General features: G+C 43.4%; 2 protein-coding genes across 2 annotated transcripts; one reads left to right on the top strand and one right to left on the bottom strand.

The window, feature by feature from the left end:
• Nucleotides 1-8670: 8670 nt before the first annotated feature.
• Nucleotides 8671-17410, bottom strand: RIDA (reactive intermediate imine deaminase A homolog). Its single transcript, XM_052651967.1, has 6 exons — nucleotides 17274-17410; nucleotides 14582-14687; nucleotides 12891-12945; nucleotides 11571-11639; nucleotides 10414-10469; nucleotides 8671-9216 (listed from the first exon to the last, which is right to left on the bottom strand). Exons 1-6 carry the CDS (start codon nucleotides 17336-17338, stop codon nucleotides 9154-9156), a joined length of 414 nt encoding a protein of 137 aa, XP_052507927.1. The 5' UTR covers nucleotides 17339-17410; the 3' UTR covers nucleotides 8671-9153.
• Nucleotides 17411-17606: 196 nt separating this feature from the next.
• On the top strand, nucleotides 17607-51553 carry POP1 (POP1 homolog, ribonuclease P/MRP subunit). The gene is made up of 16 exons (XM_052651947.1): nucleotides 17607-17674; nucleotides 23144-23284; nucleotides 24724-24891; nucleotides 26151-26326; nucleotides 27521-27769; nucleotides 31195-31282; nucleotides 31669-31856; nucleotides 32562-32818; nucleotides 32931-33024; nucleotides 35671-35782; nucleotides 36538-36657; nucleotides 41418-41533; nucleotides 43593-43784; nucleotides 45085-45239; nucleotides 49495-49836; nucleotides 50791-51553. Exons 2-16 carry the CDS (start codon nucleotides 23146-23148, stop codon nucleotides 51440-51442), a joined length of 3048 nt encoding a protein of 1015 aa, XP_052507907.1. The 5' UTR covers nucleotides 17607-17674; nucleotides 23144-23145; the 3' UTR covers nucleotides 51443-51553.
• Nucleotides 51554-65705: the final 14152 nt, after the last annotated feature.

Below are 65705 nucleotides of genomic sequence, written 5' to 3'. Positions count from 1 at the left end.
TAGCTTCTGTATTAAACTATGAAGATGATATAATTAATTTTAAGAACATAGAATAGAGGGGAGAATTATCTTTACTCTGATTTTAATGTTTTTATGTTCCTGACTTTAAAGAGTTGAATTGAGGTAGGTAACAAGGGGAGTTAACTTGAGTAGATGACCTCATCCTGTCTGCAAGATAAAGAAGCTGGATTGTGATTTTACTGAGAAGGACTATTTTATGTGTCTTTGAATTCATGCATTTTACTCTTTTAATGGAAAAGATGGGTGCTTTCATGAAAATGATAGGTGCTTGATAAATATTTGTTAAGTCAATAAGTGACTAACAAGTACCAAGGGTTCCCATTTATACTTAACATTAAAAAAATATTTAAAATATGGATTTGTGTGATTCTAATGTTTTCATTCCAAAGCCGGTCAAGCTTAGTAACACTATATATTTGGTGTAGTTCCAAAACTAGCAATAATTTGGGTCAGAAAGTTATATGACTCAGAACTGATATAACATCTCTTAGGCTACATTTTGTCATCCAAAGGTGTTTTTCCTGACCTAAAGATATCTTTGTATAGGCATTTAGTAAGCAGAAAATGTCAGAGCTTAGTGTAAAATATGATCACCTTAGAAAGTGATTGTACTTTGTATCAAGTACTGAAATAGTAGGATTCAATTACTTAATAGGCATAAAGGTCCGTTCTTCATTGTGTGGATTTTGTTTTTAATCTCTAGCATATGTTAAAGAGATCTATTCAGAACTCATTCTTTGAAGAAGTCTTTCTCAAAAACATTATTATGGAGTTGTAAAGTAGAAGTTTTCAAATTATTTATTAATCCCATTTTTTTCCATAACTAAAATAATTTATTCTCAGAAAAATTTAGAAATTTGTATAAATTTCTGATACTTTCTATACTTTTGTTTTTGGACTTTAATGTGGTTATTAAGACATTTTTAGAAATTGTTCTTATTCTTTTAGATAATATTAATACATTTTAAATTCAAAACCTAGAAATTTGAAATGTTCTATATTTGAATATTCCAAAATTAAAATAGTCCATCTAAATAATCTGCTAAATTTTTAAAACAAAACTAAAGTAATAATTGCCTGTAGTAAAAGTCATATTATACAAAAAGGTATGGAAAGTTGTTCCCCCCATGTCCTTTAGTCCTTCTATGAAAAGATAATAAAGCTTCTTGCTTCATGTATATGCCAGGCTATATGGATATGCTAAAACAGAAGTATATGTGTACACATCCACATTTTATAATGTAAATGATAATTTATTTAGCTCTTATATTGTGAAAAAGTGCATATAAAACCACAAAACCATCCCTTCCTATGCTAAAGTTTTTTTTTTCTTTCGCCTAAAACTGATGTATCATAGCAAAGTACACTCTGATTCTTAGTTCCCAGACTTTGAGAGAAGTTTATTAATTTTGCTTCCAGATTCAAAATGCAGAAGCTGGGTTAAGACTTGAGCTATTTAAAATGAATTAATAGAAAAACTACCATCAGGGCTGGATTTCTTGCTGTTTTTTAAGTTTTTATTGAATTTGTTACAACATTGCTTCTGTTTTATGTTTTGGTTTTTTGGCTGAAAGGCGTGTAGGGTCTTACTTCCCTGACCAGGGATTGAACCCACACCCCTTGCATTGAAAGGTGAAGCTTAACCAGGAAGTCCCCAGGACTGAATTTTCTAATTCCAGGATGCTGTATAGCCACTTTGTAGTCTAGTTTGTGTTCTGTTTAGATGATTGCAGAATTTTCTATATGTAAACGTGAAGGAAATGTTGAATAAATGATTTGCCAGTTGGCATCCCCATTTGGACTGCAAAGAGATCAAACCAGTCAATCCTAAAGGAAATCAACCCTGAATATTCATTGGAAGGACTGATGCTGAAGCGGAAGCTCCAATACTTTGGCGACCTGATGCGAAGAACTGACTCATTGGAAAAGACCCTGATACTGGGAAAGATTGAGGGGACGACAGAGGATGAAATGGTTGGATGGCATCACTGACTGGATGGACATGAGGTTGAGCAAGCTCCAGGAGTTGGTGTTAGACCAGAAAGCCTGGCGTGCTGCAGTCCATGAGGTCGGAGAGTTGGACATGACTGAGCAACTGAACTGAACTGATCCCCATTAGGGAGAGAATGTTGGCCTTTACCGACAGGGGATGCCAGTTGCCAATCTAGGAATTCCCCAATCCAGACTCCAGACTCTTGGTCAGAGGTGCTCTGCATCATCTCCTGGGGGACCCACAGGATAGGAGTGTGTGACCAACCTGTGACCTCACTGCTTTTTCCGTTCAAACTTTGGACTAAGAGTCTTAGCACAGCTAATAGCCTTGAGCAATCAAAACACTCACATCATTTATTGTTTAATTTTTTGGCCACGCAGAATTGCTTGTGGTATCTCTGACTAGGGATCGAACCTGGGCCCTTGGCAGTTAAAGCATGGAGTCCTAACCACTGGACTTCCAGGCAATTCCTGCACATCATTCTTTTTGTTTTGTTTTTCATTTTCTTCACACATCATTTTTAACAGATGCTTTATTCCACACTTGGCCTTGAGTTAAGAATGGCTTTTAAAGGAAAAAAAAATTTTTTTTTCCACATTGAAGTAATCAAAGAGTGTTGGATGGTCATGGTCAAATAATCTGTGTTCTTTTGGCAAATACAATAGATGGTCAGAGCATCTAACATTACAAGCATCTCATTATTATAAAGCTAATTTGGTGACCCAATTCTGAATTGTTTCACAAATGTCAACATTGTGAACATCATAAAGCCGTTTCATGTAGCCCATGTGCCTCTTGGGTAAAAGGAGAGTGATCCTCTAATAGCAAGGCAGGGCTGTGTCAGAAAAGTTTAAAACCTTTGCTCACAAAGTGTCATTTCATCTAAAACTCTGTCAGCTCCTCTTGTCCCCAGAGCTTATAAAGTTAAGGAGTGAGACTGGCTGTAATCTCAAGGTTTTAATTGCAGGAACAGAATCAGTATAATCTCAGAGAGCTGTTGACAGATACAGAATTTCTCTTTTCAGTTCTTGTTACTTCCAGCAAAAGTTAAGGAATTCCCTGGCAGTAGTAACCCACATGAAGTAAAATTGGAGACCTTCAGCTTTACTTCAGAAACACCACCTAGCAAATGTATTGGGCAATAGCTGAGATACTGCAAGCTAACAACCATATCATTATTTCTGCACCTACTGAAAGAAGTCTGCAAACATCAAAGCCAGGCTTTAATAACTGTTGAAGGTCGAAGTGAGGCCAGTGTGTATTATGTTCCTCTAAATTATCCTTTCAGTTAAACAGTGTGCAACTGATGTGAATAAACACACAATTCTATCCATTACTAGGACAGAGAGCTGCCTGCCTCACTGGTTTCCAGAAAAAGAGTTCTGAGAAACCAATTAGGGACCATAATTGTGGTTTGAAATCTCATTTTTTTCTTTTTCTCCAAGGAGGGGGTGAAGTAAAAAAGAATAGTTTTATTACTTTGCCAGGCATAGGAGGAAACAGATAGCCTCCTGCCTCCATTTCCTCCACCCGGGAGGATTTGATGAGAGGTTTTATAACAATGTTCAAAGCCAGGGTCTGTGACAAGATTCCAGTGTGTGCAGGGCTTGCACTCCCTTAATCTCGTCTCAGGTGGTTGGCCTCTTAATCTTAAAAAAATTTTTTTTTACTTGTAAAATACAGATTGTTGTTGTTTAGTTGCTAAGTTGTGTCCAACTCTTTTGCGACCCCGTGGACTGGAGCCCGCCAGGCTCCTCTGTCCATGGGATTTTTCAGGCAAGGATGCTGGAGTTGGGGGACTTCCCTGGTGGTCCAGTGGCTGGGAATCTGCCTGCCAATGCCGGGGACACTGGTTCACCCCTGGTCTGGGAAGATTCCAGTGCGGCAGAGCCACTAAGCCTGTGTACGCCACAACTACAGAGCCTGCCCTGTAAAGCCCGTGTTCTGCAACAAGGGAAACCACCACAGTGAGAAGCCGAGCGCTGAAGCTAGAGAGTAGCCCCGACTTGTTGCAATTAGAGAAAGTTCGAGCACAGCAATGAGACCCACTGCAGCCAAAAATAAATAAGTAAAATTTAATGAATTAAAAAAAGAATACGGGAATGTGTTGCCACTTCCTTCTCCAGGGGATCTTCCCCACCTGGGGGTCAAACCCACATCTGCATTGCAGGCAGTTTCTTTACCACTGAGCCACCAGGGAAACCCAAAATGTAGTTCTCAAATATTTCTTAACAAAATAGAAGTAACTAGCAAGATATAATAATTCATACTATCATATAAGTTTATGAAAAAAATAATGCATATTATATTGAATCAATATAGGTGATCCTGATTCCAAATATGTAAAATTCTTCAGTGACAAAAGAGGCTGTCAACTGCAGCTGTCCCATTGTATAGGGGCTTTGGGCTGGGAGGGTGTTTCAGCCCAGCACCTCAACAGGAAGTCATAAGGTTCAAAGGTGAACTCATGGCAGTTCAGTGTGGGGACTAACTAAAAGTTTATTTTCAACCGTAGTTATTTAATGGATCACTATGGATTTGCTTCAAGTTTTCTGGATATCAGAGCTTTGTTAAAAGAGTTTTTTTTTGGAGGGATAAAAACACTGCTTTTATCTGAGTACTTGTGATACAGTGACTGCTTACTAATAATTGCAAGAAAGAATTCCTTTATCATTAAAATCTTTTTCTTAGTAAAAAAAATGGATACATGTTCATATTAGAAACTTCAGAAAATATAAACTCTAAAAAGAGAAAATCTAAATATTACATGTTGCTGCTGCCGCTAAGTCGCTTCAGTCGTGTCCGACTCTGTGCGACCCCAGAGACAGCAGCCCACCAGGCTCCCCCATCCCTGGGATTCTCCAGGCAAGAACACTGGAGTGGGTTCCCATTTCCTTCTCCAATGCATGAAAGTGAAAAGTGAAAGTGAAGTCACTCAGTCATGTCCGACTCTTAGCGACCCCATGGACTGCAGCCTACCAGGCTCCTCTGTCCGTGGTATTTTCCAGGCAAGAGTACTGGAGTGGGGTGCCATTGCCTTCTCCGACTCGTAATTCAGTCAAAAATCATGTTGATGTATCTGAGGGGTTATTTCTTTGTGTTGCAATAGCAAGATAGCCAAAGCACAACTATTAATAGAACTTTATGTCTATTGAACTGCAGAGCATAGCACTTCTGAATTTTCCTCACTGGAATCTATTGAAGATAGCAGGTTAGAGATTGTTCCAATAATACTTTGCTGTATTAGTAAATATTGATTAGTGTTATAGAGACAGCGATTATGCCCAAGCATATTAGCACTTCGCTAACTACAATTTATGAGAACTAATTGACATCTTAGAAAGAAGCACTGAAACTAAAGTTTTTATTTGAAGTTATTTTTTAATGCATTCTAACTGCTGACCAAATGTTAGCAAAAAGATTGTTAAGCCCTTTGGAGCAGGGAAAGTGCCTTATAGGACTTAGCACAAATTTCACATTCTGAATACTTGTTGATGCTGTTTATTAATAAATGCTCTTTATTCTTACATAATCATGGTAATTTCCTCAGAACTAAGTATAACTTGCTATAGGGAAAATATGGCCAAAATTTTTATAAAATTATTTTATACTGCTGGTTCAGTATTTATAATTTTGATTGAATGTTATTAAAAATAAAGTGTTGGAAAGCTTCTCTATGTGAATTTTTGTTATAGAAACATATTACTTTTGACTTGTGTCCTTGAAAAAAACATTTTTTAAATCACACACTTCATCAAAGGTAAGGAGTATAACACAGGGAAATATGGGTGACTCTTTAGACATCTTGTGATCATTTAATAACACACTTCAAAGAGATTGCTGTGTTTATATGTTTGAAAGGCTAACATGCAATGTGTTCCTTTTCACATTGAACACAATCATAATTTTCCTTAAAGTGTGGGACAGACACTCAAAATCCCAGCCACTAACAAATCAATCAACTTGGATACCAGCATTTTATTTCCAGTTTTCTCATTGCAGAGTTAGAATCTGAAGTCATGACTTATCTATAAGAATGCCCCTTGGACCCTTATTGATCAGTTTTATTTGATTTCCTGCCTACAGTGATTGATTTAGGAATGGGTCCTTATCCTTGGGCTGGACCAATCAGAAGCTTCTCAGACTCTCCTGCCTGCCTTTCTCCTGGGGTTGTTACCTTGGTGGTCTCTACACTGAGTCCACAGCATCTTCCCTTTGAGACAGATGGAGCTGGGAGATTTTTGGAACACACATACCTAAAGTCAGCTGTACTCTGGATTTCTGTTACATGATCCTATGAATTCCTCTTTTTTCCCTTTTTATACCAGTTGGGTTTCTGTCACAAAGAAATAAAAGAGTCTTAATATTAAAAGCAGAAAGAAGTGTCTTAACATAACTTGGAGGAAACATTAAATACAAGAGCAGAAATTAATGCTAAAGATAAAAGAATAAACAAAAAATGATTCTTTAAATAGATTAATAAAATGGATAAACTTCTGGACAAGGCTGATTAAAAAAATAGCAAAAACAAACTATATTAAATGAAAAGAAGGCATTGAATACAGATGCAAGAGATTAAAAGGTGAAATGTAAATGAAGTGTGCAAATTCTATAACAAGGTAAATGACCAAAATCTGAATGTTCCCGTTACCATTAAAGAAACTGAATCAGTAGTTTAAAATTTTTTCCCAAAGAAAATATCAAGCTGCAACAGTTTTATAGGTAAACTCCATGACACGTTCAAGGATATTTACAACAATGAACTCTTATGTAAAAGAAGAAAGCCAGTTTCATGGATGAATGTAACTGCAAAGATCCTAAACAAGATACCTCATCTTGAATTTGAGTGTATGAAATATGTTATAAATATGTATGTTGACCAAGGGGAATTTATCTAGGAATGAGAGTTGGTTCTATACTATAAAAAACTCATTACTATGGGTATATTTTACCATTATTAGCAAACTAAGTGAGAAAAATCATATGATGATCTCATTGTAGTTGTTGCTAATTTGTGTCTGACTCTTGGGACCTCACGGACTGTAGCCCACCAAGCTCCTCTGTCCTAGGCAAGAATACTGGTGGTGGTTGTTCAGTTGCTCAGTCATGTCCGACTCTTTGCGACCCCATGGACTGCAGCATGCCAAGCTTCTCTGACCCTCACTATTTTCCAGAGTTTGCACAAACTCATGTCTCTTGAGCCACTGATGTCATCTAACAATCTCATCCTCTGTCGTCCCCTTCTCCTCCTGCCTTGTCTTTCCTGGCATCAGGGTCTTTCCCAGAGTTGGCTCTTTGCATAAGGTAGCCAAAGTATTGGAGTTTCAGCTTCATTATCAGTCCTTTCAATGACTATTAGTGGTTATTTCTTTTAGGATTGGTTGGTTTTATCTCTAGTCTTCTCCAGCACCACAGTTCGAAAGCATCAGTTCTTCAGGCTCAGCGTTCTTTATGGTCCAACTCTCACATCTGTACATGACTACTGGAAAAACCATAGCTTTGACCATACAAACCTTTGTCAGCAAAGTGATGTCTCCAGTTTTCAATATGCTGTCTAGATTTGTCATGGCTTTCCTTCCAAGGAGCAAGTGTCTTTTAATTTCCTGGCTGTAGTCACCGTCCACAGTGATTTTGGAGCCCAAGAAAATAAAATCTGTCATAGTTTCCACATTTCCCCCTTTTATTTGCCATCAAGTGATGGGACTAGAGGCCATGATCTTAAGTTTTTTTTTTTCTTAATGTTGAATAGTGCTTATGACATTCCTTTGAAAAGATACAATTATTATCTTTCAGGAAACTGAGACTTAAAAGAGGTTAAATAATTAGCTGAAGGTCATAGAGATAATAAGTGGTAGATCTGGGCCTTGAAGCCTGCTGGAATTACTCAAAAGTCTGTGGTCTTAAAACTGCTCTTCAGAAGAAGTGCTTCTAACATTATCTTTTGGTGACCAAACTTTACAAATTAGCAAGACATTTCTAAAACAACTTGAAACAAATAGGTATATGTAAAATGCTACATGTGTAAGTAAGAATGTTAGAGCACACTGATATGATAATTTTGTTAACATGAAATTGTTTGGAGCAACGGTTAAATCACCTAAGGTATATCTACACAAAAGAAGAGTCTGCAACAGCTTTAAAAATGAGGTAGATCAATATGTATCCATATGGAAAACCTTCAAGACAAGAAGAAAGCAATCTGTAGAATAATATATACAGTAAAGCTCCATTTATATAAATAAGTCAAAACCAAACTAGATGATCAAGTATGTAATGGATATAAAACTATCTACTGGTTACTCACTCAGAATCCTCAGCAGTGGTGGGCTTTGGGGAGGTAAGTGCAATAGACAGTGAGTAAAGGGAACTTTTAACTTCTCAAATCTATAAAATTCTGTGTCGGAATTTATTCTACAAGGAGGTATTCATGTAGTAGTTTCTATGTGAAAAGACTTCAAAGAACAAACATAAAATGGTTACACAGAGCCTTTACAACAGTGTAAAGATGTAAAGTCAGAAGTAAACAGAAAAAAAATAGTTGGGAGTTTAAACGTCATAGTTTCCTCACTTTTATTTAGGTAATGTAATTTAATGCATACATTAAACTGTTAAAAAAAAATCAGTGAATGGAATCACACCAAGGAAAATCTGCATGCTATTTTATTTCCACTAGAAAAATATTATCTATATAAAATTTGGTCCAGTTTCTTCTCCTTTATATCTGCCATTCAAATTTAAATGCTTTAGTTTTATTCAAGCAAAAATCACATATCTGACATAATAAAATACTTCCCATCATTAAATTAATAGGGTTTAGTTGAATTAGGTGTGCTTTTTCTTACTTTTCAGGCATAGTAGCTCATCTTTCCTACATGTTATTTCCTTCTACTTTTATTCTTCTGAGTTAACTCAGTAAGGCATGTCTGTTTTCCCACATCCAGCAATACAAGTGTTACAGAAGTATAATTTGTAATATTAGTAACTAGATTCATCATTAATCTTCAATTCATATCATTTCCCTTATTATATGGTATTTCCATAATATTTTCAGATATTTCAACCTTCTACTTTCCAACAAGGATTAAGCCATTAGTTTAAAAATACTATTAAATTTCCAGACTAAATAACACTTGGCCCACTTAGAGTGATGCTGTCGTCAGAGGTCCTTGCACAGCTATTGCTTCAATCTCAACACGGCCTCCCTGTTGGGAAAATAACAGATTAAGAGAGCACCATAATGTCTACTGAAAACATATGCATTTTTAACATTAAACTTTTCAAAGAAGGAAAGGAGGGGGCACATTCACCAAGAATCAGTAAGAAAAGGCTAGGCTACCGTGCCCAGCATGTTCATTTATGTTAGCTCATGTGATTCCCCTCGCAGCTCTGTTATCAGGGTTCTCTCAGTGCAGATGATACACTGAAGCTTAGAAATGTTGTTTAACCCATCCCAGAACACAAAGCCAAATGGCAGAGGTTCAAACCCATGTCTTATGTCAAGTTCAGAGCTCCTTCTATCTCATTCTGTATCTTAATAAATTTGATGATACTGATCATTCCAAGTAACAGTCAAAACGACAAAAATACCATTCACAGAAGCTAAATTTCTTTGGTGCAAAATTTCCAGTAGAAGTCCATGAGAATGGCTTCTTTCTAGGTAGAAATATCGTGCTGCTAAGGGGCACAGGAAGTGCTTCTAGTTCAATTAGAAAACCAAAGAACGGTAAGAAATCTACGAGCCATTGTTTTTCAGATGATTTTTCCTAATGGAAAGCGTAGTGTTGTTTTTGGCCATGCCATGCAGCTTGCTGGATCGTAGTTCCTCAACCAAGGATCAAACCTGGGCCCTTGGCAGTGAAAGCGCAGAGTCCCAACCACTGGACCACCAGGGCATTTCCTAGATATTTTATTATACAATAGAAAATTAAAATTTTAACTGTAGAACTCACAGATCTGGCTCAATTTATAGTCGTTAAGTAACAGTAAAACAATACAGTGGCTGTTTTACTTCTCATAGTTTAAGTAAAATGATTCTGTTGTATTCACATTCATGTGTGGCCTTGATTTTTTTTTAAAAGATTTATTATTTTTAGCTGTGGTGGGTCTTCACTGCTGCAAGGGCTTTTCTCTAGCAGTGACGAGTATGGGCTGCTCTCTAGCTGCGGTGCATGGGCTTCTCACGGCGGTGGTTTCTCTTGCGGAGCACAGTACCTAGGCACGCGGGCTCAGTCGTTTTGGCACACGGGTATATCTGCCCCGTGGCATGCAGGATCTTCCCAGACCAGCGGCTGAACGCATGTCCCCTGCACTGGCCAGTGGACTCTTACCACTAGGTCACCAAGGAAGCTTGTGGCCTTCATTTTTAATTTTCTTAATTGTTAAGACAAATGTGTACTTACTTTGGGCAAAGCAGCAACCTGGTAAGCAGCTCTTGCCGGAAAACTACTCTGGAAATCTAATTTAAAAGAATTTCATTTTAGTTTTTTCAGATACTACGTTGTAATTCAACACTGCAGGATCAAGAATCTGGTAAGTGATTCAGATCTATGTCAGTTCTTAGATACAAGCCAACACTGGAAAAAAGAAGCTCATGTTCACATTTGTTTGACAAAATACTTTGCTATGAGTCTCATAATATTTAATATTCTTAAAAATATCTTAGCTTTCTGGGAAAGAAATGAAAATATACACTCTGCAGAATCTGTTCTAACATGCATGCTTACATGCTGTATTAAGTCATTAAAAATTCCAACCTTAGAAGATGTTATCCACATTTAGGATATGAGGAAACCAAGGCATAGAAATTTTAACTAACCAGTTAATGGTTCTGAGAGAGCAGGACAGATCATAGCTAGACCTCATCACAGCAATAATAAATGCAGTCATGTGTTGAAAAATGATTAACAGAGTACAGAAAACCTAAGAAGGATGTAATAAAATTAAGCTTAAGGAAAAAGGATTTGTCTGGTTGTGGTATGTTTTTCTAGGGAATGCAATAGAAATATCTCGGATCTTTTTCATGGGGACACACTTCGTGTTTCTAATCAGCTATTAGAACAGGATCTATGACCATTTCTTTAACCTCGCCCAACATTCTTAATGTATTGTTGTTGTTTAGTTGCTAAGTTGTGACCCCATGGACTGTAGGTCACCAGGCTCCTCTGTCCATGGGATTTCCCAGGCAAGAATACTGGAGTGGGTTGCCATTTCCTTCTCTAGGGGATCTTCCCAACCCAGAGATCAAACCCACCCCTCCTGCATTTGTACGTGGATTCTTTACCACTGAGCCACCAGGAAAGCCCTTCTTAATTTATAATGGACACATATTAAGATTAATATATATCTTTTTAAAATGTTTATTTATTTGGCTATGTTGGGTCTTAGTTGCAGTGCATGGGCTTAGCTGCCCTTCAGGATGTGGAATCTTCTGGGACCAGGGATTGAACCCACATCCCCTGCACTGTAAGGTGAGTTCTTTACCGCTGGGCCATCAGGGAAGTCCAATAGATACACGTCTCTTTAAAATGAAAAATAGTAATAAAGCCAAATAACTTACATTGTTTGTAGACATCATTGACAGCACTGAAGTCATTTATGTCAGCCAGCAAAACCGTTGCTTTTACCACTAGGAGATACATACATTGTCATTAGGTTTGTTATTTGGTCTGATCTAAAACATTACTTAGAAAAATGGTTGTGATGAAATAAAATTCACATTTTAAGGCAAGACAAGAAAAATGTTAACATAAAATTTCTTTTCTCTGCCCATTGAGTTCTCCTGCCTCCCCTCTAGTGTGCACTGGGTGTCTTCATAGAGCATTAGCCAGACCTCTTCAACAACAGAAATACCTGTTCAACCATAAAGTTCAATTCTTCTTTTGCTGGTGCTAGCCATGCAACTCCCTAGACCATAACATCACTTACTTATGAGCTTATTCATGTCACTAGCTATATCACCTGTTCTATTTTGCAAGATTGTTTCTTGCATTATCAAATGTGACTGAGTCTCCAGTAAAAATAACTAGATGACTTGAAATTATTGACCTAAAATACAGGTCTTCAAGATCGATGATTATAATAGTTGTACTCTAGATATGGGAAGCAGCAACAAGAGAGAATCGTTTCCTGGCTTCTGGCTACTATTAACAGAGCTTTAGTCCACTAACAGCACACTGAGTGACATAGCAACAAAGTCCTCGCCCGACCTGGCAATGAGCACTTTTAGCCCTGTGGGAAAAACTGGTCATGAAACACCTCCCAAACTTTGATTGAAATTAAGATCAAAAGAGAGCATTCAGTTTTATAAGAATAAAGTCATTAGCCACTGTGGTCGCTGACCTACAACACATCCTGAAAGGAATTCAGGAAGATCAGGGTAAGGCACTTTATGCTCTAGGGAAATTGGCAGAACCGGCCCCCAGATAGATATTTTCAGGAGAAAATGTTATGAATCTAGTTTTACATATGTTTCCATACCTAACACTAAAACCATTAACTTAGCCATCTGTTCCTCACGAATAGCACTAACCTGCCAAGATGTATGCCAGGTCATGTATATGCTGGCCTCTCCCCTTACCGCTTCACAATAGTCCTCAGAGCTTTCTGAAAGACTGTCTGCCAGGTATCAGCCTCAGGTTGGGTCAAACAAAATGTTCCATTTTTTTCCTTAGATTGACTGCTGATTACTTTTTACTGATATTGTGTATATAGCTCTAGATCGACTACTGATTAATTTCTCATTGATATCGTGTCTATGGGACTGAAACTCAGCCAACTTCAAACAACAAAAGATATGGCAGGACATATTATTAGATGCCATGTGTTCTTTACCAAAGAAATATCAAACAGAAATGTGAAATAATTTCAAGTTGCTCACCATTCGTGAAGTCACAGCCTGCTGCTTTCAGAATTTCACCTATGTTTGTCAGAGCCTGTGAACCAAGGCAAGAAAACCCTTAGGCACTAATGTTACATCGAAGATTTAACTCAATTCAGTTTACCATCTTTTACTAATACTTCCTATGTTGCAGAAAAATCTTCCTTTTCTAGGAAATTCACTCTTCATAAGCCACCTCTATACAAGTAAACTGCCTCTTGGCTTTCTTTGATGGAGTGAACCTTTCTGAAATATAGTGAGAATCTGTCTCTTTTTGTGAGGAGAAAGACTGAAGTCTCTTCCTCAATGCTAGAAATGTGAAATTCTCAGCCAATGTCAACTAAGCTAAAACAGAAATAACTACTGGGGCTCCTAATTCTGTATCACTTTCAGGAAAAGTACGAGCTAGTAAGCATTAAAACCTGTTTTCTTTGAAGCAATATTTTTAAAGAGGTTGTTTCCTTTTTCTTAAAAAACAATTATTAGTAAATTTTGCGTATGTTTGACACTTCAGCCTTTGGAAAAATATTAGTTTTTCACTCTGTCCTTAATTTATTGTTTTTCCAATTCATTCTTCCACTTTGACTGGTCACATTATAGTAGTTGATGATTTTTAAAAATTTAATCTTCTAAATGGGTTATACATGGATAGGGCAAAAAATTCAAAAGCTACAAAAAACATATACAGTGAAAAGATGCCTTTCACCCTTACTCTCCCTCCTGAGTTTCCTTCATCAAAGGCAACCACTAGAAAACTGTTTCTAATTTCTTGTATATCTTTCCAGAGATAGCCAATGCCTATACCAGCATAAATGTATATATCCTTAGACAGAGACAAACAGAAAGACAGAGACAGAGACAAACATACACATGGTAGCTTATTGTGCAAGCTGTTCTGTATCTTGGTTTTATTATATAACAATTTATCTGGAAGATATTTCCATATTAATTTAGCTGTACAAATCTCACAGGATTTCTTTAGCTACTTCCTCATGATGCACATTTTAGGTTATTTTCTACCTCTGGACATCACAAATGACTCAGTGAATGTACTAAATGATAATTTAATTCTATTTATTGGATTAGAATTATACCCCCATCCTTATTAATATTTTTAGAAAACATACTGCACACTGCATGTAACCTTTGATATTTCTCTCTTTCTAACAAACAATGATTTTTACTTCTGTGGTGGTGAATTATTTTTGCAGTCATTGGCCCAAAAAAAATTTCCCAACTCATGTGGAAGTGGCAAGATGTTTTCACAATTCACAATTGCTCGGCAAGATGTTTTCACAATTCACAACTGCTTTCTCAATTTCCTTCCCGTTTCACTGAAATATAACTTGAGATATAACACTGCATTAATTTTAGGTAAATAACATGATGATTCAATACATGTATGTATTGTGAAATGATTACCACAGTAAATTTAGTTAATACCCAATAATTCAGGTTTAAAGTCACCTTGGCAAGTAAAATCTTTTTTTTTTAAGGTGGTTAAATGATTCATCACATTTCCAACTTTCTATTGATGTAAAACTGTTTTACGTCAATAAGTCAACCAATAACTTACAAAGCATCTATCTGATAATCTCTATAAAATAAATCAGCCAAATGGATTCTTAATATTTCTCAATATGATGAAAAAGAAGTAGAAAAGGGAACTTCAAATGTGGAAAATGACTCACCTGTTTAGCCTCTTCTGTCACCCCACCTGGCACAAGCTGTCCACTTGCAGGGTCCATGCCTAGCTGTCCTGAAATGTAAATGGTCCTGTCGACTAACACAGCCTGACTGCAAAGAACAAAAATCCAATATATGTAAAATATAAAATATAAAACTCAATGCTAAGAGATTTCTTTGCTAAGATACAAAAAGTACAAAATATAAAATAAAAAATTGTAATTGGACTTCATGGAAATTAAAACCTTTTGCTTATTGAAAGTCATCTTTAAGAAAATGGAAACCCAAGTTACAAATTGGGAGAAAATATTTGTGAAATGCAAATATTTGTATTCAGAATATATGGATTTGTATTCAGAATATATAAAGAACTCTTATATAATTCAATATAAAGACAACCCAGCAAAATATTGGGCAAATGATCTGAATAGACACCTCATAAAAGACATACAGAGTGAAGGAGTAATGCAAACCAAAGCCACTCTACCATACCATTACACACAATAAGGCATGACTGATAATAAGTATGGATGAGGATGTGGAGAAAATGGAATCTTCATACTTTGTTGGTGGGTATGCAAAATAGTACACACACTTTGGAAAGTAGTTGGGAGTTTCTTAAACACCAAACAGGGAATTCTCTGGGTCCAGTAGTTAGGACTTGGCACTTTCACTCCAGCGGCTGGGTTCAATTCCTGGTCAGGGAACTAAGATCCCATAACTAACAAAAGAAAGAACTGCCAGAAAGAAAAGAAAATAAGTAACTAGACAAGGTTAATCATTGCTGAAGGGTCAAGAAGGATACACGGCTTACTTTCTGAACTGATCATTTTTGTAGTGAGGAAACTAAATATCAGAATTAGTAACAAGATCACAGGGAAGAGCATAAGCTACACTGAGTCCTGAAAGAGAGCCAAACAAATCAACTTTCAGTTCAGTTCAGTCGCTCAGTCATGTCCAACTCTTAGCGACCCCACGAACTGCAGCACGCCAGGCCTCCCTGTCCATCACCAACTCCCGGAATTCATTCAAACTCATGTCCATCAAGTTGGTGATGCCATCCAGTCATCGCATCCTCTGTAGTCCCCTTCTCTTCCTGCCCCCAACCTCTTCCAGCATCAGGGTCTTTTCCAATGAGTCAACTCTTTGCATGAGGTGGCCAAAGTATTGGAGTTTCAGCTTCAACATCAGTCCTTCCAATGAACACCCAGGACTGATCTCCTTGCAGTCCAAGGAACTCTCAGGAGTCTTCCCCAACACCACAGTTCACTTCGGTGCTCAGCTTTCTTTATAGTCCAACTCTCACATCCATACATGAGCACTGGAAAAACCATAGCCTTGACTAGATGGACCTTTGTTGACAAAGTAATGTCTCTGCTTTTGAATATGCTATCTAGGGTGGAACTTTTCTTCCAAGGAGTAAGCATCTTTTAATTTCATGGCTGCAATCACCATCTGCAGTGATTTTGGAGCCTCCCAAAACAAAGTCTGACACTGTTTCCACTGTTTCCCCATCTATTTCCCATGAAGTGATGGGACAAGGTGCCATGATCTTAGTTTTCTGAATGTTGAGCTTTAAGCCAACTTTTTCACTCTCCTCTTTCACTTTCATCAAGAGGCTCTTTAGTTCCTCTTCACTTTCTGCCATAAGGGTGGTGTCATCTGCATATCTGAGGTTATTGATATTTCTCCGGGCAATCTTGATTTCAGCTTGTGCTTCTTCCAGCCCAGCGTTTCTCATGATGTATTCTGCATATAAGTTAAATAAGCAGGGTGACAATATACAGCCTTGACGTACTCCTTTTCCTATTTGGAACCAGTCTGTTGTTCCATGTCCAGTTCTAACTGTTGCTTCTTTACCTGCATACAGGTTTCTCAAGAGGCAGGTCAGGTCAGGTGGTCTGGTATTCCCATCTCTTTCAGAATTTTCCACAGTTTATTGTGATCCACACAATCAAAGGCTTTGGCACAGTCAATAAAGCAGAAATAGATGTTTTTCTGGAACTCTCTTGCTTTTTCCATGATCCAGCAGATGTTGGCAACCTGATCTCTGGTTCCTCTGCCTTTTCTAAAACCAGCTTGAACATCTGGAAGTTCACGGTTCATGTATTTAAAGGCAATTAATTCTCTCTTAGACAAAAAGTCCCACCATTGTTTCCAAACTTAAAATCTACCATTTTAACCATTTTAAAGTACACATTTCAATGGCATTAAATGTTTAAAAAATTTTTTATAAAGAAACCTTAACCACTTTAATTTCAGAAGTAGAATCTGTTTTACGCCATTTCACAGTTATTCAGAAAGTAAGATACTCTCATTTCTAATGTCCTGCTTCCGTATTTCGTTCAACATGCTCCTAACTTTCCTTTTATTTCATGACGTCTCCCCTCATGTCTTTTTTTATAACACAATTGGTACCGAGTCTCTCGGTGTGTTGCCTGCTATGGTTCAGTCCCAGTGGGCACAGTGAACCCCCAGGTAGGTTGCCCAGTGAACCCCGAGGCCCGCAGCAGCTCTGACCCGGACTAGAGGCTGCCATCTATGGGGACGCACAGAGTCGGACACGACTGAAGCGACTTAGCAGTAGCAGCAGCAGCCCAAGCCCCAAACCCCCACCCCCCACGCCCCGAGTGCCCGAACCGGGGTCGCGACCCCGGACGCCTCGAGTCCTTCTCGGCTCCCACAGCCCTCCTGTACCTGTAGGGACCAATGGCCGCGGGGGCTTTCGCGGTGCTGATTATCCTTCTGACCAAAGACGACATGGCTAACCCTTTTCCTTTGCTGCCCTTCGGAAACAACTACGCACCACACGGTTCTCGCTCGCGCTTCCCCTGACCAGCCGAGGCCAGCATCTCTGCTTTAAAGCATCGCCGGGGGTTCGCTCAGCATTCTGGGAGTTGTAGTCTCCGTGCGACTCCCGGCCTCCTCTGGGAGTTGTAGTCTTCGTGCGACTCCCGGCCACGTGGATGCCGCGGTCACACTGGCGCATGCGCGCTCCAGTTCGCTTTCCGCTCCCGGCGCGTCGGTGACTGTGGCAGAACCTTGTCATCTGGACTCGGGTGGGGAGGCCTGGTTTCTTCCCACCGGGCGTCTGGCAGGTAGGTCGTGAGGGGCTGGCCTCCCTCAGGGATGGCGAATGTGGGAGAGAGTGTGTGGCCGCCCCTTGCGAGGGCCCAATATTGGCCGGGCTCCTCTTGGATTGTCCTCACACCTAACTATAACCTACTCTTCTTCTTCCCTTGCTGCCAGCGCTGGGGCCCTTCTTTCCGCTTGGCACCTCCTACTTTTACCAGAGAACTGGGGTCACGTCTTGGTGGGTGTCAAGCCAAAAAAAGAAAAAAAAAAAAAAAAGAAACAAAAAGACCCAATGAAGTCAAAGATCAGAAGGAAGGATTTATTACTTGCTTCAAGTGAGTAGAATACCGGGGATCTTTCCCAAAGCAGTGTCTCCCCAGCAGAAAATCCGGGACCTTTTTAAGCTAAAGTAAGTTAAGTCGCTTGAGTCGTGTCCGACTCTTTTGCGACCCCTTGGACTGTAGCCTGCCAGGCTCCTCCGTCCGTGGGGATTTTCCAGGCAAGAATACTGGAGTGGGTTGCCATTTCCTTCTCCAGGTTTTAAGCTAGGGATACATGCATATTTATGAAGGGGCTCCAGCGGAAGGCAATTCAGCATAGACTTGTGGCAAAGGTCAACAGAGTTCTAGTTTTAGTGGAATCCACGGGGTGAGGGGAGGGGATCAGCAGCATCATCCCAGTTGATCTGATGATTGAGTGCCTGAGGGGATTCAAATTCTGCAAAACAGCTGGAGAAAATGCTTCAGGCTAATCTTGGTCATGGAAATAGAAATGGGAGTTTACAACTGATTTTTATTATTGGTACTTCTCCTGCCTGATAATAGTTGTTTTTTAGGTGCCTTTCAGTTGCTCAGTCAGTGTCTGACTCTCTTTGAGACCCTATGGACTGTAGCCTACCAGGCTCCTTTGTCCGTGGCATTTCCTAGGCAAAAATCCTTCATGGGCTGCCATTTCCTGCTGCAGGGGATCTTAAGATCATTTTTTTTTAGGTCCATTAAGATCATTATTACTGAGCCATGCTGTTCAGGGACAAGCCTTGTGACCAGGCTTAGATCACAAAATGGCTTAGGCAAGAAATGGCTGCTCTAATGCCAAGAAAGCCTTGCCTGGTTGTTTTTCTGGGGACCCCCTACTTTATCTGTTTATACTTCAGCCCTTGTGATCTTGAGCCCACTTTGTCATTTCTCTGCATTGCCCCACCAGGCAGAGGTTCTCCTAGGACTGGGCTTGCGCTCTCTAAAGGAAGAAGATGGGTCATTTGGAGAACCTTGAGAAGACTTGGCACTGTTCACCTCCTCCCTGCCCCCTCATGCTTCCTCCTCTGGAGAGCCCCTCGAGATTTACAGGATGTCTCTGCAGAAGCCTAGTGACTGGCATCTGATTTCAAGTAGGAGATTATTGATCTCGGTGCAGCAAATGGCCCCAGAGCTGTTCCCTTGGCAGATACTCAGTCATGCAGTATCAGAAGCAGTGGTACTTGGCTAAATATTTTTTACTGTTAAAATATGCATTATAGGCATGTTTCACTTCTTATTTTATGCGTGTGCATGTATATTCAACAGATATATATATTGAGCCCCTGCTTTGTGCAAGACACTCTGGGTCCTGGAGATGTGGCAGTGAAAAAGACTGGCAAAAATTCCTGTCCTCCCCTGCTTCTGAAACATAAGAGAATCCTCTTTTTTCCACCTCATACACCTCTACATGGTGTGGGGTTTTGGCTTTCCAACTCTGACTCGAGAACCTTCAGAGCTTTTTCATTGGTTTAGAGTTTTTGCCTCCAAGCCTTGCCTTCTCAGTTTTGTCCTCTCCTGCTGTCTCTTTCCACTCTAGCTATCCAGAGTCCTCATTCCTGAAGTCACGAAGCAGATTCTTGAATACTTTTCTTCCCTAAGTTCTGACTAATGAAGTCTTATGTTCTCATTGACTTTTCCTATAGATTCACACTTTTTTCTTTCCCGTATCCTGTTTTTTATTGTGCTGTACTGCAAAATTTAGTCTTAAAAAAATATATATATATTTTTGGGGGGGTTCATTTTAGACCCCTGTGTTGTGTGTTACTTGCTGCTGGGGCTTTTCTCTCGTTGCAGCAAGTGGCGGCTACTTGAGTTGCGGTGCACAGGCATCCCACTGCAGTCGCTTCTCTTGTTGCAGAGCACAGGCTCTAGGGCGCGCGGTCTCACCAGCTGCAGCTCCCGGGCTCTCAGCACAGGCCCCGTTGGAAGGACTGATGTTGAAGCCGAAACTCTAATACTTTGGCTACCTGATGCAAAGAACTGACTCACTGGAAAAGACCCTGAGGCTGGGAAGGATTGAAGTCAGGAGGAGAAGGGGACAACAGAGGATGAGATGGTTGGATGGCATCACCAACTTGATGGACATGAGTTTGAGCAAGCTCTGGGAATTGGTGATGGACAGGGAAGCATGGCGTGCTACAGTCCATGGGGTTGCAAAGAGTTGAACATGACTGAGCAACTGAACTGAAGTAAACTGGAAATATTAATATTTTTTGTGAAACAGCCTGCCTGTATTCATTAGGCAGATTTTATTAAGTCTGAGTCACCAGTTTTTTAGGTTAAAATAAGTCAGAGATCATCTGTTTAATTCCCTGGTTTTCAAACCAGATTCTACTCTACCAAGGGTTGTATCTGATCAGCCAGGGGATAATATGCTGGATGGGAAAATATGACATGTCCAGTTTATGTGAATATTTGAGAGAAAACACTTTTATAAAGCCTGGCACATACTTAGTGCTCATTGAAGTTTTGACTAAAATGGCTATGAAAACAAAAACTGTGACTGTTAGGAATAGATGTAAAATTCACATGAATGTTAAAGGTAAGAGTTAAAATTCCTGCTGGAAGCTATTTTAAACTAAATCCTCAGGCTTCATAAGGATGTAGTCTATATTCATTCTCTTCTGGCATCAGAACTGTTTGAGAATCCTTGCTAGTTCAATCTGCTCATTTTCTACTGTCGAACCTAAGCTCAGAGATAGGATTTCTGGTTCCTGAATTTGGTGTGCCAGCCCAGGGCTCCCAGGTAGTGGTGTGTTTCACTGAGTAAGTTCTGGTTCAAGCATGTGGACTAAACTGTTTTGTAGGATAATTTTGAATGGTTCTTAATACAGTCTGATCTGAATCAAGACCTTCACTAGTCAACGAGTTCTGCAGAGCTCCGTTTACTTACTACGTACTTTTAAGTTTGGAAAATATTTTGGAGTGTAGATGAAGTTGTTTTTCATGTAAGTGAAAACAGAATGGAGTGAGAAAGTAAAATGAGATACATTTCTGTTACTTCATTTTTTATTTAAGAGTAAGAGTTACCATTAACTGAGCCCTTAGTTTATGCAGAGCCCCATGCATTGTGATGGCTACATTACCTTACAACCATTTGTAGATTATTCCCATTTATAGAAAGGGAGACCGAAGCTCAAAGAGGGAAAATAATTTTCCTAAGATTATATGACTAAAAAGTGTTAAGGAAGATATTTGAATCCAGGTCTTTCTCACTCTGAAGTAAAGGCTCTTAAACACTCTGCCACATAGATTACTCTTGATTTTGTATGAAGTATTGAATTGGAAAGAAGATAAGTGAATTTAATCCAGTGGCACTCATCGGGTGTGGTGCAAATCCTGATGTGAATTTTGAAAGTTTGTCCAGGTGGTAAGCATAGTGATTGGGGTAACACTGCTGCCATTTACTAGACAGGGGTCAGGGATGTTAGCCGTCCTGCAGTGTATGATACCTGACTCTGCTTTGTGTAAAGTAGTGGCTGCATGGATTTAATATGCACTGAATTTTCTAGGAATACAATAAAAAGGCAAGAGTGAACTTTATTTTTTTTTTTTTTTTTTATTTTTGAACTTTAAAAATAAGATTTGTACTTTACCAAAGAGTGTTTACAAATTTAGGGAACCATGTCCCCAGTGGCATTACTGCCCTGTCGAACAGGTACTAGTATACACCTGTATCTCTTTGCCTTCGTAGCTGTTGCGGGCATGTAATTCTATGTATAGGTATGAGTAAAGGCTAGTATTACAGCATTTAAATGCTTGGAGAACAGCTTGGTTGTGGCTGCACTGAGCTTCCCAGCCTCCAAGTGTCTCCTGTCGTGCAGGACCCTTCCCTCCCTACAGTCAGCAAGGAAAGAGTTAATGACTGCTGTGTGGGGGCTTCTAGGGCTCCACTCCAGCTCTACAGATCCTGCCCATGCCTCTGTTGGCGCCTGTATCTGTGATTATCCCCCTTAGTTAAACATACCTTTATTTCATAATGTCATCTAGTTATGTGAAATACTCAAGTATAGGAAATAAATATTATTTTAATTACTTTTGGGCGTCCCTTGTGGCTCAGCTGGTAAAGAATCTGCCTGCAATGCGGAGACCTGGGTTCGATCCCTGGGTTGGGAAGATCCCCTAGAGAAGGGAAAGGCTACCCACTCCAGTATTCTGGCCTGGAGAATTCCATGAACTGTATGGTCCATGGGGTTGCAATGAGTCAGACACGACTGAGCGACTTTCACTTCACTAATTACTTTTAGTACGCCCCTACATCACAATGAGGGCACATATTGTAGGACTTGTTTTGATAAAAGTTATGTGTCTAGTAGGTTATGTAATTAATGAATTTCATTTAAAAATAGAAGACAGGTGTTTCAAGCTCTTCAGTAAAAGAAAGGAGGCATTGAGTTTGAGAGCTGAGAACCACTGTGGAGTCAAGCTCCACTAAGTTTTTGTCCCTTTGTCTTCTTACTTTAAATTGAAATCGTTTGCAGTTCTAAATTAAAGGTGCAGCTGGCCTCATCTCAGTAATAGAAATGAAACTGTTAGTAATTTGTGTTCAGTTTTTGGTGAGGGTATCATATTGGAATAGTGTATTTCAGTTTTCATTGATTCACGTGGCTCTTGTTTCACTTAATTTTGATAAACTGTTTTAGCTAATTAAAATTTTTTACAAGGGCATAGGGATCTTATCTTCATTTTTCATCCTGCCAGCAAACTTTATGCAGTGTCAACCCTGGTACGTGATTCAGTTATTTGACAGTACAACACAGTTATTTTTTTGCGTTGAATTAAGAATTTTTGGTGTTAATACTAGTCCCTCTGGTTATAAATCCCTGCTGTAGATCAGTATCATAGTAACTTTTTCTTAAAGTTTGTTTGTTTTTTTAAAATGTGGACCATTTTTAAAGTCTTTATTGAATGTGTTACAGTGTTGCTTGTGTTTTTATGTTTTGGTCTTTTGGCCATGTGACATCTTAGCTCCCCAACCGGGATCGAACCTGCGCCTCCTCCACTGGAAGGCCAAGTCTTAACTACTGGATCACCAGGGAAGTCCCCTATGATAACATTTTGGTATCATTAACCCACCTATAATAAATGGAGATGTATTATGTTGAAGATTCAAATTCTAAGTCACATGAACATTTATTCATTAAATTTATTTTTATTTTTGAGATTTATTTCAAAATTTATTACTTTTCTTTCCAGAAATGTCTAATGCAAAAGAAAGAAAACATGCAAAGAAAATGAGAAACCAGCCCACCAATGTGACTTTATCCTCTGGCTTTGTGGCTGACAGTGGTGTAAAGCACCATAATGGAGGTGGAAAACCTTTCCAGTCTCAAAAAGGTAAGATACACATGGTACTCGCTACACACACTTCCCTATGGATCAGATTGCTTTTGTCAGCTCCTTTTGGTAATCCTCATCTAAATAATAGAGGAGCTAGATTAAAAATAGATGCAGTTGACCCTCATTATTTGCAAGCTTTGTATTTGCAAATTCTCCTAGGTGCTAAATTTGTAACCCCAAGCTTAATCCTCATGGCACTTGGGTGGTCATGCCAAGAGTGGGAAAATTTCTGATTCACCTGATGCAGGTATTTCCAGTGGAGTTCCCAGTGCTGTCCTATTTGACCTTCTTACCAGAGGAAGGATTCTGATGGGGCAGGGCCATGTAGTGTAAGAAACTCCTGCTGGCACAGGGGTTCGAATGCCAATTGTGCAGCGACCCCAGGCAGGTCACTTAACACTTCTGAGCTTCATTTTCACTTTGGAAAAGAAAAGAAAGGCCGAGTTGTTCTTACGATTTAAGACCGTAATCTCTGAGATATATGTAACACACATACACGTGTGGACATGTACATGTTTTCTCTCAGAGCAAGGGCTCAGTGTTCACTTGTTCACTGTTGGCTGTGACTTTCTAGAACATAGCGACTGGGAATAATGAAAACTGGCTGTACGTATTTTAGAGCTGATATATTTTATCTGTACCTTAACCGTTTAGTAAATGACACTGGTATGTTTCTTAAAAGAAATACAGTGCCTTTATCATGTCTACATTTAACTTTTGTACTGATTTTAGAAATCTTATAAGGTGATGTGAAGGGGATAGCTGTTTATTAGTCAGCAACAGGAAATAGAAAATAGATTGAGATGCAACACTGATGCCCAACAGGCCGGTTGAGAAGCCTTAACACATATCTCATTTATATCTCACAACGACAGACTTTGCAACATGTTTCATGATTATAGGGGCTTAATAATTGTCGCCACAATGGAAATAAGCAGGAATGCAGTGAAATTCTCCACTGATCTTTCCCTGTGTTTACAGAGAGGGATTTGATGATATCTTGAGGTCAGAATGGTTTGAATGCCCAGGCATATGTATAGAAATTGCCTTTATTTCTTTCTTAGCATAGCGGCTATCTATTGGAGTGTACCAGAGCATTAAGATGAAAGACCAAATATGCACAATCAAGTGAACTGTAGTATTTAAGGGAACTTGGGTGTAAAATTCACATTGCACTATTTCTATAGAGAAAATTTCCCTTGTATCTGTTATATCCAGGGTTCTTCTGTGTGTCACAGGGACATGGTTAGCTAGCATGCCGCCTCCTAGCTGTGTGACCTTGGGCAAGTCAGTTCTGCAGAGGAGGACAGGAATCGCTACCTTACAGGGGGGTTACAGGACTGAAATCCCCATCAGTGTTGTCACCCAACACTCTCATCCTTATCTCTGATAAAAGTGACCTGTTTCTTCTTGTTTTCTTTTTGAAAACACACTAGAGTCTCATCCTGGAACTTCCCGACAGCGGCAGACCAGAACGACTCACCGTCCGCTGCCCGAGTCTGATGCAAAGGAGCAGCCTTCCGCCAGGGTAACCTTTAGAAAAAAGGGAGGATGGAAAGCAGGTCCCGAGGGCACTTCTCAGGAGATTCCCAAGTATATAACCGGTAGGTGTTTGTAGGGAAGACAAGCATGATTGGACGGTGAGCTCTGTTTCTCCTGCAGCCAGATTTCTAGTGCCCTCTGGTAGCTCAGTTGGTAAGGAATCTGCCTGCAATGCGGGAGACCCCGGTTTGATTCCTGGGTCTGGAAGATCTGCTGGAGAAGGGATAGGCTACCCACTCCAGTATTCTTGGGCTTCCCTGGTGGCTCAGCTGGTAAAGAATCCGCCCGCAGTACTGGAGACGTGGGTTGGGAAGATCCCCTGGAGGAGTGACAGGGTACCCACTCCAGTATTCTGGCCTGGAGAATTCCATGGACTGTGTAGTCCGTGGGGTCTCAGAGTTGGACACGACTGAGAGACTTTCACTTCAGGCGTGTCTCACCTGCAGCCTGGACTTACTGCCTGGGCCTGCGTGCTCTCCCCCCGCCTCTCTCGCCATCTTCTTAGAGGTCCTGATTTGTCTTTTTTGTCTTAAAGTTGTCATTGGCACCACTCCCTCCTTGTTAAAAAATATAAAATGCCATCCATACTTTTCAGCACGCATCTCCAAAGATAAAACCAAATTTAGCGCAGTCTGAGGGCAGCCAAGGCCTGTAAGATCCTTTGTTGCCTCGTTCCCTGATGCCCCCTTGTTCCCTGATGCCCCCTCATTCCCCCTTGCCCCCACTGCCTCATAACCCTGTATTCTTATGGTCTTTATGCCTTCCTGGAGGAATTCACTTAAGTGTCTCCAGCACTTTGTTTATTCTTTAGGAAAAAAAAGTCTATTTTTTAATAAAGAAAACTAAAAATAATTATGGTTATATATTTGTAAAAAAGCAGAAACTGTTAAGGAAGAAAACTCTTGGAATCAAAACTAAGATTTTGTTTTTTCTTTGTTTTCTTGTGGGATTATTATACTTAAGAATGGTTGTGATTATATTGCATATAGCCCTCTGTTTTAAAAAGAAAACCTTTTAAGCTTATTTTTTAAACTTTTTTTTCTGATTAGGAAAGTAGAACTGAATCCTTGCAGAAAACTTGAAAAATATAAGTTGAAGAACAGTTTCCCAATCATGAAATACAGAAATAACTACTATTGGTGTTAATCTGTTAGGGGGTTAGGGTAGTGGATGAATTGTAAGCTTGTGTATTTAAACATCTTTCTGAAATCTACCAGGAAAACTCATATTGATTCATATTCATGAATCAAACTCATATTCATTCACTACTCATATTGATTCAAGATGAGTTTTTAAATGGCATTGCTATTTCCTTCGACAGCTTCTACTTTTGCTCAAGCCCGAGCTGCTGAAATCAGTGCCATGTTGAAAGCAGTGACCCAGAAGTCTTCTAATTCGCTGGTTTTCCAGACTCTGCCACGGCACATGCGACGAAGAGCCATGAGCCACAATGTCAAACGCCTTCCTCGGCGGTTACGGGAGATTGCCCAGAAAGAGGTATGAGAGTCCCTTAATGTAAATGTTTAGGTTAGTGGTTCTTTAAAGAAATTGAGAAGTATTAGTCTAACAGAATTTATTAAAATGAAAACTAAGAAACAACATACTCATTTTGCATATTTTTTGGTTTATCATTATCTTTCCCCCTTTCACCCCATACCCCCCAAATTAGCAGGCTGCTGGATACTATAGCTACTTTTAAATATAGCATTTGAAACCTCTCTCTCTTTATGATGTTAAACAGTTGGTGTTCCCCAGTCAGATTTAAAATAAATTTTGACCTTCTTACCAGATAAGTAATTTAGCTCTGCACTTTGGAATGTGACCAGTCTAGAGCTGGAAGGTTGAAAGATTGCCTTTTGTCTTTTTTAAAATGGAAAACTTGAACTTGGATTTAATTTTTGTTCAAGTCCTGTTTTTGGCTTTACCAAAATTCTTGGTTTGGTCATTCTATGATTGTCCAAGCACCTTATGTCTTCATTAATTGATTCAGAATTTCTTTATCAAGTGCCTTCTAGGTACTGGCATGACGCTGGTGGTGGGGTTAGAGTCCATTAAGGTAAAATCTTCTTAAGGGGCCCACACACTAATGGAGGAGAGTTTTTCCCACAGCACTTTAGCTTAGCTATGGAAGAGAAGAGTGAAAACTAAACAGGAATTTTGTACTTTCCAGATTTCATGAGAAGTCTGTTTCCTCATGAAAGCATTTAGCATTTGTCTTTCAGTACTTAAGTGATATGAATTGTGTAGGTTTTCCCCACTTTTATATTTTGGTCCTTAGTTTGGGGTTTAATTGCGATCTTAGAGGTTAAAAAAACTAGAAAGAGAACAACGAAGAGCTAGCATTTGATTTATTCTTTCTTCCTGTCTGATATTGTTAGCCACATGTCAGTTTGACTTACTATGTTGAACATTTTGTAAATATTCTAATCTTCCCAGGCCCCAGAGTTTGCCCAGTTCATGAGTGATAGAACTGAGCTTCCTTCCTAGGTTTGCCTTTTCCTAAAATCTTCATTCCTTCTGTGACCTCCTCTACTTTCGTTGGAAAAACATCACCAAATTAAAAAATTGCACAAACTAATGGAGTCCTGAAGTATTTCACTTCACCTTAAACTAGCTCTTTGAATTCCTAACACTTAACTTTGTTTTGAGATGGTCACAAACAGGGATCTGCCTGTCTTCTTGAAACTATAGGCAGAGAAAGCAGTTCATCAGAAAAAAGAACACTCAAAAAATAAGTGCCATAAAGCTCGACGATGTCACATAAACCGCATACTGGAGTTTAACCGGAGACAAAAGAAGAACAAATGGCTGGAAACTCACATCTGGCACGCGAAGCGGTTTCACATGGTCAAGAGGTGGGGCTACTGCCTGGGAGAGAGGCCGACAGTCAAGAGCCACAGAGCCTGCTACCGGGCCATGACGAGCCGCTGCCTCCTCCAGGTAGGCTTGGAAGCCAGCGGCCGCTCAGTGCGCGCCCCTCTGTTTCTGTTTAGACTCTTCCCCACCCTTTTGAAAGAGTTCGTGGTAGGCCAAAGCCCTATCTAAGATGATGTATTTTAAAAATAATTACTGGGCGAGAACTGTTTTGCTAGATGCTGAAGTTGAAGCAGCCTCAAGTTTTGGGGGGAGGCTGACAGTCAGATAATTAGCCTAACATTCAGTTTTGTTGTAAAGGAAAACTGTGCAATGCTATGAGTATTCATAACGGGGAGAGGAGTGCTTCGCCATGCAAGTGATGTCTGAGCCGAGCTCTAAGGGCTAAGAAATTGCCAGAGTGGGGAAGGCAGAAGGCAGCCAGATAGGGAAGGATTGAAATAAATGCACTGTAACAAAGACGAAGAGAGTGAGAGCAGGGCTAACGTTAGGGTGAGAGTAGTTCTGGAAAAATAAGTAGAAACCAGAGCCCGCGGGGTCTTGTTGGTCTTGCTCCAGGTTGATTCAGCACTGATTCATTTAGCAGTCATTCGCCACCATAGATGTTTGAGAACCGTCTCTGCTGGGAAGTGTGTTTTAAAGTCTTTGAGAGGACAGTTGAGTTTGGAGCTGATTTTAGAGCTGCGCAATAGCCTTTGTCTGTCTTGGCTGTCCTAGCTCCTCCACCCCAGCAGCCTGCCCCAGTCCCCCCAGCTCCGCGTGAAATCGCTTCCTCTCTTTTTCGGTACATGTTTACCAATCTGTGGGCTTCCCTGGTAGCTCAGACGGAAAAGCGTCTGCCTACAATGCGGGAGACCCGCAGGTTCGATCCCTGGGTTGGGAAGATCCCCTGGAGAAGGAAATGGCAACCCACTCCAGTATTCTTCCCTGGAAAATCCCGTGGACTGAGGATCCTGGTAGTCGCAAAAGACCCCAGTCCATGGGGTCGCAAAGAGTCGGACAGGACTGAGCGACTTCACTTAGCAATCTGTTCTTTGCAGAGGGCCTTTCAATGGCAGGATGGCCTTGACCAACTTTAGAAAGCTGTTCGTATTAGCATCCTCTGATACCTCTTGAGAGCAATATAGCAGAATAATCAATACAAGAACCTGAAAAAAATCTGTGGTAAAAGAGACCTAACGTCAGATTTGCCATTTTATTTTTAAGTCTGCACTTCCGTGGTACTTATTACTTAGGTCTTAAGTAGATTCACATTGTTGTGTGACTGTCATTACCATCCGTCTCCAGGACTTGTTCGTCTCCTCAAGCTGAAATCCTGCATCCTTTAAACACTGAAGTCCCCATTCCTGTCTTACCCTGGTCTCTGTCAGCTACCATTCTACTTTTTATCTTTATAATTTATACGTTGACCACTATAGGTGTCTCACATGAGTAGAATCATATGATACTTGTATTTTTGAGACTGGCTTATTTCCCTTAGCATGATGTCTTCAAGGTTCATCCATGTTGTATCATGTGTCAGAATTTCCCTATTTTTAAGGCGGAATGATATTCCGTTGTATTTTATACCACGTTGTGTTTATCCATTCATCCATCATCCATCCATTCATCCATCAACAGTGATCCACTCTTGGGTGGTCTCCACTCCTTGGCTGTCGTGAGTAATGCTGCTGTGGATGTGGTGTACAAACATCCCTGCAGCTCTTTGCTCTCAGTTCTTTTGGGTACGTGCCCCGGAGTGGAACTGCTGGATCATGCGGTAGTTCCTGGTTTAATTTTTTGAGGAACCATCATACTGTTTTCCGTAGAGGCTCTACCATTTTACATGCCCATCAGCAGTTCCTGCACATCCTCACCAACACCTGGTGGTTGCTGTTTTGGGGGTTCTTTTTTTGATAATTGCCATCCTAATGGGTATAAGTAAAACACAGGGACCTCTTAAGAGCCTTTGATTTGAAGACTCACTAGCGGAAATCATGGATTAGAGTCAAATTCTTCATTTTACATTGCGGAACTGGGATTTGGAGTGATCAGGTGACTTGCCTAGGGCCACACAGGTTGCTGGCGACCTACCTAGCTCTTGGAAGCCGACTCCCCTGGCCCATGCTTTCTCCACTACCATCACTCAGATTTTAAGGCAGACATAGTTACTTCTCATTTGGGGCAGAATTTTTGCTGAGGTTATCCCATACTTTCTTTACATCAGCCCTAAGTAATAAAAATAATAGCTAGTAGTAAATATTTTTGAATACTTAATGTCTGTTTTAGTACTTTACATATGTTTACTCACTTGATCCTTACAGCAACAGTATGGGGTGAGTGTTTACTGTTATTTCCATTTTACAAATGAGGAAGCTGAAGTACAGAGAAGTTGGGCAGTTTAACCACAGCTGTACAACTAATGAGTGGTGAAGCTAGGATTTGAGCCCAGGTAGTCTGGCTCCAGAGTTCCATGCTCTTAACCATCATTCTCTGCTGTCAGCCAGCTGTACACACTCTGCCGCTGACAGCTGGGAGTGGATCACTGTTGCTGGAAGATTTCTATCAGCACAGATGAACATGAGTTTGTTGGAGCCTTTTCTGTACTTTGCATTTTAGTTTCCATGTGTACTGGATTTGCTTACAGGACCTGTGGCAGAGGGGTTAGCCGGGGGGTCAGTGAGCCTGACTCATACCAGCTTCTCCACTTTCTGATGATATGACTGTTCAAGTAGCAGTCTCTGTCTCAATGTCCTCACCCAGCAAATAAGTTAATGCTGGCATCTGATCGTCAGGTGTTGGGAAGATTAAATGACAGTCCAGTAAGGAGTTAACCCCGCGCTGGCACTCAATAACTTTTCAGTAACTATTAACCATTATTATGTGTTTAACATAATTGATTTTATTAGCTCAGTCCGAGCTCTCTTCATCCTGTTTAAATTGCTAAGGCTTTATTCTCATTACTCACACTTTTCCTTGTACATTGCTTAGTCAGAGTTGGATACCGTGGTTCATACTGAGCAGGGGATGGGGCTTCCCTGGTGCTCCAGTGGCTAAGGCTCCATGCTCCCAAGGCAGGGGGCCTGGGTTTGATGCCTGGTCAGGAAACTAGATCCTTCATGTCAACAGCTAGGATCCAGAGCAGCCAAATAAACAATATTAAACAAGCCAAAGAGAGAGACTGAGCAGGGGAGAAATGTGGGATAAATTGCCTCATGTGTCTTTAGGCTGAGTGTTGAGTAATCCTAAGGCCCTAAGTTAGCTAACCAAAGTGAGCATCCTTAACATAATTTTGCTGAATTTATTACAGTCTTGCTTATTCTACTTTGATTTTTCACTTTAGGTAAATTTTGGGGAGGGATAATCCTTAAAGGCAGTAGTTTTTACATACCACTTGGAACTTATCTGTGACTATAGGATAAAACACATACCTCCTTTCTGAAAAGTAAGTACTACCACTTACATTTTAAATAGAAATTCAAGTATTTAATTGTATCTCCCTCTTTTTACAGGATTTATCCTACTACTGTTGTTTGGAGTTGGAGGGCAAAGAGGAAGAAATACTCAAAGCACTTTCTTCAATGTGTAGCATAGACACAGGTAAACTTGTTTCGAAGCTGAGCCCTGTTTAAGTCTGTATATTTATTCATTTCATGAATAAGTGTCTACTGTAAGCATTTTGGCATTTAAACAGGCTTTATGGAGATAGTTCTTATTCCTAACGAGTATATTCTTATAAGGAAAGCTTGGGGTAGCTTTTAAATCATTTCTAACATACTAAGTATAAAGTGAGGAAATCATTATTCTGATGCAATAAATCTAGATAGGAAGAAACTCAAAATTCATTAAATCATTTTCTCAATAAATTTTTATTGAAAACTTTTCATGTGCCAGGGTTTGATCTAAGCAACGACCAAAACTAAAACCTCATCTGTTATGAAGATAGACAGTAAATGATCTTGGAATTTTGTTTTTCTTTATGTCAGGATTGACTTTTGCTGCGGTCCACTGTTTGTCTGGAAAGTGCCAAGGGAGTGTCATGCTTTACCGGGCAAATAAGTATCCCCTAGAAATGCTGGGCCCTGTGACATTTATGTGGAAGGCCCAGGGGACCCCTGGTGACACTGCTGAGAGCAGGCAGTTGTGGATCTGGCTTCATCCAGCTCTTAAACAGGTATAATCCTTGACATTATTTCTCATCACTCAGTCAGTGTATTCTTGATTGCTGTTAGAAATGAGTGCTACAGAAATTTAAATAGTGTGAAAGTTTGACTGATTGCTTGGTATTGGAATATAGGGAGGATAGTTATGTTAGTATTAATAAGTGAAGCAAATCTTGACCTGACTTTTGGTAAGGCCTGAGTAGGAGTAGAGATGAAACCAGTCTTACACAAATGGCTTGAGATGGTGCACTGGACTAGTGCTTCCATTATCCTTAACTGGTTCATTGGTATTCATGTGCTTGTTGGAGCCAGTTTGATGATGAGAATCTGTTTTGAGTGATTCTGACAATTTTTTAATACTGCGTTTAGCTTAGCTTCCCTCTATTAACACTCTCATTGCTTTTATACAGTAGATTGTAAATTTTCTCCAAATTCATCTTTAGACTAGTTTAAAAAAAAATTTGGTCAAAGTAGTCATGTTGTTTTCATGAATCTTGTACATTTAGGAGTTCTTTTTTTTTGTTCTAAGTGTCAAGCACTACTCAGAGGAATCAAAAAAGCTTTTCAGAGGAATCAAAAAAGCTTTTTGACGATTTTAAATTTAGCTTCACTTGTGTGACATAAGAATATAAATTTTTACAGGTAGAAAAAATAAACTAAGCCAACTTAAACTGGTATTTAAATTCAGAGCTTAAAATGTTTGAATGTGTCCTTAGGATATCTTAGAGGAGATAAAAGCAGTGTGCCAGTGTATGGAACCTACCAAGGCAACTGTCCGGACCCCAGATCCCCTTCTGACACCGTCTCAAGAGAAAAGCCAGGTTGACCTGCCTGAAGAAAAAGTCGGCAAGAAAAGAAAACGGAAAGATGATGGGGAAAATGCTCAACCAGTTAAAAAAGTCATCGGTGATGGAACTAGAGATCCACTTCAGCCATATTCTTGGCTCTCTCCAGCCACAGGCATCGTGATCCGGTACGGGCTGAACCTACTCTGAATCTACTGGGCATTTTCAGTGAAGCTGTGCTTTGTTTTTGTCAGTGAGACAGACATTATATGCAGTATAAAGCCCTTCTCTTTCTTTCAGTGATTTGTCTATGGAGATGAACAGATTCCGGCTGATCGGTCCTCTCTCTCACTCCATCTTAACTGAGGCGCTCAAAGCTGCTTCCATCCACACCGTAAGAGTAAACCTGACTGTATTGCTGTATTCTGGTCAGGCCCTCCTTAGCATATTTGTGAAACCTAACATATAATTTCGGAGAAGGCAATGGCAACCCACTCCAGTATTCTTGCCTGGAGAATCCCAGGGACAGAGGAGCCTTAGTGGGCTGCCGTCTATGGGGTCGCACAGAGTCCGACATGACTGAAGTGACTTAGCAGCAGCAGCAGCATATAATTTGGCAGCGTTTGTGGCCATAGCTTATACGTGTTTGTTTGCCTAGTCATGCTTATTATCAAAGACTTTATCTTTCACTTCTCCTAGAATAGCAAGTCTAAGTGAATGTAGCAAGTAAACGGATTCTTATTTAAATACAGACTGCTCCTGCAGCTTCTGAATTTAGTAAAGGGTCTTAACTTCTACTATAGGTAAGTAGGTAACAGGGAGCTGCCCCTAAAATCCCTGAAAGTATATGCCAGGTTTTCTTGTTTGTCTTTGTGTGATGCATATTCTCTGGGGCTCGTGTTCAGGATGGTCTCTAGCAGGTTGAGAGCAATGTGTCAAATGCACCTCTGTTTAGTAGAACTTTCTGCAAGGATGCTGTTTCTCTGTGCTGTCCAGTTTGGGAGCCACCAGCCCCAGGTAGCTACTGAGTGGCTCGTGTGGCCGAGGCAGTGAATTGGTACTTTCACTTATTTCAGTGATGAACAGGTAAATTCACAGCTCTCTGTGTCATGTGACCACCATATTGATTGCGCAGGTCTGGAGAGTAGAGAGTAGATGAGGAATCAGACTCACATGTGAACACTTTGGTCTGAACAGATTTGGTCTGTTTTCCTGTATCAGTGCCTCTCAGTGTCCATGCCTCTCGCAGATTGGACCTGTCTGATACGGTGGTAGAGCCCATCAGAGTTTGAGCTGTTGGAAGACAGATAAAGTTTAAAAACCAAAGGCAACCTCTCTCTCTTCACTGTTTCCACACTAGTCTCAACCACTGTCGTCTCTGGCCTGGGTCCTGAAGCAGCTTCTCAACTTTCTTTCATTGTTCCATTTTTTGCTCCTTTCTCCACACAGGAGGCAAAGTGATGTTTTAGCAATTTTTTTTTTTTTTCCCAAGGAAAGTGAAGTGTAATTTTCTTTTTTTTTTTAATTAATTTTTAATTTTTTGCTGCACTGGGTCTTGGTTACTATGCGGGCTTTTTCTCTAGTTGCAATGAGCAGGGACTACTCTCTAGTTATGGTGCAAAGACTTGTCATTGCAGTGACTTCTCTCGTTGCAGAGCATAGGTTCTCAAGCACGCAGGCTTCAGTAGTTGTGCACAGGCTTAGTTGCCCCAAGGCATGTGGGATCTTCCCAGACCAGAGATCAAACCCATGTTCCCTGCATTGGCAGGCAGACTCTTAACCACTAGACCACCAGGGTAGTCCCATTTAAATAATTTATGCTCATCGTGTTACTTCCTGATAAAAAGTTTTTAGACAGCTTCTCACTGTATGTGAGAAAAAAAAATCCAGACCCTTAATTTGACTGGTAATCTTGCGCCTCCATGCCCGTCTGGCCTTATCTCTTCTCACGTTCTGTGCTTCAGCCACACTGGCTTCTTCCAGTGGTTCCAGGTTCTAGAATATGTCAGATCTCACGCCCGTTTGAGACTGTCTGAATTTTCTGTCTCTACCCCTCTTCTTGGCTGAGTCTAAAGGTTTCTACATCTATATCATTTTCCTCTAGAATTCTTCCCTGGTCTCCAAGTTCAGTTAAACCCTTGCTGTCATTTTCATTCCGTCTTGCACCATTCCTCAGTTTTTACGTCTAGATTTGTTCGCATGTCTTTGTGATGTCCGTGTCTTAAGACTCTGAGCTTCATGCTGGCATGCTTGGGGCAGTCCTCTTTTTGCCCCAGGCTTAGGGCAGTGCCTGTCGCTGACTAGGCATTCCACACTAGCTAATAACTTGCAGAGGGAGGATTCGAACCTGCAAAGTTTGGTTCCAGGGTCTGTACTTTGAACCACGTGCTACCTGAGTTTCTGTGAGGTAAAGGGCTCAATGTATTAATATTATAGGTTAGACTCTGTAGGGGAACATCCCCCTTCAGCACTGAACCGCAGCTGTAAAGTTCTCTTCCCGGGCATGCATATGGTACTCGAAGTGCTGTTTGAAACCTCAGTTCCTAGTTCTGTTCAGAAAAAAAGGCAAGTAAAATACAGTATTTCTTGAAATTTCTAAAAATACTATAGTAGTAATGTCTTCCTTTGCTGAAGATTTCTCCGAAAGGGGTTTTGTTTTGGTTTTTCTTCAGCAGGGAGAGTTTTATTGCTTAGTCTGGCGATGAGGTTGGTAGTGTTGGGAGAGGAGCAAGGAGCAAGGTCTCTCTTGTTGGCGCTGTGCTCCAGAGACTACAGGCGTGTGGTAAGTTAGGTAGTCTCTCAGAAAACCGCAGATATTCTTCTTAGTATATGAAATCTTGAGAGAAGTATAGTCCTGCCACCTTGTCTTTGATTAGAAGAGTCGTTAGTCTGATGTGACAGTTTCCCTGGTTCCTCTCCAAAAGCACTCGTTCTAAGAAACGAGGATGAAAGGATGGAGGCCACTAGCACAAACATTTTAACCAAAAATATTAAGCCTGATCCACTGTTTGTCTGCTGAACAGGAGTTGTTGTTTTCTAGGAGGGAGAGGACACAGAGAAGACACCTCACCGTTGGTGGATTGAAACCTGCAAGAATCCTGATAGTGTTTCCCTTCATCGCAGACAAGAAGCCATTTTTGAATTGTTGGGAGGTATACTGGGGAATGGGGCTTCCCAGGTGGCGCTAGTGGTAAAGAACCCGCCTGCCAGTGCAGGAGATGTGAGAGATGCGGGTTCGATCCCTGGGTTGGGAAGATTCCCCAGAGGAGGGCACGGCAACCCATTGCAGTATTCTTCCCTGGAGAATCCCCTGGACAGAGGAGCCTGGCGGGTTACAGTCCATAGGGTCACAAAGAATCGGACACAACTGAAGTAACTTAGCACTCAGCATGCATACAGGGGAACACTGGGTTGTACTGGGAAAGAAGGGAGGAGTGGGAACTGGGTTAAAAGAGCATCTTGCAGCTGAGCTACCTCAATGTAGTGGTGCTTTTTACTTTGAAACTGTTAAAATACAACAAGAAGCACAAATGAGATGTTAGTATTTTAAATAAATAACTGGTATTCTGTTACTATAGGTAAAAGCATGTACCAGCTACTAAACTGAAATCTTACTTACCCGCACGTGATTGCATGTGTGTAAAGCTACTGTAGTTATTGCTAGGAACATACATGTTCATGTTGTAAAATGACCTGTTATGTTAACTTAATGTTTTTGGTAAGAAACTTCACTCTTTATGAATGTTAATTTATTCTCTGAAAGTATCATTGGGAAGATAAAAGGGAATGTGTGTCTTTACAAAATCAGCCCAAGATGAAGATATCATTAGAAACATTTGAAAATGAAAGCAAAATATGTATGTATTTGTGAATAATTGCCTGTTTGCGTCTTGTTTTGTTACTGAAGGAATAACATCACCAGCAGAAATCCCAGCAGGTACTATTCTGGGACTGACGGTTGGTGACCCACGAATAAATCTGCCTCAAAAAAGGTCCAAAGTTTTGCCCAATCCAGAAAAATGCCAAGGTAAAGTTCCTGAGACAACCCTCGTTTTCCTTAACAACTGTTCTGACTAGTCAGTCCCAGGAAGAATTCCGTCAGTGACAACTTCTGCAGTAACTTTATCTGTAGAAAATTTCAGGCCATCTTTTTACCTGCCTACCTTTTCAAGGTTATCATGATAAAAGGAAATGGTATGTCAGGAAGTATCTTTAGCTGTAAACGTGTAGCCTGATCCTCATGTTCATTTTTCCTGCTGAGTTCTTTATTTTCAATATCTAGTAAAAACCTGCCTCTGTAAACGGGCTTCTCTGAAAATGCCTGGCTTTTCAGGATTTTAATTGTGAGGAAGGGACCTGCACCCGCAGCTGGCCTTGTGCTCTTTGGGAGCCTCTGTCTGACCATACAGATGACCCAGGTTCGAATCCTGGCAAGGCCATCCCAGGTGCTGAAGGGTAAGAGGTCTCGGCTTAGACTTAGTAGCGTGGCCTGCGGGAGTTTCTTCCAGGGGACGTGGTTGGGGGTGGGTGGGGGCTGGCTAAAATCTCAGTCTGATCTGCACAATTGTGATAATGCCTCACTGTGTTTACTGTCATTTAAGCCCAATTAATTGGAAGAATAGTTAAAATCAGTCTATCAGTTTTTGGAGAAAAGATACTGGTGTGCGTAGTAACAACTTGAGATTTGTTTTTTTTTTAACCTTCACAAGTAGGTAGATAGCTTATTAAGGGGGCACTACAATACTCTGCCAGAACCTTAACATGAAAGGTGGATTAGTTGAAAGAGGAGTTTAAGATATATAGGTAAGTTAGTTAATTAGAGAGTCTAACACTTTAATCGGTGAATTGTTGGCTCTTTATTTTCTTGTTTATAGCAGTATGGTTGGGTACAACCATAAAAGTTACAGCATCTACTACACTGATAATTGTTGACTGGCAGAATGATCTCAGAACCGCAGTTAGTTTGTCTACTTAGTTTGTCTTGCTGCCTTAAATCCTTTTCTGGAATAATTTTTTAAAATTCCTATTGGGGTATAGATTTACAATGGTATATTAGTTTTAGGTGTACGGCAAAGTGAATTTGTTATTCATATACATTCAGTTCAGTTAAGTCACTCAATCATGTCCAACTTTTCACGACCCCATGGACTGCAACACGCCACATACATATATGTATACCCATTGTTTTTAAGCTTCTTTTCCCATATAGGCCATTACAGAGTATTGCATAGAGTACCCTTTGCTATACAGTAGGTCCATATTAGTTATCTATTTTATATACAGTAGTGTGTTTGTGACGATCCCAGTCTCCCAATTTATTCCCTGCCTCTTTCCCCCCAACCCCATAACCATAAATTTATTTTCTACATTTGTAACTACTTCTGTTTTGTAGATAAGTTCTTTTGTGGCCTTTTTTTTTGAGATTCCACACATAAGCTATATCATGTAATATTTGTCTTTCTCTGTCTTACTTCACTTAGTATGACTGTACCTAGGTCGATCCATGTTGTCGTAAATGGCGTTGTTTTGTTCTTTTTGATGGCTGAGTAATATTCCCTTTATATATATATGTACCAAATCTTCTTTATCCATTCCTCTGTTGATGGACATTTAGGTTGCTTCCATGTCTTAGGTATTGTAAATAGTGCTGCAGTAACATTGGGGTGCATGTATCTGTTTGAATTATGATTGTCTTTGCGTATATGCTCAGGAATGGGAGTGCCGGATCGTATTGTAGCTCTATTTTTAGTTTTGTAAGGAATCTTCATACTCTTCTCCATAGTGTCTATACCAGTTTTGGGAAAAGGCAGTTATGTATTAAATTCTTTCAAAGACTTTCATTGTTCATTTGCTAAGTTGTGTTCGACTCTTTGAGACCCCATGGACTGCAGCACTCCAGGCTTCCCTGTCCTTCACCATCTCTCAGAGTTTGCTCAAACTCATGTCCATTGAATCAGTGATGCCCTCCAACTATCTCATCCTCTGTCGCCCCCTTCTCCTCCTGCCCTCAATCTTTCCCAGCATTAGGGTCTTTTCCAATGAGTTGGCTCTTTGCATCAGGTAGCCAAAGTATTGGAGGTTCAGCTTCAGCATAAGTCCTTCCAAGGAATATTCAGTGTTGATTTCCTTTAGGATTGACTAGTTTGATCTCCTTGCTTTTTAGGGAACTCTCAGAAGTCTTCTCCAGCACCACCGTTCAAAAGCATCAGTTCTTTGGTGCTCAGCCTTTTTTATGCTTCAACTCTCACATCCGTATATGACTACAGGAAAAACCATAGTTTTGACTATACAAACCTTTGTCAGCAAAGTGATGTCTCTGTTTTTGAACATGCTGTCTAGGTTTGTCATAGCTTTTTTCCAAGGAGCAAGCATCTGTTAACTTCATGGCTGCAGTCACCATCCGCAGTGATTCTGGAACCCAAGAAAAGAAAATCTGTCACTGTTTTCACTTTTCCCCCCTTCTATTTGCCATGAAGTGATGGGACTGGATGCCATGATCTTTAGTTTGTTGAATGTTGAGTTTCAAGCCAGCTTTTCACTCTCTTATTTCACTCTCATCAAGAGGCTCTTTAGTTCCTCTTCACTTTCTGCCATTAGAGTGGTATGATCTTAATATAAATCAGTTCAGAGAAAATTAAAGTCTGTCTTGAAAAAACATTACAAAGTGATAACCAAGATAAGTCCAGTTACCATCTGTCATCATACAGATTTATTTCAGTATCGTTGGCCATATCCTCTGTCCTGTACATTGCATCCCCATGACTTATGTATTTTATAACTGGAAGTTCGTGTCTTTTAATCTCTCTCAACTATTTCATTCATCCCTCCACAGCTCTCCCCTCTGGCAACCACCAGTTTGTTCTCTGTATCTGTGACTCTGCTTGTCTTAGTTTTTCAGATTCCGCATACTGGTGATATCATCTGGTATTTGACTTTCTCTGTCTGGCTTGTTTCACTTACCACAGTATCCTCCAAGTCCATTCATGTTGTTGGAAATGGCAAAATTTCATTCTTTTTTATGGCTGAGTAGAATTCCATTGTATATTCACCACATCTTCTTTAACTGTTCACCTGCTGATGGACCCTCAGGTTGCTTCCATACCTTGGCTATTGTAAACAATGATGCAGCGAGCATAGGGGTGCACATATCTTTTCAATTCAGTGTTTTTATTTTCTTTGAAAACGTATCCCAAAACAGAATTGCTGGATTGTGTGGTAGTTTGATTTTGGGTTTTTTTGAGGAAGCTCCCTTCCGTTTTACATAGTGGCTGCACCAGTTGACATTCCTGCCAACAGTGTATGAGGGTTCCCTTCTCTCCACATCCTTGCAAGGTCGGTGTCCGCAGGAGGACTCCCAGTTGCCTCCTGCCTTTCTGGGAAACTTTAAAATCAGCAAGTAAAGGCTCTTTTCAGACTGCTTCCTTGGTTCTGGTTCTTGGAGCATGTAGATTTTGTGTGCACCCTTTCAGAGTGGGGTCTGTGTTTCCTGAAGTCCTCCAGCTGTCCTGTAGTCAAGCCCAGCTGGCCTTCAAAGCCAGTTGTTCTATGAGCTCATCCTCTCCATACAGCTCCCCCAGGCTAGGGAACCTGATGTGGAGCTTGGGCCCTTTGCTCTTTTGGGAAAACTCTGCAACTGTGATTCTGCTCCTGTATTTTGTGGGTCGCCTACCCCATCCGCCTGCCCTGGGGAGTGTGTGGCTTGACTATACCAGGTTTCTACCTCTCCTCTCCAGTTCCTTATTTTCTTTAGCCGTAGGAAGTCTTTTCGGCTAGTCTTCAAGATGTTCTCGTACGTAGTTGCTCTGTAAACAGTTGTAATTGTGCTGTGCCCACGTGAGGAAGTGAGTTCAGGGTCTTCTGTACCATCTTGACCACCAATCTCACAGTCTCACCGCACCACAGCTGCAGAGTCACTTCCAACTTTTTTTTTATTCTTTCAGCCATCAGACCCATGTGGGTATGTTCTATTGAGCGATCTTTTGTGTTGGCATTTTAGGACCTTAGCCTAAACTCATAAATTGTCTGGTTTTTTTTTTTTTGTCTTTTTTTTCCTTCTAATTCTTCAGTCCAACGAAATAAAATCTAAAAGATGTTTTTCCCCCTGGTGTTTAAATAATTTCATATAGGATATCTCTTCTATCAATATACATGTTTATAACTGAAATTATCCCCCGCCCCCCTTCCCCACTGGAGTACTTTTTGGCCGGTGTGGCTCGTTTAAAGGGGCGAAACAACATAGTTCACAGAAAATAATATTCATTTGAAAGGAATAAGAGCAATACATTTTACAGAAAGGGAATTCACTCAGTTCAATAAAAATAGGGTCATTAGAGGCTTGAAATAAAAGGACAGAAAAAAAGGATGGTATCTGTTTGCTCAGGACTTTTGGGTCAGGGATGATATAAAGAGCCCTGAAGCCTGTAGTTAAAATGTAACTTGTGCAATCAGAGCGTATGATCAAGAAGTGGTTCTTTGCCTCTGCAGTGATGCCTAGAATTTGATTATCTTCCCCGTGGAATCAGGCAGTTATTTCGAGGCAATTTAATGTAATATTTGCATCTTATACACTAAAAATAAATGTCAAGTAAGTTTAGGAGTCTGCGCTGTTTCACAGATTATGAAATCAACTGTAAGAATAACACTTTCAAGTAAATAAGTTCCTCTAGAGAAGTAAATGCCTGTAGAATATTTTCCTCTAACAGAAGGTCCCCTAGCATCGTTTAGAATTTGACCCTTACTGACCTAAATTAAAGAATGTGGTTTAAGGCTATTTCTTTTCCCTCTTAGATAATGAGAAAGTTAGACAGCTGCTTCTGGAGGGTGTGCCCGTGGAGTGTTCACATAGCTTTCTCTGGAACCAAGATATCTGTAAGAGTGTCACAGAGAATAAAATCTCGGATCAGGTAACTAATGGTAAATTCATGAAAACAGGTTGAAATTCATCACTCTAGAGACCATGAAAGTTATTTCATACTTTATAGATGCCCATAGACTTCCTTTTACTTTTAGACTTTTGATCCCTTTACTTAGTGATATAAACAATGATTCTTTTCTCTGTTTTAGAGAAGAATAATCTTTAGAAAAGATTAATACAAAGACTTTTTCTTGAAAATGATAATCCTGTGGTTTAAATATGTTTTTTATTCATTATTTTTTTCCCCTTATATGTTCTCTGTCTGTAATCTCACCATGATTGAGCTCCTGCCAGCACCAGGAATTGTATTCAGTGATGGGGCAAATGCCTAGGATACGGTTGAAGAAGTATGAAGGAAGGAGTATGAAGGAAGTATGAAGGAAGAGTATGAAGGAAGCCCAAAGAATGGGTACTGAGCCTGGACTAGGGAAATTGGGGAAAGCTTCCCAGATGGAGGAGCCGGTATTTGAGCTAACTCTTAGGTGGATGGTCGGAATTAACCAGACTTCTTAGGGCGAGGGGCCAGCAGCCAAGGCTACAATGGAGAAAGGATTGTCTGAGTGGAGAGGAAGGGCAAGGGCCCAGGCCAAAACCAGGGTGACCTGTTCAGGAATCTCCAAGCAGATCAGCATCTTGGGGTTAAGGGTGAGGCAGGAGATGGAACTGAAGAGATTAAGATGGGGATCGAGGGTAAAAGACCTTGAGGCATCTTTGGATTTGGCCTGAAGAGTAGGGGCCACTGACGATTTTAAACTCGGCCGTAACGTGATTAGATTTCACTCTGGCAGTGTTGTGGAGACTAGCGATGGGGAAGAGGCGGCCCGAGGAGCTGGAGAGAGGACGCGTGGTTGGATGGCCTTGAAAGAGATCCTTAAAATAGTCCAGATGGCATGGTGGGGGCCTGAAGTGTGGCAGTGCCGCTGGAGTGGAGGGGCTGGGGTTTGGAACATACACCTGGGAAGTAAAACTGACAAGACTCAGTGAGATGGGACGTGAGAAGGGAGAAGCCTTGTGGGTTGGCTCCCAGCAGTCTAGCTTGGATTTAAGAGCTCAGCTGAAAGAGAGCCAGAGCCAGGTCTGACTTGCCGCTCCTGTCTTCCCAAGTGCTAGCAAAGTGCCTGGTGTGTCACAAGCGCTCAGGGAATACTTGAATGAATGAGTCAATGAATGAACAGTAAATATTTGAAAGGATGAGTGAATGAACTGTGAGAGCTGTGTGTCCTTCAGGAAGAGAGTGAAACAGTGGGGACGATGAGCCCGGTCTTAGGTAAACTGGGTTTGAGAGGCCTTGGGCTGTGCCAGGAGCAGATGTCCAGGAGACAGGTATCTGTCTCAGGAGGAAACACTGGGGCTATAGACATAGATACTTTGGAATCACTAAAGGTTAAAAAGAGGAGACCCAAGACTTGGTCACGCACGAAGGGCGTTCATGAGTGAAACTGTAGCTGGTGGAGGTGGTCCCTGGTGTAGTCTTCTCAGTCGAGTGGCAGGCCTCTCCTACCTCCTCATCTCCTTTGACAGCTGGCAAGAAAAATCTGAAAGGATGTTGTTACCCACTCCCTCCAGAACATCTCCCTCCAGACAGATCATCTGTAGCACCTTCTGTTTTAAGACCTGATGAGAAATTTTCTCAAGGAGCTGGAGTATTATCCGACTTGCTTCCCTTGAGAAGTTGTTAATTATTCATACCTCCTTTACTCCATGACCACCAATCTTAACCAAAGTAAATGGAAGAGTGTTAAAGTATAAGATTAATCCCGATATAAGAAACGAGCAGAATGAATGTATATTGTTTTAGAACGTTGAATCATCTAGTATATTCTACACCAAATTTAAGACAATGTGGCATTTTCTACCAAGGCACTTCTATGGAGGAAAACCATCCTGGGAGGAGTACTCTGTACTTAAAATGGCTCACATTTATTTATTGAGAATGTTTTCTTCCTAAAAGAGTATGTTTAACTTTCTAAAGCTGCTTATAGGGAGACCCAGTAGGATCTCCCAGAAGACTAGAGTTGTTTGTCTTGAATTATTTTCTTCCACTTCAGGAGTTAAACCGGAAGAGGAGTGAATTGCTGGTGCCTGGATCACAACTTTTTTTAGGTCCCCATGAATCCAAGGTTCCTATACTTTTGATTCAACAACCAGGAAAAGTGACGGGTGATGACCAACGAGGCTGGGGAAGCGGCTGGGATGTCCTGCTCCCAAAGGGCTGGGGCATGGCATTCTGGATTCCATTTGTAAGTGACTCTTTTGATACTGAGTAACAGTTACATCATTCAAGGTACATTCTTAGGGAGTGCCAAATGCTGAAAATGTTCCTGACTTAATACAGGGCCTAGAAATTGAGTGCTAGTTTTCTGCCCTTTGAGCTATAATCTTGGATACGAGATAATTTCATAAAGTCCCTGGAGCCAAGTTCACTAGTAAGAGTTGTGCTGACATTTGGTGAACTTTTGAGGTTTTAAAAGTGGCCTGATTTTTGAATAGTAGTGGCAACAAATGAGGTTTTTTGTGTTTTTTACTTGAAATTTGTTATAGTTTATAAACAAAGTATTTAATTTTTATAGATGTGTATAATGCAGTTGTTTTTTGTGTGGATCCATATATTCTTCTTTATTAACTGCAGCGAAAAATTTTCTTAAAAATCTAACGTGTGTTTGAGTTTTCCTGGTTACTTTAAATAATTACTTTGAGAACATAAAGGACATGTAGGACTGTTAGATTCATGCAGGCAATTAATTTTAGTCCTTATGCATAGTGCAAAAGATATTTAATCATTTAGGAGTGGGGTTATTTTTAAAGATAACTTTAAATTTATGAGCTGTTTCAAGTATACAGAAAGTGACACTTGGTACCGTCCAGCTTAAGAAAGAAGACATAAAAGTGTCATTGGAAGCACTCTATATCCCTCTCCAATTCCATTTCCTTCTCTCCTTCCAAAGGAATCACTGGCCCTATTGGTGTTTGTGGCTATCATGCATGTTTTTATGGTTTTATTAATTGTGTGTGTATGTATCCCCAACTAAAGTAGCTAAATTTGTAACATGGAAACTTACATTACCATATGTAAAATAGATAGCCAACGGGAATTTGCTGTATGGCTAAGAAACTCAAACAGGGGCTCTGTATCAACCTAGAGGGGTGAGATGGGGAGGGAGATGGGAGGCAGGTTCAAAAGGGAGGGGATATATGTATACCTATGGCTGATTCAGGTTGAGGTTTGACAGAAAACAACAAAATTCTATAAAGCAATTATCCTTTAATAAAAAAATAAATTTAAAAAAATAGCTAAATTTGACATGTTTTTACTTGCTCTGTTCACTCAACATTGAGATTTTTTTTTCCATGATGATTGATGAAGCTCTAAGTCATTCATTTTTACTATTGTATGGTAACTCATTATAGAGTAATTCCTCAGTGTATTTATCCATTCTCTTTTTGATGAGTATTTAGGTTTCCCACTTTCCCCATACAAAGAATTCAGCAGTTTCCCGGTAAGTTGATACAATGGCAGAATCTTTCTGGCATTTCTTCTAGATCTATCGAGGTGCAAGAGTCGGAGGGTTAAAAGAAACCTTAGTGCATTCTCAGTATAAAAGGTCGCCTAATGTCCCAGACGATTTCCCAGACTGCCCTGCTGGGGTTCTCTTTGCTGAAGAGCAAGCTAAACATCTTCTTGAGAAGTACAAGAGGTAAGAAACTGGCTTCTCTAGTTTTCTGTCTTAAAGGGATGACACATTGCCCAGCAATGTTTTTCCTGGCTTCAGGGACTCCTGACTGTATAATGTGGAGTTCCTAGACTTGTCAACCTTCCCGAGACATAATTTAAGAAGACATTATTTAGTTAGGAGATGGCCCTATCACTGGATTTTATAGTCCATGCAGGTTACAAAGTCTTCTCTTGGTTATTTGATTCAGTGACGATGGTGTACTCCTGAACTGTGGACCTGAATGAATTCCAGGAGCTTGTTAACAGATTCCCACTACTGAGCCCTGCCCCTCAAAATGGACATTGTGTTTTTGTTTTTTTTGTAATGGTTATAAATGGAGTATATATTTATGAAGTTTTAAAGAAAGTATGGAAACATATAAAAATACTTCATAAACTAGTGTGTTCCTTTTATCAGTGTATTCTTTTTATCCAGAGAGATATGCACTGTTTTTACATTTTGCTATCTATCCATCTAGACTGTTTTCTTTTCTTTTTCCATTGGAAGAGTGGCCAGTGAGAGGCTCTATTTCCTTTATGCTCTAGGCTCCTGGAAGCACAGAAGCCCTCTAGTTTGTTATGGCGTCTGCTGTGTCTAGCCAGTGCACAGTGGGCCCGGATACTTGTGTTTGTTGACTGAGGAATGGGTGAATAATTGAATGTTGTGTTTCCTTGACTCTGAGCTCCACGGTTGCCTCCTATGGATGGCTGTAGCCACGGAGACGGGCCCTGTCTGACTTCCCAGGTTTGAATGATGAACAGTTGAGCTGTGGTTTGAATGATGGACGAATCAGTGGGCGAGTGAGCGGCGAAAGTTTCCTGGATTCTGGCTCACAGGCCGTTTGAGGGCAGCCGTCCTATGCCTCCCATAGTATGCAGGGGCTTCTCTGTGCTTGTTAAATAGTCATGGGCAGAAATGCTTATGTCTCATCCTTCAGATTTTTCTCTGTATAAATTTTTAAAATTTTAATTAATTTTTAAATTACTTGTTTATTTGGCTGCATTAGGTCTTAGTTGCGGCAGGCAGGATCTCTGATCTTAGTGGCAGCATGCAGGAACTTTAGCTGCAGAGTGTGAGATCTAGTTCCCTGACCAGGGATTGAACCCCGGCCCCCTGCATTGGGAGTGTGGAGTCTTAGCCACTGGACTACCAGAGAAGTTGGAATTTTTTTTAAAGCATTATATGACATATACTATTTTGAAACCTGCTTTTTTTTCATTTAACTGTATATTATGGAAAATTTTCCCACATCAGTAAATACGACTGTACACCAAGTGTTGGCAAACTTATTCTGTAAGGGGCCAGATGATAGCTATTTCTGGCTTTCTGGGCCTTGTGGTCTCCATGGGAACTGCTCAGCTCTGCCAGCATGGTGCAAAAGCCGCCACAGAGAATGTGTAAACGAGTGGGCCTGGCTATGTTCCAGCGTCTCACTCTGTGGATTTCCTATCATTTTCATGTGCTGTAGGATATTAATCTCCTGTGTTTTTCTCAGCCATTTAAGAGTGTAAATCCATTCCTAGCTCGTGGGTCATACCTGGCCCCTGGCAGTGGGCCAGGTTTGGCTGGTGCCATGTAGCTATTCTGTGATTTATCAGTGGCCCTTTATGTTCTTTCTGCTTTTTTGTTTCCATGAACAGCTTTCCCTATGCGTCTCTACATATTTGTTCGATTTATTCATTTAACACGTGTTAATTTAGAACCTGCCATGTGTCGAAAGCCTGTCTAGGCCCTGTGGCTACAGCAGCGGTCAGGGCAGGCGAAGGCAGTGCTGCCCTTGTGGAGCTTACTCTCTTTGGAAGTGCATGTTTCCAGGCTGGTGGGGGGATCCAGGAGAGGTGAGGGAGGCTAACTTGCAAGAGCAAAGCCCTCAAGCAGGGAAGAGGGCTGGCATCGGGGCACCAGGGGAAGGGGTGGCAGTTCCGTAGGATCAGGCTCAGCGCTCTCATTTTAATAGGCTGGAAGGCTGACTCTGAAATGCTACAGATTTAGGTAGGCTAGACTCTGCGGAGAGGTTGGGTAGTAATCTTCTAACCGTGCCTGTCTTCTCAGTGAAAAATAGGCAAGGAAATATCGTCTAGGAATAGGGGGAGAGAGGCTGTCAGAGGTTTAAGGAGCGAGGGATTGATGTAAACGGTGTTCCTGGAGAGTGGAAGATGGAATCACCAGGAGAAACCCAGGGGATTTGTAAGAAATGTAAGAGCCCACTGGAGTTTGGTGTTGATAGTGAGGACTGTTGCGTGCTCTTCCCCAGCCATGTTCTGCCAGTCTGGTCCTGGACTGGGGAAGGGGGAGGGTTGCATGCAACCAGGATGTAAAGCCCAGGATGGGCTTTGCTGGGGTAAAGGAGTTGAGGGTATGTGTAAAGGGCGTGAGTCTGAACTATGGAGAAGGCACAGCAACCCACTCCAGTGTTCTTACCTGGAGAATCCCTTGGACAGAGGAGCCTGGTGGGCTGCAGTCCATGGGATTGCGAAGAGTCAGACACGACCGAAGCAACTTAGTAGGCAGGCGCTGAACTGTGGGATCTAGGTTTCTCAGGAGAGAGATGTGAGGATGGTGGTGGGCAGTGATGAAGCGGGAGAGTAAACATGCGGTTAGCCCTGCGTGTGAACCTCCAAGTTGCCAACTTTCAAAGATGTGAATGTGCGTTCCATCAGCATCAGGTATGAGTGAAATTGCAGCTCGCCTTCTGTCTTCCCTTTTGTGTTTTCACCATTTCTTATCTCTTTTTTTGTAAATTGTCCATCTCTCTTTTTAAAGGTGTTTGGGTGAGGCCAGTACCCTGGGAGAGTTTTTGACCAGGTGCCCCTCTCAGAGGCCAGAGCACGTTTGGTTCCATCTCCAGGATATAGGCTCACACTGAACCCCCAGTACAGGGTCATTTGCCTTTGGGATCTTAGAATGCAGCACATAGTAAGAAGCCAAGTCAGGAAGGATGATCTGAGCCTGTCCCCGAGGAGACCGTCAGTCTGAAGACGCAGGCTCTCACAGAGTCCCCTCGCCCAGAAGGGCCCATAGCCAGGCCGCTCCCTACCTCTTGGGGTCGTTACATACCAGAGCAGGCCCTGGTTCCCACTCGTCTGTGGCTTTCTGAAGGTTCGCCCTCACTTACCTGTTGCTGGAAAGGTCAGCTGGTGTCACTCGTATGGAGGGCAGTTTGGAGATAACCATCTAAATTGCAAGTGCTAATAATACTCGCTGCCTTAGCACTTCCACTCCCGGGACTTGATCCTGTGAACACACTTGTCCTTGTGCAATGTGTTCAAGGTTGTTCATGGCAGTAGCGTTTGTGGAAGCAAAAGCTTGAAAATAATCGAAATGCCCTGCAGGAGATGATGCCCTGTCTGTCTAGATAACTGAGGCCATGAGCCTCGTGCAAAAGAGTGAGGGTGTCTAGATGTGCTAATATAAGGTGAGGTCCTAGATATTTTGTTAAATGAATAAGGTTAAGCAAAGAGCGCAGGATCTGTGTGCCACTATTTGTGCAAGATGGGTAAAAACAGAAAGAAATATGTGCATTATCGGCTTGTATGTTCAAAGAATGTCTGTAGAAGGATATGTGAGAAACCAATGATGACAGTGACTCTGTGGAGGATAGTGGGGTCACCAGAGGTCAAGGGTGAGAGAAACTTCACCACCCCCCATCTTGCATCTTGGAAACTTCAAACCTTGTTGAGGGTGCAGGGGCATCACTGCCCAGCTGCAGGAGCACACCTTACCTGCAGTCCTTCAGGAGGGGTGCTCCGTGGAGGGGTGCCCATGGGGTGACTTTGTGGGTGCATTATCTAGTATAGTAAAAACCAAACAATAAAAAAAAGCTCAGCCAGGAGAATTGGTTATTATCATTTAAAAAAAAATTACATTTCTTTGAAAAATTTTTGTATGTTTGTTATTTATTTTGGGGTCATTGATTAATTAGTTTAGTTTGGGTGCACCGGGCTCTCTCCAGTTGTGGCGAGTGGGGGCTACTGCTTGCTGTGGTGTGCAGGCTTCTCATCGTGGTGGCTTCTCTTGTTTTGGAGCATGGGCTCTCGGCGCGCTCTTTGGTAATCTTCCGGGACCAGGGACTGAACCTGTGTGCCCTGCATCAGCAGGTGGCTTCTTAACCACTGGACTACCAGGAAAGTCCCTGCAGGTTTGTTTTTTAAATAGAGATGGAGTTCAGTGGCCATGGTTCTTTTGATTGTCCATCCTAAATTGTTCGAAATTGGTTTTCCTCTCTGATTCCCATTAGACGTCCTCCTGCAAAACGGCCCAACTACGTTAAGCTTGGCACCCTGGCACCTTTTTACTGTCCCTGGGAGCAGTTAACTCGAGACTGGGAGTCAAGAGTCCAGGCTCCAGAGGAGTCGCCTGCAGCTTCCTCTCCAAGTGGTGGGGAGAGTGGCTCGAGCAGAGATGGGGTGCCTCATGTTCCTGAGCCTGGGAGGACTGCTCAGCTGTCTGATGACCAGGGCGCACCCCTGTGTGACTCCAGTGAGCCCGAGGGGGTCATGGACACAGATGGTCCAGCCGGGGTGGGGACCGAGGAGGCGGCCAGCCAGAGTGCCGCCAGCAGCCCTCTTTGCGTTCTGAGGTAAGTGCACAAGACGTCCTGATGCCTCTTTTGGATTGTCTGTTTTTTGATACTGACCCTGGCCACAGGATGTAGAAGTTATCATGGTGCCTTTACACAAAGGCCAAGTGAATTTACAGATCTTCTAGCAGGGAAAGTCAGCGGATCCTTAAGGGCCCGGGGAAAAGCCTAAAGTCATACACACTTGATTTGGGGCATGATGTAGCTGAAATGATTTAAAATACCGCTTCAATAGACCTAAACCAAGGCCATTTATGACCTACTTTGTTTAGTCTTTGCTCACAAAGCAGTACCCTCACGGTTATAGTCTTAAGGAATCAAGAACCTCTGCAAGCTTTCTTTAAATCGCTGACTTAGATTTCTTCTCATTGGTTTTGAGTAACCTGCGTTTGTGGCCGACGAGGTGATCCATTCATTTGTTGTGATACTGTTGTACCACCGAGGGGACTGTGTGCTCACGGCATTGCTGTGGCCTGTTGGATTCTGCTTATTACTTACCCTTTGTTCTGTGCTCGGATTTTAAAAGCGTGCCACCCCTTTGCTGTATACTTATTTTTCTGTATAATACCTTGTAATTTCGTATCTTTCCTTCTGACTTTTCATACAAATGTCCCTCCCTTAGGCTTTCTTTTTCCATCAAAATTATCAGTTACTTTTTAACCCTCCCACTGTGAATACAGCGGTAGATTCTACCCCACCGTCTTATTTTTATCGGCCTTCAGCTTTAAACCTTTAGTCCTTCAGTCTCAAATAGGAGACACCTGAAACGGATCGTTAAAAAAATGTAAAAATGTGTAGTTTTAATTTTTTTTTAATTGAAGCTTTGATCATTTTCCCACATTGAGTATTAAACAAAAAAAAAGCAAATGAACTCTAGCAATGCCCAGTCTCCTGATTGCTTATTTTCTCCATGAACAAAATATCTTCATAAGGCTTGTCTCCCCCTTCACGCAGGAGTAGAAGATTACTGAGGCAGCTGTCATCCTGGTGCGGGCCCAGGCCTGGGGGCCGTCAGGCGACCCAGCGAGCCGGCAGAGGGCAGCAAGGACTAACCAGAGAGGCCTGCCTGGCCATGCTGGACGGCTTCCCCAGGGCCCTGGTGTGGGTAAGGCTGGCCCTGCTGGGGAAGGGCAGCCCTGGCCCACACACCCTGATCTGTGTCCCAGCCGAGGAGGATCGCCTGCAGCTCGGCCGTGATCGGCTGTACCATGGGCCCCAGGAGCCCAAGCACAGTGACCCATTCAAGAGCCAGATCCGGGAACAGAAGGAGAAGAAGAAGCTAGAGAAGAGGCTGAACCGAGGGCTTGCCGTGTCCGAGGGCCTGCCAGAGGGCAGCCCTGCAGCTGGGCCCCAGCCCCTGACCCCGGGCTTGTGGTCAGGCCCCCTCCCCGTTGTGACTTCTCACTGCTCCAGAGTTCTCCTTGGCTTTGTCACACACGGAGATTTTTCCATGGCCGTTGGCTGTGGGGAAGCCCTGGGGTTTGTTAGCCTGACGGGCTTGCTGGACATGCTGTCCAGGCAGCCAGAGCTGGACAGGGGCCTTGTGTTGCTGAGGCCGCCTGCCTCCCTGCAGTATCGGTTTGCGAGAATCACGATTGAGGTGTGAACGTGGGTTCGCATCATGGCACAGAGAAGAACTGTGTTTGCCAAGTCTTAAACCAACCAGAGAGTTGTTCCCTTCCCCCTGCCCCACCTTCTGTTTCAAGACATCATGCGAAATTCCTTGGAAATGAGAATAAAAAAACTTACGTATTTATGCAAATAGATGAAATGGTTACATCATTCCAGTAATCTCGTTGATTTCCATCTTTCCCTGTCCTCGCTGTGATACTTTAAAATTATTTGGCATATAGAGCTGAAAGCTTTTGTATTTTGCTTTCTTGGCCTGTGTAATTCTGGCTGAAAATAATTAGAAACTCCGGTTGTCTTCTTGCATCCTTTTTTTTTTTTTTAAATCAGGAAATATGACACCACCCTTACGGCAGAAAGTGAAGAGGAACTAAAAAGCCTCTTGATGAAAGTGAAAGAGGAGTGTGAAAAAGTTGGCTTAAAGCTCAACATTCAGAAAACTAAGATCATGGCATATGGTCCCACCACTTCATGGGAAATAGATGGGGAAACAGTGGAAACAGTGTCAGACTTAATTTTTGGGGGCTCCAAAATCACTGCAGATGGTGATTGCAACCATGAAATTAAAAGATGCTTACTCCTTGGAAGGAAAGTTATGATGAACCTAGATAGCATATTCAAAAGCAGAGACATTACTTTGCCAACAAAGGTCCATCTAATCAAGGCTATGGTTTTTCCAGTGATCATGTATGGATGTGAGAGCTGGGCTGTGAAGAAAGCTGAGCACCGAAGAGTTGATGCTTTTGGACTGTGGTGTTGGAGAAGACTCTTGAGAGTCCCTTGGACTGCAAGGAGATCTAACCAGTCCATCCTAAAGGAGATCAGTCTTGGGTGTTCTTTGGAAAGATTGATGCTGAGGCTGAAACTCCAGTACTTTGGCCACCTGATGCGAAGAGTTGACTCATTGGTAAAGATTCTGATGCTGGGAGGGATTGGGGACAGGAGGAGAAGGGGACGACGGAGGATGAGATGGTTGGATGGCATCACTGACTCGATGGACATGAGTGTGAGTGAACTCCGGGAGTTGGTGATGGACAGGGAGGCCTGGCGTGCTGCGATTCATGGGGTTGCAAAGAGGCCGACACGACTGAGCAACTGAACTGAACTGAACTGAAGGGCTGTCAAGTCTATTTGAAAAATCTTGTAGTCATGTGATAAGTGACGATGACTGTTGTTTAATGATTTGATTTTTACCAAAGAGGAAAAGAGGGCTTGCTGGGTAGCTCACATGGTAAAGAATCCATCTGCAATGTGGGAGACCTGAGTTCAATCCCTGGGTTGGGAAGGTCCCCTGGAGGAGGGCACGGCAGCCCACTCCAGTATTCTTGTCTGGAGAATCCCACGGACAGAGAAGTCTGGCGGGCTACAGTCCGTGAAGTCACAAGAGTTGGACACAACTAAGCGACTTTCACTTTCAAAGAGGGAAAGACTAGAAATGTCTGGCCTCTGTACTTGACCGGTGGGTCCCCTGTGGGCCACGTTCACTTCCGTGCTGTAATCAGCAGACCCGCCACTTCACACCGTAAAGAGGGACATTGTGGGAAATGTATTGCTGCTTTGGCGATTTGGTTTACGGCAAAAGTGTCGAGATGCAATTAGAGTGGGGTCTGTGGTTTCGTGGCTCTTCATCCTCTGTGTTGTTGACCAGCACACGTTTCCAGAAGTTACTTAATGTTTCAGTGCTCTTTGTTTTTGCAAAGAGTGATTCACAGCCATAGTGGAGCATTTCTCAAAACATGCTCTATGAAATATATGACCCAAGGAAAAGAGTCCAAGGGCTGAGTGATTTTGGAAACTCTGGGTTAAATACAGTTCAGCACTTCTTTTTAAAGGAATTCTAGAACCTTCCATTTGATAGGTACATTGTGATTCTCTAAGGAGGAGATACTGTAGCCGATGATGAAACATCTGTTTTTTCCCCTCTCACCTTGCCTCTGAATGTATTTGTGCCCCATCCAAATGAGACTGAAAGAGACAGTAAAGCTTAGTGGTGGCTGTGAGCAGAGTACTTTAAAATGTCACCCGATGCTCAGTTATTCGTATTTATTGAGCTAGTCCTCATTTGTTTTCTAGGCTCTAAGCCAGTCCTGTGGCTTCACTCGCTTGATGACGATTCTGAGCGAGCTGTGTCACTGAGCCTCACTCTATACAGCACGTCTTGTGGGCGCTGCTGCCCTACCCTCATCACAAGGGACAATTAATTGCTCTGCTTGCTGGTGGCAAAGAACTATGTGCTGAGAGGACAGACTAGCGTTTCCCAAAATATACTCCTGGGAGCACTGGTCCCTGGAGATGTTTCATGGCTGCATAAGTTTAGGGAAGGACATGCTGTACGGGCTTTCCAGGTGACAGCACTGGTAAAGAGTCTGCCTCCCAATACAGGAGGCCTAAGAGACTCTGTTCGATCCTTGGGTTGGAAAGATCCCTGGGAGGAGGGCATGGCAACCCACTCCAGTATTCTTGCCCGAAAAATCCTATGGGCAAAAGAGCCTGGAGTGCTGCAGTTCATGGGGTCACAAAGAGTTAGACATGACTGAGTGACTGAGCATGCAAGTTCACTTCTAAGCTTTGAGATGTGTGTCCGTAGTTTTCCTTTAAGGAAAGTATCGTCAGCAACATATAATACATAAAAACCTACGCAGTGTGTGTGTCTCTTAAGTGTATGTTGCCAATTCCTTACTTTGTTGTGTTCGACTCTTTGAGACCCCATGGACTGCAGCGCTCCAGGCTTCCCTGTCCTTCACCATCTCTCGGAGTTTGCTCAAACTCATGTCCATTGAGTCGGTGATGCCCTCCAACCATCTCATCCTCCTTCTCATAGCCGCCTTCTCCTCCTGCCCTCAATCTTTCCCAGCATCAGGGTCTTTTCCAGTGAATGGGTTCTAAGTATTGGAGCTTCAGCTTCAGCATCAGTCCTTCCAGTGAATATTCAGGGTTAGATAGTGGAGTGCAGTTTATTACATCAGCGGGCCCAAGGCAGAGTCTCCTCTTAGCCAAGGACCCTGACCAGTTTTTGTGAAAACCTTATATACCCTAAGTGTACATGTTCAAACCCTCCTCCCCAACTTCTCTGAAACTAGTCTGAACAAAGGAAAAGAAAGATACAATAAAAGTTAACTCGTGATTCATATGCCTTAAACCCGTGATTTGTATGCCTTAAGCCTAGGTAGTTAACAGTGGACAATTATCAATAGGCCTGTGGTCATAACCCAATAAGCATGGTAGAATTTATGATTCTATTTGGTTACACAGATAATCAGTGTATTCTTTTAGGTGATGGAGAGTCTAGGTTCGAGCCCTGGGGCTCTTCCATGGGAGGGGGCGGGAGGGGACTGATTTTCCAGTTGGTATTTCGTTTCCATAAATACTGGGCACATAGCTCAAAGTCCACAGTCCGGCCCAACATGGAGTCCTGCTTTCAAGATGGAGCCTGTTCTGTCTGTTTCCTCCTTCATTACGAGCTCCCAGGCCATTTTGATATGTGACTTGGGTTGAGCCTTTGGCTTCAGGAGTCTGGAGCCCCTGCTCCTTGAGGAACCAACGGGTCTGTGGGCTGGGTAACTGGGCTGTGGCAACAGGGCAACCTAAAACCCACTTCCCTTACCAAGCGTGTGGTTAATCTCCTTTCCCTAGACTTTGTTCCCTTGCTTGTCTCTTCTGACTTCAATCTCTCTTTCTTTTTTTGGCTACACTGGGTCTTTCATTCAGTGCATGGGAATGTGGGATCTTCTCAGACCAGGGACCGAACCCTTGTCCCCTGCATTGGAAGGTGGATTCTTAAACACTGGACCACCAAAGAAGTCCCCTCAATCCCTTTCTTGACCCTTCTGACCTCAGTCCTGAACACTAAGCAACCGGTCAGATGACTGAGGTTGTTATGACTACAATTGCTGCGTTGATAACATAATAGATAACGTCATTAACATACAAACTCTCCAGCTGTGTCTCCCCAGGTCAAGATGAGCTCACAGGCCCCCTAGCCATGGGCCACCTGGTTAGAGAATGTAAACCAGAAACATCCTGAGCCCTGAGGCTGCAGTTGAGAAACATCGAAAGAAATGACTAATCCTAGCCTCTTTGTTCTTCCCCTTTGAAAATAGCCCTAACGGCAGAGCCCTCGTGGGAGTGGGTCTGAGGCTTGACTTCCACCCCCTTGCTTGGCTGCCGTGCAAATAAAACTCTTGCTGCTGCTGCTAAGTTGCGTCAGTCGTGTCCAATGCTGTGCAACCCCATAGATGGAAGCCCACCAGATTCCCCCATCCCTGGGATTCTCCAGGCAAGAACACTGGAGTGGGTTGCCATTTCCTTCTCCAATGCATAAAAGTGAAAAGTGAAACGGAAGTTGCTCAGTCGTGTCCGACTCTTCGCGACCCCATGGACTGCAGCCTACCAGCCTCCTCCGTCCATGGAATTTCCCAGGCAAGAGTACTGGAGTGGGGTGCCATTGCCTTCTCCAAAGCTCTTACTTCGCAGCAAACTCCCACTGCCCCGGAGTTCAGCTTTCTGCGCCTCGCACACACCAGCCTTTGCTCAGTTAACCAAGCCTTACAACTCCTGCCTGTAACTGGCCCAGCTCACAGGTCTGTCTGCCTGTGAAACAGCCAGGTGGGAGCTGAAGCCGAGTGGACTGGCTAGGGCCGGGGGCCCAGAGAGGGGGCTTCTGCCTGGGGATGAGCCTTCCTTTCAAGGAAGAAAACAGCCTGCTTGCTTGTATCAATATAACCTTCACTGCTTGGGGGGCTTCCCTGGGAGCTCTGCTGGTAAAGAATCTGCCTGCAGTACAGGAAACCCCAGTTCAAATCCTGGGTTGGGAAGATCTCCTGGAGAAGGGATAGGCTACCTAATCCAGTATTCTTGGGCTTTCCTGGTGGCTCAGCTGGTAAGGAATCCACCTGCAATGCAGGAGACCTGGGTTTGATCCCTGGGTCGGGATGATACCCTGGAGAAGGGAATAGCTACCCACTCCAGTATTCTGGCCTGGAGAAATCTATGGACAGAGGATCCTGGCAGGCTAAGAGCTGCAAAGAGTCGAACACAATTGAGTGACTTCCACTATCATTAATTGGGAGTCATTTTTCTTTTTTTCTTGGGGAGATCAGATCAGCTGTCCTCAGCCTTGGCTGAGCATTGAAATCACCCAGGGGCTTTCGAAACCCTGGTGGCTGCACCCACCTGCAGGCCTGCCAACTTCCTGAGTTGGGGGTGCAGTCTGACTTTGGGATTCTCAGAAGCTCCAGGTGACTTGCAGCCAGGGTTGAGACCCGTGCCCTAGACTTTAATATGCGGTTCAGTGCAGTTATCCCAGGACTCAGAAGCTGCTCAGCTTGTCACGCGGGGTTGGAGCAGATGGCCGTAGGCTGTCTTGAGCGGCGTGTACACCTGTCCCTGATGGCCCTGGAAGCTGTCCTGCTGCACTGGAACAAATGGCCAAGTTCACATGGTGGCGTTTCCTTTCTTTTATTTTTTGGGGCTGTGCTGGGTCTCCAATGAGGTGCACAGACTTCTCTTGTTGAGGCAAGGGGGCTTAGCTGACTCGGAGCATAAATCTTAAGTCCTCGACCAGGGATCAAACCGCGATCAAACTGGACCACCAGGGAGTTTTTTAAGAATTAAAATTCAACCAGGTACTGTTCTGGAAGAACCCACTCTAAGCACCTGTGTGCTTACGCGGAGGGAAGGGTTTATACACGGAGACCGCTCCTAGGTCCTCTCCCCAGCCTCATCGCACCCCGCTTCGTCCTCCTCACTTCGCAGTGAAGACACTGACCTGTGGGACCCTTGAGGAGCCGGGCTGGCGATGCCACCAGGCATGCGCGCGCTCTGTCTCCTTGGGATGTTCTCACCTCTCCCCCACGCTCCCTGAACCCCGAACCCGCTCACCCCGTCCCGCCAAGCTCGGAAGGTTTCTCAGGGAGGCCTCCTCCTGCCTGGGTGGTTTTCGATCACGCAATGGATTTATTTTCCGATGACATTCCGATGTACAGTGGTGATAATGTACAACGATGCGTTTTGCTGTTTACTCGTTTGCTGTCTATGCCATTAGGCTGTGAGCCTCATGAAGAACAGCCCACGTCTTCTTCGCTAACTGTTGCACCTCAGATTCTAGCACAGTCCCTCATCCACATCTTGTATTTAATATATTTTTTATTGAATTGATGCCCGAATCAAGAGGGTTCAGCTACATTTTATCTTCAATGTATGTTGTAGTGGACGAATGAGCCACTAGGTGGCGCCAAGACCTCAGGAGAAAAAGGTCTGCTCTAGGCAAACACCAGAACTAAAAGACAATTCTAGTGTGTGTGTGTGTGCGCGCGCGCGCGCGCGCGCGTGTGTGGTGTGTTGTCGGACTGGGGGAGTTTATGAGGTAGCAGATCAATTAATATCCCCTCGTTTGGGGTTGATTCCCTATTCCCACGATCCTAGTTTGAAAAGTTCGTGCTTTTTAAAGAAGGCACTAGAGAAGAAACGGGGCTTCCCTGGTGGCTCAGCTGGTAAAGAATCCGCCTGCAGTGCGGGAGACCCCTGTTCATTTCCTGGGCCGGGAAGATCCCCTGGAGAAGGGATAGGCTACCCACTCCAGTATTCTTCCCTGGAGAATCTCCACGGACAGCGGAGCGTGGCGGGCTGTAGTCCACGGGGTCACAAAGAGTGGGTCACAACTAAACGACTAAGCTTAGCACAGCACAGAGAAGAAACAACTTTAAAAGCTCTCATCTGAAGATTAAATCCCATCCATATTCCCCAGTAGGTTTGTCCCCTGCCATGAGCTGAATGCCTTCAATGACGGGCAGTTCATTACTTCACCCGGAGATGACGTTTCTCCACTGGCCACGTGCTGATGGGTGGACTGCCCCCCTAAGCCCCCATTTCAGCCTGTCTTCCCTCCTCTTTGCTTCTGTCACCTAAAAACTGGGAGTATGTATGTTAGCCTCTCAGTCGTGTCCAACTCTTTGTGATCCTATGGACTGTAGCTCTCCAGGCTCCTCTGTCCATGGAATTCATTAGGCAAGAATACTGGAGTGGGTAGCCATTTCCTTCTCCAGGGGATACTCCCCACCCAGGGATTGAACCTGGGTCTCACACACTGCAGGCAGATTCTTTACCATCTGAGCCACCAAAAAGCCAGCCCTTAAGTTTTAGGAAGTCAGCGATTTGCTTTCTCTTCTCCAGGCTAAACAAGCCTCATTTCTTTCAGCTTCTTTGCTCTTGTTCACCATATCTCACAGAGGACTTTATTTTTTGAACAAGACATAATTTGTTCTCAGAACACCCCTGCACAGCTGCATGAGCCTCAGGCAGGGGTGCTGGCTTCAGGGAGCACCTCAAACGTCCCGGGTCACTCTGTGCCCTCTCTGCAGTCTCCAGCCTTCTACTCCCTTGCCTGGCAGGATTTAGTTGCTACTGCTGGAGGCGTGTGTGAGCGTGGTTTTCCTCAGAAGCATAGCCTGGATGGCTTCCATGCAGGTAGTTTATTTTAGGAAGTGACCTAAGGGAACAGGAACACAGAGATGGGGGTCAGGGAAGGCGTGAGAGCAATTAGAAGCTTGCATTATTCAGCTGGTCACACGGGGTGGGGGAGCAAGTGAGGGTGCCCTGCACTGCCCACGGGAGGCCCAGGAGAGGGCAATTTCTTTACCAGCTCTCATTCCTCCTGGGCAAGGGCTGTCCCAGGGAGTCTTCATTTACTTGTGCCTCCAGGTTTGCAGAAGGGCTACAAGGGCCGAGTTTGTGGGCCCTCCAGGAAGGCCAGGGAGAAGCCTGGAGGCAGAAAAGGTGCAAAGAAGTCAGGGCTGCAACCAGCGCTGAACAGGAGATGAGCCCAGGGGTAGAGCCCTCAGGACAGGGGACTCACTTGTGCTGCCACTTTTGCGAAGCCCAGTTGTGTGTGTGTGTGTGTGCGCGCGTGCACACATACGCATACTTGTATGGGGGGGGGAGGTGCGGGTGCTGGATGAGCTTTCTGGAATAAGCGAAGCTGATCTTGCCAAGGTGGGGGCAGCTGCAGTCCAGCCCTGCCAGCTCTCAGATGTTGGGAAAGGTGTTCCTGCAAGAGCCTTTCTCCTTTCTTGAGCCCCGCCTGGCACGGTTCTGAATGTTCTCCATCGTATGCCTGCAACCATCATTAGGCAACAAGTCCCAAGAGTGTTGTCTGGTAAGAAATCTCCCAGCGGAGGTGTTCTGCTGGCTCAAGGGCCACTCTCCCATCATTTTTGCCGAACGGGCTTCCAGCCTCCCTCTGCTTCATCCCTACCCACTTCATTTTTTTTCCCTAACTCAGTGGTTCCCCTCTCAGCCTCCCCCTATGCCTAGAGCTCAGTTTTTTTGGGACAGAGAAAAGGGCCAAAGTAGGTGGTTAAATAGTTCATCCCGCTAGGGAATGGTAAGTAGATGGCCAAATATGGGAGACCCTGTAAGTGAATGATCACTCAAGAAGCAGGCTTGCTTAGCAACCAAACCAAGCAGGCTTGTTTAGCAACAAAACACGCAACAGAAGCGTGAAACAGGCACCAAAGCAACAAAACAATTGTAAAATGAGACCCTCATCCTGCCCAGTGAGATCAGGAAGCCCAGGATTCCTACGACAAGCTCCTCTGCAGACACAAAAAAGAAAATACAAGGAAAGGTGCATTGTACTAAAGTGAAAGTCACTCAGTCGTGTCCAACTCTTTGTGACCCCACAGACTATACGGTCCATGGATTTCTCCAGGCCAGAATACTGGAGTGGGCAGCCTTTCCCTTCTCCAGGGGATCTTCCCAACCCAGGGATCAAACCCAGGTCTCCCACATTGCAGGCGGATTCTTTACCAGCTGAGCCACAAGGGAATCCCAAGAATACCAGAGTGGGTAGCCTGTCCCTTCTCCAGCGGATCTTCCCAACCCAGGAATTGAACCAGGGTCTTCTGCACTGCAGGTGGATTCTTTACCAGCTGAGCTCCGATGGAGGCCTGAAATGATTTGAGGTCTTAGTATATGTAACTGCCTTTCAGCTCATTTCCGTTGCATCATGACAGTCCCGTTTTGACCCTGTGGGGACAAGAAAACTCCCCCATCCGACATGGAGGAGGAACTGATGATGGAAGTGTGATGTCTACACAGGAATGAGGTGGAAGGTGGTCTTCTTGCTCCCAATTTCCCTCTGATTATAAAACTGCAGCCCGGGACTGCCCTGGTGGTCCAGCGGCTAAGAATCTGCCTTCCAATGCAGGTGACATGGGTTCCATCCAGGGACGCAGGTTTGCTCTCCCATCAAGAAACTATGACTCCACATGCCTAGGGGCGGCTAAGCCCTCATGCCACAACTACTGAGCCTGTGCGCTACAGCTAGAGAAGCCCGTGAGCCGCAGAAAGAGCCAGGGCAGCCAACAAATAAAAATCAAAGCTGTAGCACACGACGTTCTCGGGGCGGAACTCTTGCCTGCCGGCTTCTCCTATACTAATAAACTCTTTCCTTACCTGTCACTCCGCCTCTCACTGAAGTCTTCCTGTACCAAGACGGAAGAACCTGTGTTCTAGCCCCCAGATGTATTCCGCCAGTTTCAATAGAGGGGAGGTTGCAAAGAGACCTCTTACTACTTAGAACATGGTCATAAGACCAACAGCATCAACATTAGAAATGCAGGGTTTCAGGCCACACCCCAGACCTCCTGAAACAAGTCTGCGTGTGAACAAGGTCGCTAGGGGATTCGTGTCCACAGGAAAGTTGGAAGAGTGGAGGATCAAAGTGGTTTCTAAACCTGGTTGTCATCAGAAGCATTTGGGCACTTTGATAAAAGCACATGTTTCTGAGCATCGGTGATCCTAAAATCAGTCATTTTTGCTAAGCTCCCTTTGTGATTCCAACACAGGCAGTTTGTGGGATCACGTCCGGGAATCACCAGAACAGGCATCTTTTGGGTCTTTTCCACTTCCAGGATTCTGTTTTTGCCACTCACTGACTTATCACAGATTTGAATGTCACTCTTTTGGGTGTTACAAATTAATGGGGCCTAAGGTTTTTGGTTTGTGTGTATATGTTTTCAACAGGCCTGGTTTCTGATTTCTGCATATTCTGGTCAGGAACTTGTTTTTCTTCCAACATCTAATAGAGGTCCCTTCATAGGTACTTTGCCAGGCCCTGCAAGCTTCCCCTGGGGACACTGCAGTGGTGCCTGGGATGGCATTTTGCCCCAGCTCCCCAGGCGTTAAGTGCTGGATGCTGTGTCTGAGATGCCAAGTCCTGACTCCCTGGTGATGGTGTTGAGAGATGGAGCCTGGAGCGGCTATGGAGAGAAGTCAGAGTGTCTGTTTGCATTTGGGCTTGTCTCGAATGCCCCGAGTCGGCCCTGTCCACCCACATCACTCCCTTGCAAGCCTGAGCGGCCTTTGACAGGCAGCCGCAGTCCCTCTCCCTGGGCACCCTGGCGGGGGCATCTGGGTGGCACCCCCCGTGGAGAGGGACTGGCGCTAGCTGGCTGCCCCCAGGGCGCAGAGGAGGAGAAGGCTGAAGACCTCGGGGTACCCCAGCCAGGCTGAGATGCTACAAGGTGGCAGGAAACGCCAAACCCAAAGGAAGATTTCCTTCAAAGGTCCTCCTGGAACTCGGGCTCTCATTTGAAGCCCGAATATCTCATCCCATTACCTTTCCTTTCTGCGCCATTCATGGTTTTCTGCCTCTCTGGGGCAGGCAGAGCTAACCCTTTGGAACAGAAAGGAGAGAAGGTAGGAATTTTTTTTTTCCTAAGGGCAGAGGCTGGCTCCCCCCCAAAACTTGCCATTTGTTCAGCTGAGCACACTGGGGAGTGGAGTACCCCGAGAGGGGAGTGGGTGGCTGTTAATGGGGAGCTGGCCTTTTAGCCTGGGGTGAGTGAGGGTTGGGGTCTCGGGTTTGTTTCTCCCGGGCCAGCATCTTCAGAGAGTGCTCTGCCCACCCCGCCCTCCCAGAGGCTGGAGGAAAGGGTGGCAAGGGCTATATGTCTGCCAGTTCGCAGCCTGAATCAGGGGACACCTCCCCAAGCCTGAAGGGGAGTGGAAAGAGGAGGGAGGGGAGGAGGGATGGCCAGGCAACCCCCAACCCTAGCCTGATGCCTCCCTCATCACTGTCACCCCTGGTTCCTCAGCCTGCGTCTCCCTGAAGAGGGAAAAAAATTAATCCCACCAGCGTGGCATGTGGGATGGATTTTCAGTTTCCAGTTACTTCCTTCAGTCATTAGCAGCCACAAATCGGGGCTCCAACAGGCTGTGCACTAGATTCCGTGTGCAGTATTTCAGTCACAACTCACAAGCACACCCTTAGCGTGTGGCCGACTCTTTGTGACCCCAAGGACAGTCGCCTGCCAGGCTCCTCTGTCCATGGGATTCTCCAGGCAAGAAGACTGGAGTAGGTTTGCCATGCCCATCTCCACACACTCTTAGTAATGGCTCCATTTTACAGATCAGGAAACTGAGGCTTAGATAAGGTCAGTACGTTGCTGGAAAGACACAGATTTGGGTCAGCTAACTCACAGCCACACTCCAGGCTGGGCAGACCCCCATCCCGCACTCATTTAGACCATCAGGGTTGTGTCTGTTTTGCGGAGGGCACCGGCGGGGTCAGATGCAAGCGTGGATCAGACATGGATCAGATGAAGCCATTTGAGGTCAAAGAATTGCTCCTTTGGTGCCACGTGAGGAGTGTTCAGAATTTTGGCCCTCGGTCTGGCACAAGAATCAAGCCTTTCTCCTCCTGATGTTTTCCTAGAAAGGGTGGCCCCAGAGTCCCAATAGATTTATTTCACTTGCTTTCCTCTCTTTCGTTTTGCCCTGTATGCCACTGTTATTTACGATTCAAGCACCACCCAGACCATTCATCTTGCCATTGATAGGCATGTATGAAAGGCCTGTGATTACGTCTCCCAGTTGGCCCACTCGTATTTGAAACATCAGCCAAAGGCAAAGCAATTAAAAAAAAGGAAAAAACACACAGCCACCCCTCTACCCACAAAGGAGTGGGTACCCGGCATAGCATTGTCTTCTGAACCCAGGGGATGGGGGGGGTCTCCAAGTGCTGGCCTCTCCTCCCGTTTGGCCCAGTGTGGGTCTTCAAAGCCTCAGCGCATTTAATTCTTTTCATCTTGCCTCCAAGTCGCTGGGCCCAGCTCCCCCCGCCCGCCTCCCTCACAGCCTCCTGCTCCCCTGGCTGCTTGGGTGGGCCTCCTTGGGCCCAGCGCTGCGGGCCCGGCGAGGATTAATGTTAATCTCCTGTTCACGAGAGTGACATGAGTTATTCTTTCCATCTGTCACCCCCCCCCCCCCCCGGGGCCAGAGTGCTGTGTCCTCTCTTCCTTCCACCCGAGGTCTCAGGACCATTGGTGATGACTCCCCCATCCTGGACACGTGCAGGGCTGGCAGCCTCAGGACAGGCTGGGGGCTGAGAGGCTCAGAGGGGCGTCTTGGCCGACCCCCCGGCTCATCTTGCCAAGGAGGGGAATTCTCAACGTGGCCCAGTCACAGCTGCTGGGTAATGGCCGAGACCAGAGCCCAGGCCTCCTGACGTGGCCAGGTGCTTCTCAGGACCGGGCTTGAAATGAAAACTTCCTTTGGCCAGACTGCAGCATCCAGAAGGAGATGGAGCAGGGCTGCACTGCGCTCCAGTTCTGAGTTATCTGCTTTCTTCCTCTCCTGCTGTCTCCTGACTTGTCTTCAGCAGCTCTGCCCCACTCATCTCTTCTTTCGAGGAGCCGCCTGGGATGCTGCTGGGAGAACAAGAAGGCTTGGGTTCAAGTCCTAACTTCCCTCCCAGAAAGGCCCCAGGCAGGTCCCTTGGGCCAGCGGTCCCCAACCTTTTTTTTGGCACCAGGACTGGTTTCGTGGAAGACGATTTTTCCACCCACCAGGGCGGGGTTGGGAGTGGTTTTCAGGATGATTCATGTGTATTGCACTTTTTGTGCACTTTATTTCTGTTGTTATTACATCAGCTCCCCTGCAGATCATCAGGGGACTTAGATCCAGGAGACCGGGGACCCCCGGCCTAAGTGATCGGAACTTCAGTGCTCCTGTCAACAAAATGGAAAAAATACGAATGTCCACCTCACCGCCTCGAAGGGAGACTCAGGTGGAGTAATAGAAATGCGGTGCTTTGTGTTTATATTTGTCGAGCCCGTGCCCGCCATAGAGCCTGAGCTCACTTTTTATGGCTTATGGTCTTTAGTCTTTGCAGCCAGCCGTTCTGTGAGCTGTATAATCTGCATTTGATAGAGAGGTAAGCTGAGGCTCGGTGAGGTGAGGCAGTGCCCAGAGTCACACAGCTAGTTGGGATTAGAGCCACTTCTGTTGGCAGCCTTAACGGGGTTGTCACGGCCACCTCTTAGTGAACAAGGACTTCAGGTATCAAGGGTCAAAATAACCCAGGTCAACACTGCCTGTCCGTTCTCAGAGACTTCATAGGGGGAAGGAGGTGGGCCGGTGGATGACCAGCTCAGAAACCCTATTTCCCTCGAAACTGGGGCGGGAGAGAGGGGGCGTGTGGGATGAAGATGACCCTACCAATAAGAGAGAGGAGGGAGCCTGTGGTCCGAGACGATGCAGTTCCCAGGCCTGGCCACAGGGTGGCGCCGTGGACCGACACAGACTCCCCTAGGTTTCCGGGAGAGGAAGCTAACACCACCTCTTGAGAGTCCCTTGGACTGCAAGGAGATCCGACCAGATCATCCTAAAGGAAATCAGTCCTCAATACCCATTGGAAGGACTGATGCTGAAGCTGAAACTCCAATACTTTGGCCACCTGATGCAAAGAACTGACTCATTTGAAAAGACCCTGATGCTGGGAAAGATTGAAGGCAGGAGGAGAAGGGGACGACAGAGGATGAGATGGTTGGATGGCATCACCGACTCAATGGACATGAGTTTGAGTAAACTCCGGGAGTTGGCAATGGACATGGAGGCCTGACATGCTGCAGTCCATGGGGTCGCAAAGAGTCAGACACGACTGAGTGACTGAAATGAACTGAACTGAACTGACATCACCGATACCACCCTCACAGAGATTCAGGAAAGCGGACCCTGGAGGGGCATTCCATTTTGCTGTTCAGCTCTGCAGTTCCTTTGGATTCAACAGGGCTTTGAGGAGCTCTGGCTGCAGACCAGGCCCTGGGCTTTGGGGACCCAGTGGCATGTGCGACCAGGCCTGTCCTCGTCCCCTGGGAGCTCACAATCTACCTGTGGAGGCAGACGCAGATGCCATTGGTCCCTTCAATATGAACACAAAGAAAACGGGACAGTTTTCA

Source organism: Budorcas taxicolor, chromosome 14 (assembly GCF_023091745.1).
Source record: "Budorcas taxicolor isolate Tak-1 chromosome 14, Takin1.1, whole genome shotgun sequence".
NCBI lineage: Eukaryota > Metazoa > Chordata > Mammalia > Artiodactyla > Bovidae > Budorcas > Budorcas taxicolor.
This window is presented reverse-complemented; position numbering and strand designations above follow the sequence as displayed.

Excerpts from the sequence above, each read along its gene's own strand:
- RIDA (XM_052651967.1), bottom strand. The coding sequence starts at position 17,338 with ATGTCGTCTTTGGTCAGAAGGATAATCAGCACCGCGAAAGCCCCCGCG. Across the intron at positions 12,946-14,581 it reads TGACAGAAGAGGCTAAACAG|GCTCTGACAAACATAGGTGA; the intron begins GTGAGTCATTTT and ends CTTGGTTCACAG. Across the intron at positions 11,640-12,890 it reads AGGCTGTGACTTCACGAATG|TGGTAAAAGCAACGGTTTTG; the intron begins GTGAGCAACTTG and ends TGTATCTCCTAG.
- POP1 (XM_052651947.1), top strand. The coding sequence starts at position 23,146 with ATGTCTAATGCAAAAGAAAGAAAACATGCAAAGAAAATGAGAAACCAG. Across the intron at positions 23,285-24,723 it reads ACCTTTCCAGTCTCAAAAAG|AGTCTCATCCTGGAACTTCC; the intron begins GTAAGATACACA and ends AAAACACACTAG. Across the intron at positions 43,785-45,084 it reads TGGCATTCTGGATTCCATTT|ATCTATCGAGGTGCAAGAGT; the intron begins GTAAGTGACTCT and ends CATTTCTTCTAG.